This window comes from Bos grunniens, chromosome 3, assembly GCF_055505025.1.
Source record: "Bos grunniens cultivar Pamir isolate PY7600 chromosome 3, Bosgru_T2T1.0, whole genome shotgun sequence".
Lineage (NCBI taxonomy): Eukaryota > Metazoa > Chordata > Mammalia > Artiodactyla > Bovidae > Bos > Bos grunniens.
In genome coordinates this window covers 112,840,108-112,907,928 of record NC_141167.1, presented here as the reverse complement: position 1 = coordinate 112,907,928, position 67,821 = coordinate 112,840,108, and the positions used below count along the sequence as shown (strand labels likewise).

The following is a 67,821-nucleotide window of genomic DNA, read 5'->3' as shown; positions in this document are numbered from 1 at the left end:
GATTCTCCAGGCAAGAACACTGGAGTGGGTTGCCATTTCCTTCTCCACAATGGCCATGAGTTTGGGCAAACTCCAGGAGATAGTGAAGGACAGGGGAGGCTGGTGTGCTGCAGTCCATGAGGTCACAAAGATTAGGACATGACTTAGCAACTGAAAAACAAAAAGCACAAGAAAATCCAAACTACAGTGAGGTATCACCTCACACCAGTCAGAATTGCCATTCTCACAAATCTACAAACAATGAATGCTGGAGAGGGTGTGGAGAAAATGGAACCTTCTTGCATTGTTGGTGGGAATGCAAATTGATACAGCCACTATGCAGAACAGTATGGAGATTCCTTAGAAAACTAGGAATAAAACTATCATATGACTCAACAGTCCCACTACTGGGCATATATCTGATGGAAATCATAATTAAAAAAACAAACAAACATGTATCCCAGTGTTCATCACAGCACTATTTATAATAGCTAGTACACGGAAGCAACCTAGATGTCCATCAACAAATGAATAGATAAAGAAAATGTGGTACATATAAACAATGGAATATTACTCAGCTATAAAAAGGGACGCATCTGAGTCATTTCTAATGAAGTGGATGCACTTAGAGTCTATTATACAGATGAAGTCAGAAAGAGAAAAACAATTACCATATATTAACACATATATATGGAAAGATGATACTGATTATCCTATTTGCAGGATAGCAAAAGAGACACAGACATAAAGAACATACTTTTGGACACAGTGAGGAAAGGAGAGGGTAGGATTATTTATGAGAGCATTGAAACATATATATTACCATATGTAAGATAGATAGCCAGTGGGAATTTGCTGTATGATGCAAGAAACCCAAATCCAGTGCTTTGTGGTGACCTAGAGAGCTGGATTGGAGAAGGCAATGGCACCCCACTCCAGTACTCTTTCCTGGAAAATCCCATGGACGGAGGAGCCTGGTGGGCTGCAGTCCATGGGGTCGCTAAGAGTCGGACACGACTGAACGACTTCACTTTCACTTTTCACTTTCATGCATTGGAGAAGGAAATGGCAACCCACTCCAATGTTCTTGCCTGGAGAATCCCAGGGATGGGGGAGCCTGGTGGGCTGTCATCTATGGGGTTGCACAGAGTCGGACACGACTGAAGTGACTTAGCAGCAGCAGCAGCAGTAGCAGAGAGCTGGATGGGATGAGAGGTGGGAGGGAGATTCAAGACAAAGGGGATATATGTATACCTATGGCTGATTCATGTTGATGCATGACAGAAACCAACACAATATTTAAAGTAATTATCCCCCGATTAAACAATTTTTTAAAAAAAACAGGACAAAAAAAGAACAAAAAGGCTTATCCTCCCACAAGTTTAGAACTCCTCTTGACTGTCTTCAAGCTAGGATATTTGGGTTTTCCTGACACTATCAGCTCTCCTGGGTCTCCAGCTTGCCGACTCAGGTCTTGAGACTTGTAAACCTCCATAATTACATGAGCCAATTCCTCATAATAAATCTCTGTATATGTGTGTGCATGTGTATGTATTTGTGTGTGTATGTGGTATGTTATTGGTTCCATTTCTCTGGAGAACACTGACTAATACATCAATCAATAGAAAAACTTTTTCCAAGCTCCCTTTTCATTTAACTGGGGCCAAGTGCCTGGTTTTAGCCAATAGAAAGTGGGTGGAATTGATGTAACAAGAAGTGAGGGACTCAGAAGTGGAACCACATAATGCAATGAACCTGGATCCAAGCAATTGTTTGGAAGCTGGCTGTCTGATCTGCATTGGACATGCATGGTAAGAAAGTTTGGGTTTGTTTGTTACAAGAAGATGGCCTGGGCTCCCTAAGACATCCCTCTCTTTCCTTCAGACCAGCTTGCACACCCATCCCAAACTCACCTCCGATCATCTCGCATCCTCCAATCAAACTGTCTAGTTCTCCTTTCTGTATGCAGCATCATCCCCTTTTCCTTCTATTATTTTGGCAGAGGAGGAAGTTTTGTTGGGAGAAAAACACACACATACACACACACACACACAGGCATGCATGCATACATATACATGAATGGAATAAAAGAGCAATTCTTGGAGAAAGAGTAAAAAGAAAGAGAAGCCATTTTATAGTATAAATTAGCATGTTCCTGGGCTGCTAAGAAACAGGCACGTTTCTCCAGGCATCATGTTTCTACTGATTCTAGTTACTTAAAACTTGCAGCAATCCCACCTGAGACAGCTTAGGTGCCCCTGCAGCAACTCTTCTCTGCCTCTCCCATCTCTGAGGCAGTGTCAGGTACACATACGTGGGGCTCAGTGAAAAGTGAAAACTTGGGAATACTTGTTCAAAAAGTAGAAAAAGAGTGCCATTGTTGTTCAGCTGCTAAGTCGTATTCGACTCTTTGCAACCCCATGAACTGCAGCACGCCAGGTTTCCCTGTCCTTCATTGTTTCCTGGAGCTTGCTCAAACTCATGTTCATTGGCTCAGTGATGCCATTCAACCATCAAAAAGCAGAAAAAGAGTGCCATTCAGTTCAGGTCAGTCGCTCAGTCGTGTCCGACTCTTTGTGACCCATGAACCGCGGCACGCCAGGCTCCCTGTCCATCACCAACTCCCAGAGTCCACCTAAACCCACGTCCATCGAGTTGGTGATGCCATCCAGCCATCACATCCTCTGTCCTCCCCTTCTCCTCCTGCCCCCAATCCCTCCCAGCATCAGGGTCTTTTCCAATGAGTCAGCTCTTTGCATGAGGTGGCCAAAGTACTGGAGTTTCAGCTTCAGCATCAGTCCTTCCAATGAACACTCAGGACTGGCCTCCTTTAGGATGGACTGGTTGGATCTCCTTGTAGTTCGAGGGACTCTCAAGAGTCTTCTCCAACACCACAGTTTAAAAGCATCAATTCTTTGGGGCTCAGCTTTCTTTATAGTCCAACTCTCACATCCATACATGACTACTGGAAAAACCATAGCTTTGACTAGACAGACCTTTGTTGACAAAGTAATGTCTCTGCTTTTTAATATGCTATCTAGGTTGGTCATAACTTCTTTTCCAAGGAGTAAGTGTCTTTTAATTTCATGGCCGCAATCACCATCTGCAGTGATTTTGGAGCTCAAAAAAACAGTCAGCCACTGTTTCCTCATCTATTTGCCATGAAGTGATGGGACTGGATACCAAGATCTTAGTTTTCTGAATGTTGAGCTTTAAGCCATTAAATGTACAAAATAAAGTCTTTTCCTTCCTCAGGCTCTCTTCTTGGGATGGTACTTTTAAACTTGCTATTTAATGTTGTTGTAAGTAAAGGAAAATTAAAATTTTAAATTATTACTATGAGTTTTACTGTTTATATTGTTCAATGTCAGCTTAGAAAGAAATATAAGAACATTTAATTTGTATGTAGAATCATTGAAATTACTCAATTCATGTTTAATAGCTCATACATGCATACCCAATTTGAGTCTCCTTTGTACTCATTTGAGTCTCACTTAACTCCTATAACTGTGGGGTACCATGAATGAGGCCATAAGGAACAGGTATTGACACATACTGTACAGAACTGCTCAAGAGTGTGCCCCCTTGTTCCAATGAACTTCACTTACAATACAAATGGAAAGATAAAATTATTAGGAATTTCAACTCCAAATATTACAGGATATTATTTACATGTAGTACTCTTGCCTCGGAGAAGGCAATGGCACCCCACTCCAGTACTCTTGCCTGGAAAATCCCATGGACCGAGGAGCCTGGTAGGCTGCGGTCCATGGGGTCACTAAGAGTCGGGCACGACTGAATGACTTCACTTTCACTTTTCACTTTCATGCGTTGGAGAAGGAATGGCAACCCACTTCAGTATTCTTGTCTGGAAAATCCCATGGACGGAGGAGCCTGGTAGGCTGCAGTCCATGGGGTCACTAAGAATTGGACACGACTGAGAGACTTCACTTTGACTTTTCACTTTCATGCATTGGATCAGGAAATGGCAACCCACTCCAGTGTTCTTGCCCAGAGAATCCCAGGGACAGGGGAGCCTGGTGGGTCTCCATCTATGGGGTAACACAGAGTTGGACACAACTGAAGTGACTTAGCAGCATCAGCAGCAGAATCTTAAAAAATTATACAAATGATCTTATTTGCAAAACAGAAACAGACCTTGAAAGCAGACTTGTGGTTGCTAGCAGGGAAGTATAGGGCGAGGGATAAATTAGGAGTTTGGGAATGCCATATACACACTACTATATATAAAATAGATAATCAACAGGGACCTACCATATAGCACATGGAATTCTATTCAGTATTCTGTAACAACCTATGTGGGAAAAGAATCTGAAAAAGAATGGATATATGTATAGGTATAACTGAATCACTTAGCTGTACATCTGAAACTAACACAACAGTGTAAATCAACTATACTCCAATATGGGTTTCCCATGTGGCTAGTGGTAAAGCCAATGCAGGAGGCATTGGAGTTATGGGTTCAATCTCTGGGTTGGAAAGATCCCTTGGAGAAGGGACTGGCAACCCACTCCAGTATTCTTGCCTGGAGAATCCCATGGACAGAGGAGCTTGGCAGGCTATAGTCCATAGAGTCAAAAAGAGTCAGACATGACTGAAGCGACTTAGCATGAATGGATATTCTAATATAAAATAAAAATTATATTTTAAAAGGGGAGGAAAAAAGAATTTCAAGATGATGACAACAGAGTACTAAATGAAGTGCGGAGCCCTTCTGAGCACAGGGCCCTGTTTGATTGCTTAGGTTTCATGCCCATGAAGCTCAGTTTGCCTCAAGGATGCCTGATAGCCTATCCCAAAGGGATTGCGTCTCTGGTAGTTCCAGTACAGGGCTGAAACCAGATTCGCATGTATTCCCCAGACCCTCATATGTTTCTATGTTTCAAAACTTAGTGGGATGATTATCAACGTTTCAAGCAGTGCTGTCTGGTGGCTCCACCGAAGCAAGTTTAAATTTAAAAAGCCTTGGATTAGATCAGTACTCCTCAAACCTTCACTTTAACGGTAGCAAATCACCTTGGGATCTTGTTAAAATGCAAACTCTGGATCAGCAGGCCTAGGGTGGAGATCAAGATTCTGTATTTCTAACAAGACCCCTATGGGATGCTAATGTTGCTGTACATGGACCACTTTCCGAGCCATAAGGTGCAAGAAGACGTCTATAAGCTTCCTTGCTTTGAACATAGCTTCATGGTTCTAGGCCTGTCCATGGGACTTTGTTCTCTCTTCCACTGCCTGCCCTGCTCTGCTCCTGGATATCACCCTCCTTTCCTTCTCAAGTTAAATTTTCCAGTGGTCCCTCCCAGGTTCCTAGTGTCCTCAGGCGCATCACCTATACCACTAGAGACCAGTTAGTCACAACAGGCAGCACAAGGAAGGTTTGCAAGGCCAAGAGCTCCTATGAACTGAGAGGATACGGTTTTCATATCTGGCTCTGCACAAGGCCCTGGCGGTGGGACCAGGCAAACTAAACCAGGACTCTTGGATGAGTGAGTTCATTCATTCCCTGCCCATATTTAGTGAGTGCTTGGCCATGCTTGTTGCTGAAGCTCCATGTTGGGGGCTGCTTAATAAGAACTAACATTGATGGAGGTCATCTATGTGCCCAGCTCTGTGATGAGTTCTTCTCTTGAACACTCTCCTTTAGGGGGCAGTGCTGGGAGTTGGGAGAAGTCTTCCCAAAATTCTTCACTGGGTTTTGGATTTAAATAACTTCCTTGACCATGTGTACTTACATGACTCTTGCTGAGACCAAAGTGGTCTTAGAAAGGTTCCATCTTTTATCTTTACTTCTTGTCCAGAAACAACAGTATCAACCTCCTCCAGTGCCTCTGGGTTATGTTTAAGTGCATTTGTTAAGGTGGCAGACCCTCCACCTGGAGAGGTGTGCTCTCCCCTCCCTCAACCTCCTGCTTTTCTCCCTTACTCCCTGCAGCTTCTCAGCAGATTGCATGGTGGGCAGGGGAAAATTTAGCCCGTAATCACCTGCACCAGCTGGAAAGTGGCAACCACAGGCCCTTACAGTCTTTCACCAGCTGCTCTGCCCATCCTCCCATGCTCCAGCTGGGTAAGCGATTTAGCACAGCCCCTTTGCCCAGGCCCCTCAGCATCACCCCATCTCTTAGTCTTCCCTCCTTTCTCCTCTGTTATCTTCTCTCTTTCCAAATTTCTGTCACCCTCATTTTCTATTCCGTTTTCCCATCTCTTAATTTTTCATTCCTCTGTTCTACCTCACCCTACTGATTGTTTCTTTCATCACTCCTGCCTTTTACCCAGACATTTCTGCCTCTGATGTTCCATCTGCTGATCAGAGTCTGTACATCTCCTGATAGTCAGTGCCTTGGATGGATTCTTTTCCTCCTTAATGAAATAAGAAATGTGACACCCCCCCCCCCCATAAATGCTTCCCACCACAGTGACCTCTGTGCATGGGAGCCCAGCTGGGGCAGAGGATGGAACAGACAGCACAACAAACACTTTGGCTTATCCTCTCAACTGATATCTGGAAAATTTAACTTGAGAAGGAAAGGAGGGTGATATCCTGGCAGAATTTTTCCAAATGTCTCAGATTTAGAAACAGAAAGAGATCTCACATTCTAAAGAGAGCTACATTTTGATATTTGGCAAAACTAATACAATTATGTTAAGTTTAAAAATAAAATAAAATTTAAAAAAAATTAAAAAAAAAATAAAGAGAGCTACAAATAAGTCAGGGACAGCAAATGTCTAGGCTTAGTCAGGGATGACTGTGAACTGACTTTGCTGCCTCAGCAATCACCCCAGCACTCTTCACCCCACTTCTTTTGAAATTTTGTTTATTTTTAGCTATGCTGGTCCTTCATTATTGCACATGGGCATTCTCTAGTTGCGGAGAGTGTGGGGCTACTCTCTAGCTTCAGTGTGTGGGCTTCCCATTGCAGTGGCTTCTCTTGTCGTGGAGCATGGCCTCTAGTGCGGATGGGCTTCATTGGAGCTAGATGAAAAAGCAGCCTATATACTCACAGCTTGATATGTAGGAGTTTCCACAATGGACTTGGCAGACAGTACGTGGTCTTAGTTGTTTTGCCACCTTGGCCACCAGGAAGGCAGATCTCAGCACCGAGAGGGTGTATAGTACACCATCAGTGGGAGCTGAGTTGGGAGAAGGCAGGAAGCAGCCACGTCAGAGGACATCTCCCACATCGGCACTCTTCAGTGGAAGGCGCCTCACCCCCACCACTGCCAAGGCTCTCCAACTCATGCTCCACACAACAGCCAGCATTCAGGCATGTGTCAGAGAAGCCGTCTATAGTGGATCAGTATTATTGTCTTTCACCAGCTGCTCTGCCCGTTCTCCCGTGCTCTGGCTGGGTAAGCTATACAGCACGGTCCCTTGCCCAGGCCCCTCAGCATCATCCCTACCAGAGAAACAGAGATAACGAAGAAGCCAAGTAACTAAGATAGAGTTTGGCCCATTCTTCCCTAACTTGAAACCACGTCAGAAGCTGGAAATGGATGAGGCAAACTAGGAGGATGTGGGGGTGTTCAAACCATATCCACCTCCCTATTATAGATTTTTGGACCATGAGATAAGCCTGAGCTGGAGTGACAGGAAGAGGTTAAAGGGGAGTTTTACATTGAACTGTACTGTTAAGTTACTAGAAGTGATAAAAATGAAACTGAGGGATTTTTCTAAAACATCCTTAAGTGACAGAAGGCAGTTTGACATAGTCCTGATGTAAAGGGTACTCAGTCTTAGATGTTAGCTCCCAACCAATCAAGTTCAGACTATTTTAAAAAGTGGTTATGTGTATTTATTTAGCAGCTGCTATGATTCAAACACCATCCTGATATAGCACATAAAAAGACAGACACATCCCTAGTCTTCATGCAGATTATAGTCTACTCTGGAAGACAGCACTAAGTAAAATCAGTAATTTAATTTCAATTGTAACAATGCAACAGAAGTCAGATATGACAACTGCTCTACAGATGAACTTGTAAGAGTTGAGCAAATGCAGACCAGGAAGTTGGGTCTGGTTTTGAGGGTTCAAGAGAACTTTCCTTTGGAATCAGAGGCTGAAAAATGAGGAAATATTAGATAGTTGAAGGAACAGTGTGTGGAGGAGACTTCAAGAAAGAAGAAAGGAGAATGAAGCAGGGATGCTCTGGAAGAAAAAAGTCAACCCGGTTGTTGGAAAGGCCTGAATTAAAAGGTATCCAAAATAAGCTACCACCACATTTCTAGGTGGAAAACAGAGAGCCATCTTGGATGGAGGCTCTTGAAAAACAAATCAGTTCTCAGAGAATCAAATTTTCCTTAGCACAATAATTCTGGGGCTTTGATGTCACAAAAGTTGGGTCAGATGATGAGAAAAATCATTTTCCTGGGATTTCCATGGCCGTCCAGAGGTTGGGACTCTAGGCTTCTACTGCAGGGAGAACGGGTCAGGGAACTAAGATCCCACAGGGGAAAAAAATCTCATTTTCGTAATATGACTGACATCTACTTATTTCGTAAGAATACTAGTGAGAAAATCAGCTGCAAAATTTCACTGACAAGGAGACTCAATCAGAATAGAATGAACCCATTTCCTCCCTCATCCTTTAGACTACAGCTTACTTTTCTCCACTCCAAAATCAACTTTGATTGAGCAAAGGAGAATTTCAAGCAACATCAGGGCAAAGCTAGGGCATTTGTATTTGCAAAAGATGGGAAAGGACTGAAAGGGCAGAAACTAACTCATGTATCAGCTGGTTATATGCAAGATACCCAAACAAAAAAGGTGAGGGAGAATCTTGCTGAAGGGTTTTGGAGTAAATTAAAGAATCAAGAGAAAAGCTAAATACTGTCTTCTAGGTAGCAAGATTTAGGAGGTAAATTTTTAGGGTTCCCCACCAAGGTGAATCAGCTTCACTTCCAGACTTGTGACATTCTGCTTTATATGCAAATTCCTGTGACCACTGTTTCTGCTAGAGTTCTCCAGGCTTTTGAAATCCCATGGACAATTCAGTAAAGACCTTTATATATATACACATAGTAGACTGGGGTGTCCTTCTTAAGAGAAAAACTACACAGGCAGGAGGTACTATGAAAAGAGCCCATGATCCCTCTCCAGTCTCTTGTAAGGGCTCTGGAGAGGTAAGGCTGGAGAAGAATCAACCCCATCCTCTTATGAATTTCTAAGAAGAGTCACAGTTATTGGTACTATCAGACAGATCTGTAGATCAGTACCTATAGAGATGCAGCTCTAATTCCTACCTCCTCTCTCCTTGAATCAGCACCAGAGATACAAGATTGAATTCAGAAAACCACAATTCAGGAGAGGCTTGTCATTCCCGAAATTCAGACTGAGAGAAGACCAGTGTGTCTGGGAAAGCTAGAGAAAGCATGGCAGGATACAAGACTTTATGGGGTCGCAGGGACCATATCATGCAGGATCTTGGGAATTTTATCCTAAAACATTGGCAAGCCATTGATTGGCTTTGAGCAGGAAAGTTGGGGAGTCAGATTTGTGCTTTGAAAGGTTGCTTTCACTGATATATGGGAAATTTCAAGGATGTTATAGGTACTGGTAGAAGTGGTTCTACATGAATTTTCTGCAGGATGAGGAGGCAAGTTATAAAATTGTGAAACAAAGTATTTCATTGAAAAGTTCCAGATGTTAATTTGGTTTTATTTTATGTTTTTTCTAGATTCAGAATAATTAATATAGTATAATACCAAGGCTTTATAGGCAGATCTGTGGGCCTCAGTAATAATCCTGATAAATAGATATATAAATTTTATTATGTGTTTATCTGTGATAATGCTGCTGCATGGCTGCCGCTAAGTCGCTTCAGTCGTGTCTGACTCTCTGCGACCCCATAGACGGCAGCCCACCAGGCTCCTCTGTCCCTGGGATTCTCCAGGCAAGAACACTGGAGTGGGCTGCCATTTCCTTCTCCAATATATAATAATAACGTAATATAAATATATTTATATGCTAAATAATTGTATACTTCTGTACAAAGGGGAAATAAAATAGGTTCCTAATGTTCTAACTCAAATGGACAAAACTAGGGAAGGATTTGAAACAAATATTTAAAAGGCAGTATGTTCTCCCAATCACCTTTTTTCATTGTCTTTATTTATGAGAATATTACATATTAATGTACATATTAATATGTTTTGAAAAGCACTTGGTAAATTTCTACAAAGGAAACATACCTCTATAATTAGCACCCAGATCAAGAAATTTGCCTTTAACTTTTAATAAATGTAAAGAATAAATACTACTATGACACTGTTCTCAGAGAAAAGATGAGCACATAATGTTAGTAGATGCCCCCTCTATTCTCCTAGACTGCCAGCATTGTGTTATATAAGCACATGCTCCTCCACCTTCTTCCCATAATCCGATTACAAAGATGTCCTTACTTCCATGGTCAAGCCATTCTGTGAGTGGCAGAGACTCGTAATTACTTACTAAATAATTTATCTTCCTTTTTTTCTATACCAAACTGATATGTAGTTGAACATGTTCCAGTCATGTAAAGGGTGCATTTCCCAACTTATTTATATGTAACTATGTTTGAGCCATTGCTATGCAAGCAGGGATTGTGTGGGATTTCTGGGAATGACTGGGAAGGTATTTTCCATTTCTTCCTTCATCCTGCTGCCTGGGACAAAAATGAATGGAGGGAGCTTCAGTGCCATTTTGAACTAAGAGAACAAAGGATACAACATAAGGATAGTATTAATAGAACTACCATATCTCAGATATTCTAGAGATATCCAAAGAATCACCATAGCAAAATTAACTGCCTACCTTTATCTCTTTTAGCTTAGTTGTATACATGCATGCTAAGTCACTTCAGTCGTGTCCGACTCTGTGCGACCCCATGAACTATAGGCCACCAGGCTCCTCTGTCCATGGGATTCTCCAGGCAAGAACACTGGAGTGGGTTTCCTTACCCTCATCCAGCAGGGGTCTTCCCAACCCAGGGACTGAACCCATCACTCTTTCATCTCCTGCATTGGCAGGTGGGTTCTTTACCACTATCACCACATGGGAAGCCCAGTCAGCAACAATAAGTCCCTGTATCAGTCTTCTTGGGCTATCAAAACTAAGTACCACAGTTTGGGTGACTTAAATAACAGGAATCTATTTTCTCACAATTCTGAAAGTTATAAGTCAGAGATCAAGGAGTCAGCACGGTTGGTTTCTGCTGAGGCTTCTGTCCTTGGTGTGTAGATGGCCATCTTCTCCCTGACTTCATGTCATCTTCCTTCTGTAAGTATCTGTGTCCCAATCTCTTCTTACAAGGACACCAGTCCTACTGGATGAGGGCCCACCCTAATGGCCTCACTTTATCTTATCTGCTTCTTTAAAGATCCCCATCTCAAATACAGTCACATTTTAGGAGGTTCTGTTGGGGGGGTGTGGGTAGGGTAAGCACTTGAACATATGAATTTGGGGAGGATACAATTCAGCCCATAACACTCCCCATTCCTCAATGCTGCCTAGTTGAGGGAATAACAAACATGTATCTTGCTTAAGCCGCTCTTTTTCACACTTTTACAACTCATCTAATCCTAACACTAACTGATTCAACATATGAAGCCTCAAATGGATTTACCTGCTACCCAAGAGGAACCAACTAAAAGTTAGAGCTAACTTATGTACATAGAGTCAAGTCACATCATGGTTACAGACTTCTCTGAGCTCAGTTGTCCAAGTGATGGTTATTCTTCTTTCAGCTCTCTGTATTATAGGCCAACCTCACTTGTGTATAGAAATTTTAAATAAAATATTAACAAACTGAATTCATTAACTCAAAAAGATATACCCTTCGTTTATCCCAGGAATGAAAAGATGGTTTAACCTTTAACAGTCTACTTATGTGATTAACACATTTGGCCCATTAAATGGGAAAAAGCATACAATCACTTCAATAAATGAAGAAAAGATGTAGTCATAAAAATATTTTTATGACAGTTTTCAAAAGTCAACCTAGTATATGGGAATTTCCTTAGTAGAAAGAGAATTGCACACACCTGCAAATAGTAGACGTAAGCAAAAAGTGACAGTGTATGGACCTCCTAAAATGCTCTCATCTATAAAAGCAATGAGAAAACTGGGTGGGTGGGGAATGATCAGAATCAACTTTTTCCAAATTCTAAAAATTGACCAAAAGCTTACAATAATTCAGGGATGTTTATCAAACAAAAAACAAACAAACAAAAAATGGCTGAATCCCAGTAAGAACAGTGAGCTTTAAGGTATTTTAACCTGCTCTCTTCCCATTCTATAGTCTCTAGCTTTTCTGTTGCTTTTAAAACCAAAAGTCCATAGTTAAGGTGAAAACCAACAGCCTGAAGGAGCCACTGAAGGAGTAGAAAGGATTGGAACTCCTTTAAAATCTCATTCCCAGAGAACTGTCCTATTTCATCCGGTGGCTCCTTGAAAGACCCCATCTGCAAAGTTGTCTTTATTAAACCTGGTTGGAAAATCATACAGTGTGAAAATCTTTCCCCTGGGAGTGTTTCTCAAAGACAATTAGAGGCAGTTAATTGACTTTGCAGCTCTACGAGGTGTGGATAACAGTGCTCTTAAGATTTTTCGGTAAACTCAATCAAGAAGAGAAGAGGGCTGCCATGGAATAACAGATAGGTAGGGGCTACAGGTGGGCTGTGGCTCTGGAGGGCCTATTCCACAGATGTCTTTCCATTCCAGTTCCCAGGCAGCAGGAGCAGACCCTTTCTTTGCTGTGCTATTATCTGGCAGAGGAAAGAAATACAGAGCAGAAGGGTGTTTTTTTTGTTTTTTGTTTTTTTAAAGCACTAGTTTGTGACATTTCTATGCTTACAATCTTCAAGGATAAACTCTTTAGAGGGCCTCAAGATTACTATTAATGCCTACATGACTTGGCTTCTGTTGATTTCTCTTATCTAATTTCTAGCCTGGCCCCTTCCTTTGCAGCAAGTGCTGCAATCTTCCTGAAATACTCACAGTTCCCCAAACTCACTCAGTGCCTTTGCTCAAGCTTTTACACTTCCTGGAATCTCCCCTCCCCCTCCTAACAAACTCCTACAGATTTGTCAAGATTCAAACTATTTGTGGCTTCTCTAAAGCCCCCAAACCACTTCTTAGGGATGAGTCTCTCCCCACACATCACCGCTTTCCATCCCCTTGTGATGGAGATGATTATTACGGAGAAGACTTGAAAATCATCATCAGGGAAGCCCAGAAAATTTACATTTCCCCATATTTTCTTCAGTCTTGGAAAACCAAGAGAGGGAAGTGGTATGCCCAAGGTCATGTAACAAGTTACCAGCAGAGTTGAGGCTGAAAGCCAAAAATGTTTTCTTCTTACTTTGGGATTTGCTGATGCCCACTAGGCCCTCCCTTGGGCTTGACCATATTTTTTGTTCATAAAAGTCTCCTGGATTCTCTTAAACCTCAGATCACTGAATTCTGCAGGGTCTGCTAAGATGGCAACATTGAAGATCTTACTGGCTCTTAGGGAAAGCCCTGGAATAAACATGTTTGGTATCCTTGCTTAGACTTAAGACCTGGAACCACACACAATGGGAACCTCTAGAAGACTGCATGGTATAAGGGAGACAGCATACCCTTTGGAACCAGACAGTCCTAGGTTTGAGTTCCAAATCCACCAGTTTTAGAACTTCAGGAAAGGTAAACTTTCTGGTCTCAGTTTCCTGGTGTTAAAAAATGTAGATAATCTTTTTACAGGGATTAAATAAGACAACCTCAATAAATTATCCAGAACAAGATCTTAGCCTAAGTTTCTCCAAATGTAAAGTAAGAAGGAATTGATTACATGATTTCTGTGCCCTCCTAACACCTTCTTTCTATTCTTGCTTTTATGAATTTTTCATTCACGTCTGTGGACTCCACACGAAAGCTGTCATGGGTATGGCCTACACAACAGAGATATGACTCTCAGAGGAAGTGAAGAGGGTCTGGGAGGCACCTGTGGAAATGCAAATTTGGTGACTAAATAGGACCTCCCTGGGTCTGATGATTTCCAGGATGTCACTGAGGTATAATTTCAGAGATGATGTGGAGAGGAGAGGCCAGCCCTTCCTCAGAGAATGGTTGTAATCAGTATGTTCATTCTACTGTATGGCAGCTGTTGTTCGATTGGGGAAACATAAATATAGAGCAAACTCAGTTAAGGGATGGGTGCACTGACCCTGGAGACCTGATTTCTGGTCATGGCTTGACAGAAACTAGCCATGTGGCTCTGGCAAGTCCCTCAAAAGTGTTAACCTCTAAACCTCAGCTTTCTGAGAGTGAGAAAAGGGAATTGGAAAGGTGGCTTCTAAGGGTTTTTTTTTGTTGTTGTTGTTGCTGTTTTCTTTTCCAGATTATACCTCTCCTCTGACATTCAGCTCTAAATATTCATGTACCCGCTGGAAGTCTCCATCTGGATGAACCATAACCACTTCAACTGAACATATCCTGAGCAAACAAAGTAATTCATGCTCTTGATCCACATTTTGCCCCAAAGTTATTTCCACCTCCCATACGTCCTATCTCAGAGAATGACATTGTTCTATATGCCTAGAAACTGCACCATAAGTCTAAAGGCCACTTTAGAGGCCCTTCTCCTTTACACACCACATCCTATCAGTTGCCAAACCCTACCAAATCCAGCTTTAAAATAATTCTCCAAGGGACCTCCTTCTCCCCTACCTCATTGCCACTTCTTAGTGGAGACCATTATTTCTTCTAATCATCTCCCAGCCTCTAGTTTTACCTAGATTTCTCCTACACTATGGCCAAAGTAATCTTTCTAAACAGTAATATGACCTGGTCACTCACCAGCTTAAAATTTTTGGTGGCTCCCATCAAGAGGATGAAAGACTTTCCCAAGCATGTATTTAACTATTTGTCTGTGAAAAGGAGTTTTGATCAGGTTGGAAAGCCTAGGTTCACTAGACCAACTATCACTAGGAATAAGTGAAAGAACAGAAAAATAAGAAGAGAAATAGCAAACATTGAATGTCCATACTATATCAGATACTGTGCTTTATATACCCTATGTTGTCTCAACATTCAAAAAATATATGAGATATCTTAGGTCAGGTCTTCCCAGCATAGACTGCGATGGAGATGTGTGTGCAGGAATTTACTGGGGAGTACTTGTGGAATCCTCACCTGTGGAAAGCAAGGAATGCAGAACTGAGCAGACAGAAAAGTTGAACTCTGGATGCACTTCTTGCATAAAGGCTTAGCTGACTCTACGAGGAGCTCTGGAGCTGGGATGCTCCTCAAGGGCTGCTCTAAACTGAGGCAAAGAGATAGGACTTCGATACTCATTGACCAACTGACCAGTTGTTAGGTGTGGGTGGCCCTCAGGGAAGGAACTTGCTGAAGGCAGTGCCTAGAGACAGACTCAGCTGAGAGCTGTCGACCACTAATGCTTCGAGCAACTGGGGAATGATTGCTTTGGTTCTGAGGAGATCCGAGCAGCATATCACAGGATCCACTGGGTAACTTGTGGTGCATTATTTTATAGGTAGAAAATCTGCATCCCACCAATAATGTGACTTATCCTAGAGGTTATACAAGTTGTAAGTGAAGCTTCTGTGGCTCAAATTCATATTTTTCTGATTCCATCCTCCTTTGACTACCTATACTTTTCTAATTTGGAAAAAATTTTCATTAAAGTCAAACTTAAACCGTCAGATACCTGAATGGCAGTATAAGCTGTTACACGTATTAATCCTTTGAGGAAAAATTAGAGAAATAGGGAGGTCAGGTATTGAAAGTCTTAGATACAAATATATTTTGACATCACTTATATGTGGGATCTAAAAAAAATGATACAAATGAACTTATTCACAAAGCAGAAACAGACTCACAGACTTTGAAAACAAGTGTATGGTTACCAAAGGGGGAACTTGGGGTGGCAGGATAAATTAGGAGTTCAGGACTGCTACATACACACTGCTGCTGCTGCTGCTGCTAAGTCGCTTCAGTCGTGTCCGACTCTGTGCGACCCCATAGACGGCAGCCCACCAGGCTCCCCCGTCCCTGGGATTCCCCAGGCAAGAGTACTGGAGTGGGGTGCCATTGCCTTCTCCATATACACGCTAGTATACATAAAATAGAAAATCAACAAGGTACTATTGTATAGCACAGGGAACTCTACTCAATATTCTGCACTAACCTATATGGAAAAGAATCTGAAAAATAATAGATATATATACATGTGTAACTGAATTGCTTCTCTGCACACCTGAAACTAACACAACATTGTAATTCAACTACAGTAAGTTCCCTACATACCAAAGAGTTCCATCCCAAGAGTGTATTCATAAGTTCAACTTGTTATTAAGTCCAACAAAGTTAGCCTAGGTATCTAACTAACACAATCAGCTATATAGAACTGTTCTGTAATAGGTTTATAACACTTTCCACGCAAATACTACATTTAAAAAAAAACACACAAAAATAACATTTTTAATCTTGCAGTAAAATACTTTGAAAAGTGCAGTACACAGTACAACAGCTGGCATACAGGGACATGTTCACATCTTTGAAAGTTTACAACTTGAAGGTTTGTAGGTAGAGGGACTTATTGTATAACCCAATATAAAGTAAAATTTAAACTGACAAAAAAAGAAAGTCCTAGAGATTACTGAGGAAAGACAGAGTAAGAATCAGGACCTGTGGAGCCTCAACGTGAAGTTGAGGACAAGACAAGCAGGATCATGCTTACGGCAGGACCAGAATGAGTCTGTAGAAAACTGGCAGCTGAAAAATCCAGCAAAGCAGTGATCACAGACCTGGACCAGTGGCCAGAAATGTTCTGAGAGCTAGAGAGCTCAGAGCGCTAATAGGAGAGGGACATAGGGAGGGGAAGAAGGGAGCCCAGAGTCAAAAAGGAGGCAGTTCTGAAGAAGAGGACAGGAAGTACTAAAGAAGTCAAGAGTCATAGACACTTACAGATATATATATAGAATATAGGGCGCAGAGCCCAGAAAGAATGCAATAGAATGAGGGCACAGGGGTCATAGCTGTTCTCCCCTAATCTCTCATTACATGGCTTCTTGTCCCTGGACTTTAAAGGGCTTTGATAATGGCTTTGCTAGGAAACATGTATTCCAGGCCAGTGGGGCAGGAGGTGGGAGAACTTATCATTCAAGTGCTGTGCTTGCTACTTTTTTACTGTGTGACCTCGGGCAAGTTATTGAACTCTCTAAGCTTCATTTCCTCATGTGTAAACCGGGGGTAATTGTCATGTCTAGGTCTGGTGCAGGGTTCAGTCCCTGGGTCGGGAAGACCCCTGCTGGATGAGGGTAAGGCAACCCACTCCAGTGTTCTTGCCTGGAGAATCCCAGGGACGGGGAAGCCTGGTGGGCTGCTGTCTATGGGGTCTCACAGAGTCGGACACGACTGAAGCGACTTAGCAGCAGCAGCAGCAGCAGGCCTGGTGCAGAGCTCATGGGAGAAATAAGCTGTTTCTATTTTAGAATTCTCATATTCTTCCACACCCATGACCTAACGCACCTGTGTGGGCAAACCAAATTTAGAACCCAGGCTCTTAAGGTAGATTCTTATCTTTTAGAGAGTTTAGTAAATAACACGGGAAGCAACATGAGTGCCTGCCTTTCTCCCAGCTTTCTGTCCTCGTGTGGAAGTCTCTCCCAGGAGGAAGAGTGCACAATCTGAGATTTAGGGGGAACATCTGCAGAAACCCTTGCTGGAGGCTCTAGCTGGTGGGAGATTTGAGGACAGCGGGGCTCAGGTTGCCTGAGCAAGTAGGACTTAATATCCCAGCCACTTGGGGCCCAATGAGACCAAGATTCAGCATTTAATGTCCTGCTTCTGTCATTAGAACTGGGAGCTATAAGGCATCCTTCTTAAAGATAAGACAACATAAATAGAGGCCTCCTCTTTGCAAGAGATGAAAGAGACACAAGTTTGATCCCTGGATCAGGAAGATTTCCTGAAGGAGGAAATGGTAGCTCACTCCAGTATTCTTGCCTAGAGATTCCCATGAACAGAGGAGCCTGGTGGGCTACAGTCCATAGGATCACAAAGAGGCGGACATGACTGAAGTCACTTAACACACTTTTTTTTAGAGGCCTCCTCTCAATTGATTTATTTATGCCCTGGAAAATGTCATATGATGGGAACTGCTCCTTACTGTTTCAATTCTATTGTCTTGCTAAACAACGCAAAGTTTAGAAACAGCAAAAGTAAACAAGGAAATCTCTGTCTCTGGTTACAGGCTATAATTCTTTTACCTCATAGAATACCTTCTAAAACTTAGCAATTTAAACAGTCTCATGATCTTCCTTTGCTCTCTTTTCAAGGCAAGACAATTAACATAATATTCTTTTTTTTCATCCTAATATATCTTTTCCATGCATGTGGGAACTCAGTTCCCTGACCAGGGATGGAATCCGTGCTCCCTGTAGTGGAGCTCTGTGACAACATAGACGGGTGGGATGGGAATGGATGGGAGGGAGGCTTATGAGGGACAGGATATATAGACACAGCTGATTCTCGCTGTTGTATAGCAGAAACCAGTACAACTTTGCTAAGCAGTTATCCACCAATTATTTAAAAAAAAGAATACATTATCTTCACACAGAGGAAATAAAGAAGTCTGTGTTCATAAACTAAGCAACAGATATAGCAATACATTTGTATGTATTCAGTTCAGTTCAGTCACTCAGTCGTGTCTGACTCTTTGCGACCCCATGAATCGCAGCACGCCAGGCCTCCCTGTCCAGCACCAACTCCCGGAGTTCACTCAAACTCACGTCCATTGAATCAGTGATGCCATCCAGCCATCTCATCCTCTGTCGTCCCCTTCTCCTCCTGCCCCCAATCCCTCCCAGCATCAGAGTCTTTTCTAATGAGTCAACTCTTCACATGAGGTGGCCAAAGTACTGGAGTTTCAGCTTTAGCATCATTCCCTCCAAAGAAATCCCAGGGCTGATCTCCTTCAGAATGGACTGGTTGGATCTCCTTGCAGTCCAAGGGACTCTCAAGAGTCTTCTCCAACACCACAGTTCAAAAGCATCAATTCTTCAGTGCTCAGCCTTCTTCACAGTCCAACTCTCACATCCATACATGACCACTGGAGAAACCATAGCCTTGACTAGATGGACCTTTGTTGGCAAAGTAATGTCTCTGCTTTTGAATATGCTATCTAGGTTGGTCATAACCTTCCTTCCAAGGAGTAAGCGTCTTTTAATTTCATTATGTTAAATTTAAAAAATCAAACGTGTATGCATACCTGTCATTTTAGTTACATATGTGCTTATAGAATGAGCAGCCCACTGCAGCAAAAAAATACTTCACTTAAGTGACTGCACAGTTAGGAGTATTGCTTCCACCATCTGCACACTGTGCACCTGCATCTGGATGGCAATTATTTGGAAGTAGCCCAACTATCAGAGCTTCCCAGGAGGTGCTAGTGGTAAAGAACCCACCTACCAATGCAGGATACATAAGAGATGCGGGATCGATCCCTGGGTCTGAAAGATCCCCTGGAAGAGGGCATGGCAAGCCAGTCCAGTATTCTTGCCTAGAGAATCCCATGGACAGAGGAGCCTGGAGGGCTACAGCCCATAGGGTTGCAAAGTGTTGGACACGACTGAAGTGACTTAGCACATATATACACAGCCCAACTACCAGATGTTTACTTATGATGATACCCAAAGGCATTTTTAATTGAAATTTCATAACACAGCAAAAGAATAAGTTGAGGTGACCAAACCCACACTACTGGATGAGAATAAGACCCCTATAGGTATTTTATACAGTTACAGTTGAAGTAAATAATAAATGCAGTTATTATATTGTGTGATTTTGATATTGGCTTCAAATCCTCTCACACATGAGTTTTGCAAAACTGTATCAGGTGTAACTAAGGGCTCAGTTCATATTTTCATTCTGTTTCAAATTTTCAGTTCTGATTCATATTTTATTTTATTGTTCCTGTTCTGTTCTATACACTGATATTTTTCTTGATCAAATGTGATAGTCTGTTCTGAGAATTTTTGATTGCTTTATAACAGGGCCTTTAAATATTGATTGCAGAAGATTTATCTTTCTGTCTTCAATTGCTAAAAGTTCTTAATGGTTCATCATGTGCTTTGTCTCTAATTTATGCTGGAAATTTACCATCAGTGTTATGAAGAAGCCCAGGAATTTCCAGAGTGCCTGAAGCATTCTGTTCCAGGTCTCTGAGGATGGTCCCTGGTCTTGACCACAGGTAGTACTCCCTGTGCCTCACCTGCTGCAGCTATTTGAGGTTCATCATTTCATCACTTACACCTACTTTCAGGAAATAATGAAAATGACAGACACCAAATGCAAAATGCCCACCAAATACTGAGCTGGACACCTTACTTGAATTAATGTCTTTTAGTTCTCCCAACAATGCCATGAGATGGTGGTTCATCTTAACTCTGCTACTGATGAAGAAAGAAAGGCTTAGAGAGATTAAATAACTTGCCAAAGTCACACGATTTATAAATAACAGACTAGGGACTTAACCTCAGGTCTGTCTGACTACAGAGCTGAGATCTTTCTTTTAACTTTCTAAAACTTTTTATTTTGTATTGGGGTTTGGTCTACAAATGTTGTGATAGTTTCCGGTGACTAGCAAAGGGACTCAGCCATACATATACATGTATCCATTCTTCCCCAAACTCCCCTCCCATCCAGGTTGCCAAACAACATTGAGCAGAGTTGCATGTGCTATACAGTAGGTCCTCACTGGTTATCCATTTTAAATATAGTAGTCTGTACATGTCCATCCCAAAGTGGAAGTGTGAAAGTGAAAGTCGCTCAGTTGTGTCAGACTCTTTGCGACCCCATGGACTATATAGTCCATGGAATTCTCTAGGTCATGATATTGGAATGGGTAGCCTTTCCCTTCTCTAAGGGATCTTCCCAACTCAGGGATCAAACCCAGGTCTCCCGCATTGCAGGCAGATTCTCTATCAGCTGAGGCACAACCGAACTCCCTAGCTATTCCTTCCCCCCAACCTCCTTGGCAACCCTAAGTTCATTCTCTAAGTCTGTGAGTCTGTTTCTGTTTTATGAGCAAGCTCATTTGTATCATTTCTTTTTAGATTCCACATATAAGGGATATCATACAAAATTTCTCCTTCTCTGACTTACTTCATTCAGTATGACAACCATGTTACTGCAAATGCCGAGTCAAAATTCTCAACCAGTCACTCTAGCACCTGATAAACAAGATTTAGAGGAGATTTGCAAAGTTGAAAAGTCGTGACAAGGCTAGGAAACTATGGAAGATTTTATTTTCTTTCTTTAAAATTTTTCTTCAATATTGTGCTATATTTGCAATTTTTAAAAGAGGAGACAGAATCCTGATTCATGTTGATGTATGGCAAAACCAATACAATATTGTAAAGTAATTAGACTCCAATTAAAATAAATAAATTTATATTTTAAAAAATAAAAAAACTACACTTCCTAAATATTCTGCTCTTAACTAGTAGTGATATCTGATAAAATAATTCAAGTGGTTGATAATTAAATGTGTTAGTCCTCATACAATTACATGAAAAAAGAACATTTGGAGTTGTTACATTTTAACCAAGTGGAATGGTTTTCTCAGGGTTAGTGCTGGAGCAAGCAAGTGGATAGAGCAGAGGAAGATACTAAACTTCCTCTACCATCCTTCATTTGGGGCTGTCCACATAATTCATTGTGCTCACCAATGACCCCAGCTAGAGTCTTCACTGAAGCTTTCTAGTCTATAGCTCATTGTTGGTTTTTTGTTTTGTTTGCTGCCTTTAAGAGCCCTTCTTTTATTGGGAAATAAATACAAACAAGTGGGTCAGCCAACATATGTAGTTCTAGGGGCTACATATGTAAGAGGAAATAGGCTCACTTTCTCAGAATTCAGCTAGTAGTCTAACTTCTCCCTTTTCCCTGGACTCGCTTCAAGTCAGTCCACTTCATTGGCATGATGACACAGGAATCCCTGTTCTGGGCTGGTCCATTAGCATCTCAGACAATCATTGAATGATCTCATAGAAGGTGCAGTGCTCATTCCCCAGCTCTGTCTCTCAGGGAAGCCACGGTGGTTGGAGACTGGATCTATTCAGAGAGAAAGGAGCATTTTGCTCCTTGCTAACCTTTGCAGGAGAAGTGCTCAGTAGATGTACCAAAAAGCCTTCCAGAATGACTGAAGATGAGGCTTTGGGTTGAGCTTTGCATAGAGGGAAGAATAAGGCTGACAGTGATTATTCAGGGTTTCTAGAGTACTTCACAAATTATTGTCATATTTATCTATCTTGTCTAAGAAGGTAGATCAGGGACTTCCCTGGTGGTCCAATGGTTAAGAATTCATCTTCCAATGCAGGGTATGTGGGTTCAACCCCTGATCAGGGAGTCAAGATCCCTTATGCCTCAGGGGAACTAAACCTGCATGCCACAACTACTGAGCTGCGTGCTCTAGAGCCCATGAGCTGCAATGAATCGCAGAGTGTCGCAAGGAAGACCCAGTGCAGCCAGAGAGAGAGAGAGAGAGAGAGAGAGAAGTTGGATCAGAGTTATGGGAGGCAGTTTTTGGTGCACAAGAAAAAGCTTGAGGTTGGTGCCTCAACAGCCACTGTTACTGGTTCCTGAGGCTTGTTCCTTCCTAGAAGGTGTGGGCTGATAAGGGCACTTCCCTCTTTCTAGTGGCTTATGCCTGTAGAAAGCAAGCTAGCAAACTACATGGCTGCCATGTAGGGCAATTTGGGGGACATTAAAGAGTACCCCCAACCCTACCAAGAATGCTTCTCAAAGAGCTGCGGAGACTTCAGGGACATGAGAAGTTCAGGGTCAAGTTCCAAAAAGGTCTCAGAAAGGGAGAGATCTCCACACATTGGCTCTGAGGTCTGGAACGATGGCAAAAGCATCAGGGAAGTGAGAAGATTTCAGAGAGAAAATCCTCAGATTACATATGCTCATAGATCTCTCTCCTCAACCTCCAGATTCCAGTGCTCTGAACTGGATTAGAGCAGGCACTGATGTGGGAAACCTGGTAAAAAGCCTTGAAGTGGGCAATCTGAGTAGCACAGATCAGGTAAGGGTCAGAAGGCACTGCCAGTGGACATCATCACAGACTGTTCTGGGCTACGTACCCAGCTCCCCTCCTTGAGCCTGGGCACATCGATCTGCTCAGGAAGGTAACTTCCTGAGTTCTCAGGGGAAAGATGCTGGATGAAACCTGGGTCTAGATCTGAGTGACAGCCACCTCATAGTTTCGTTTTCGCCCCCGTGTCCCCTCAACCTTACAACCCCAGGCCATGGCAGGGCTGTTTGGTACCCTGGCCGGCTCAGCCTCCATATCAGTCACCTATCCCCAGTGAGCTTCCTCATCTCACCCCACAGGGCAGACCCCAGGGTGTTTTTCCCAGTGCTTTCCCCAGGCCAGTTTTAGACTCTGCAATCAAGTCTCCTAGGAGATGTTTCAGAGTTTGGGGGAATTTCATACTTTCATTTTGTTTTTGTGGGTTTTTTTTTTTTTTTTTTCATCCAATAAATGAACTCCAAGTAGCCAGGTAGTCTGGACTGCTTCTCAGTGACCCTTCCCTGTGGGGTGGCTTATATTATAGGGACCTCTGGTATGAGACCAGAGAATGGTCATTGGCTGGGAAGCTGGAATGCTCAGGGGCAGTCCAGAACCAGGAACCTTCAGGCAGGTCACTTTGCCATCTCTCACCTTAAAGTGTCAGGAGAGAGAGTAGCAAGTCTCAGGGGGATTTATACTTTCCTGTTTAAGAGCAGGAGATGACCTCATTGTGCAGCCCACCTGAGACTGTTTGCAGAGGGTTTTTTTTTTTTTTTTTTCACAGACACATGGTCCTCCTTGCTCTCAGGGAGGGGCTCCACATAGGCAAAGGGAAGGAAGTGGTGCTTTGTTACAAGTGATGAATGTGTAGGGCAGAAATTGTACTCATCCAGATGCTCCTGTTGCCTATGCCTGTCTCTGTGCCAAATGGAATGTTCTGTGGATAATGGGCTATTGATCCACACAAGCTTGAAGATTGGTTAGGATTCTTGTCCAGTGTAATGTGAAGGCTTTTGAATATGACTCTGTAAATACAAAGCATTATCAACGGTGTATCTTTTGTTGTTGATCTGTCAGAATCTGTTCTTTATCGCTGACGAAGCAGCTTGGTGTACCAAGTTAATAACTGCAAACCTCAGGTTAGTCACCTTGCCCCTTAGGTTTAAAATAGTTTCCTGTGACAGCTGTAACAATGCAGCTATAACAAATTACCACAAACTTGATGGCTTAACTATAGGATTTTGTGGATATTCTTTATCAAATTGGGAAATTCCCCTTCCCCTATTTCTAGCTGGTCGAGAGTTTTTATCATGAAAACCTGTTCAATTTTGTCAAATGTTTCTCTTCACCTATTAATGTGATCTTGTGAGTCTTCTTCTTTAGCCTGTTGATATGATGGATTAACTGATTTTCACATGTTAAACTAGTACCTGCAATAAATCCTATTTTGTTGGAAGTATATGTTTTGTTTTGTTTTGTTTTTCCTCCTTGTAGTTCTAACAGTTTTCACCTTATTATTTGAGCTCTGTTGTTAGGTGCATACATGTTAAGGATTGTTATGTCTTTGTGGAGACTTCTTTGTCATTATGTAATACTCTTCTTTATTCCTTATAGCTTTCCTTACTTTGATGGCTTGCCTGTCAGAAATTAATATAGCCACATCTGCTTACTTTTGATTAATATTAACTTGTTTTCTTTTTCCATTCATTTACTTTGAATTTTATATGTGTTTATATTTAAAGTGGGTTTCTTGAAGACATATAGTTAAGGCTTGTTTTTGGATGCACTCTGACAATCTCTGCCTCTTAATTGGTTCATTTAGACTATTAACATTCAACGTGTTTACTGATATTGTGGGGGTAATATCTACCATGTGTGTTACTATCTTCTATTTGTTAACCTCATTCTTTGTTGCGCTTTTTGTCTTTCCCTCTTTTTCTGCCTTTTATAGTTTTGATTGAGCTTTCGTAAGATTTCATTTTTTTCTCCTTTCTTAGTATGTCAGTTATACTTCTTTTTTTAACTTCGTTTAGTGATTTCCCTAGATTTTGCAATATGCATTTACGACTAATCCAAGCACAGTTTTAAATAACACTATACTGCTTCCTTGGTGGCTTAGAGGGTAAAGAGTCTGCCTGCAGTGCAGAAGACCTGGGTTCGATCCCTGGGTCAGGAAGATCCCCTGGAGAAGGAAATGGCAACCCACTCCAGTATTCTTGCCTGGAAAATCCCATGGACAGAGAAGCCTGGTAGACTACAGTCCATCAGATTGCAAAAAGTCGGACACGACTGAGCAACTTCACTTCACTTCACTTCATACTGCTTTATGGGTAGTATGAGTACTTAATAGTAGCAAAATAATCCCAATTCCTCCCTCCCGTGATTTGTGTATCATTGCTGTCATTCATCTCACTTATATATAAGCATATATACACGAGGCATATGCATAAGCATACATAATTTGATATATTGTTTATATGTTGTTGCTATTATTACTTTTAACAATGTGTTATCTGTTAGATCAATTAAGAATAAAAAAAATAAAAGCTTCTATTTTTACCTTCACTTATTCCTTCTCTGATGCTCTCCCTCAGTAGATTTGAGTTTCTGATCTTTATTATTTTCCTTCTCTCTAAAGAAATCCTTGTAACATTCCTTACAAGTCAGAACTATGGCAACAAATTCCCTCCATCTTTGTTTGTCTGAAAATATCTTTATTTCTCCTTCACTTTTGAAGAATAATTTCAAAGGATACAGAAAATTATAAGTTGGTGGTTATAATTATATAATTATAATTATATTTATATAATTATAAGTTTTTTCCTCAACACTTTTAAGTATTTTATTCCACTCTCAATTGTTGCTTGCAGTTAATTCTTTTTAAGTTAAAGAAATGTGGAGACATATATTGTGAAACTAGTGACTTTATGCTGAATAAGATAAAAGTTTTTAAATACTAGAAAATATTTCCTCAATTTTTTATGCATTTCACAATTAAAACTACAGTCATGACACACTTTTAAGTTTAATCTTTTTCTCACTTTCTTACATCTAGACAAGTAACAAAACAATAAATCAACGGACTTCCCTCATGGTCCAGTGGTTAAGAATGCACCATGCAATTCAGGAGATGTGGGCTGGATCTCTGGTCAGAGTGCTAAGATCCCGCATGCCACAGAGCAACTAATCCCGAGCAACGCAACTACTGTGAGTCCATACACCACAAGAAAGATCCCACATGACGCAACTAAGACCTCAGGCAGACAAATAAATGAATATTTTAAAAACCTAAAGAATCAAAACTCTGATATATATCATTTTCCTCTTTTCATGGTATATATACTCTCACCCTGGCTGATTTCAACCTACCAGCATGATGTCATTGAATGCAAAGCTGGGGAAAGCCGTGTAGCAGCAACCATGATCAGATATTTTGTTCCCATAACAGAGATACAATAGACGTAATGTTCTCAAGAGCACAAAAGAATAGTAAAATGTAAAATAATTAAGAAGTAATGAGTTTTGAGTTTTCAATTTCCTCAGTTTTGGATGCAATTTATTTAACTGTAAATTTATATAATTCCATTTTTAGTAATATAATGTTTATCAATGACCAGCTCACAAGCTTTCTGAAACTTTAACAAGTGGCTCTCATGAGTTGATATGTGCTGACTCCAGCACAGCACTGGGTAGTATTGTGGGCAGGACAGTTGGGCGTCAGGCGTTTATGTATGTGGAAAGGGGAATGATGAGAATAAAGAGCACTGTCACTATGTCACCAGCTCTTATTACCCTTATCCTCTTAGGGAGGCCCATTGGAAAGGGACTTGGACCTGTAAAATACCTGTTACAGGGGCTTCCCTGGTGGTCCAGCGGTTAAGAATCTGCCTTGTAATGCAGGGGACACGAGCATGGGAAGATCTCACATGCCATGGGGCAACTAAGCCCATGCACCACAATGACTGAGCCCAAATTCCTAGAGCACTAGAGTCACAACTACTGAAGCCGGTGCTGTGCGAAAAGAGAAGCCATCACAGTGAGAAGCCTGAACACCATGGTTCAGAAGCCCCCGCTCACCACAGCTAGAGGAAGCCCGAGCCCAGCAATGAAGACCCAGCACGGCAAAAAAAAAAAACCCTGTTACAATTGCATTTCAAAGTCTCCTTGTGAGCCAATAATAGTGTGTTTCATATATGGAAAAGCACAAGATCTTCCACCAGTTTTAGTCCCTTCTCCTCAACAGAAAGATTAGTTGCAAGTTCTAAAATAAGGCAGCCCCTCCAAACACAGCATAGGGCTCACTAAATTCTACCACAATGTAGCCAGCAGGGAAATTGGGTTTCTGCCAGCTGACCCACCCTGCCCACCTCCATCTATCTGTGATTTTGGCACCAGGACCTGACTGCATGGAGGGATGTTCTCTGAAATTATGGAACAAATCAGAAGTAAAATGTCCATCAGCTATTAAAAGTCAATCATTCTTGCGCAGGGGTCATGCTAATCTTCTCTGTATCATTCCAATTTTTTTTACAGGGGGACAATGGAGAAACAGACATACAGAATAGACTTATGGACTTGAGGAGAGGGGAGGAGAGGGCGAGATGTGTGGAAAGAGTAACACGGAAACTTACATTACCATATGTAAAATAGACAGCCAATGGGAATTTGCTGTATGGCTCAGGAAATTCAAACAGGGGCTCTGTATCAACCTAGAGGGGTGGGATGGGGAGGAAGACATGAGGGAGTTTCAAAAGGGAGCGGATATTTGTATACCTATGGCTGATTCATTTTGAGGTTTGACAGAAAACAGCAAAATTCTGTAAAGCAATTATCTTTCAATAAAAAATAAATTAATTTTGTAAAAAGTCAATCATCCAAGTACAATCTGGACTAATCCATCCAAATTTGGGGTAGCCTGACACAACTACATCTTTTCTTTGCACTATAATAAGAGTTACCAGTCAGAACCACCCAGAGAGGCTTGACATCCCTTTCCCGGAGACAGCTAAGAAAGGGAGAGAGGGGAGGACATTTCTGCCAAGGCTGGGGGTTTGACCGAGGTGATTACACAGATCTCTTCCCGGCTCTTGCAGTGTAACCACCTGACTCTGACTTCTTGGGAAGAGCAGAGTGACTTAAGGCTTGAAAGAGATGACCAATCCTCGGGGCACAGGCAGAAAAAGCCCCAGTGAGACAGGAAGCCTGCTGGTTTCTGATGCATAAACTAGACAGTAGAGGCAGCACTTGGCTGGCGGGAGCTCTCTCTGCTCTGGCTGGTGTCTGAGAGCAGCTACCGGGCTCTCACCAGACTCCCTTCCTTATCCTCACTGGCTGATGGATCCCAAAGGTCTGCTCTCCTCGAATGTCCTGCTGCTTTTCTCTCTGATTATTGAGCTGAGCTGCAGAACAGGTAAGTGTTCATCTGTTTGAGGGCTTGGGTCCTAGGATTACCTACCAGGAATCAGCTATAGCTTCCTAGACAGAGAGAGAACTCAGCGGCCAGGGGTTGTCATTTGGCTGCGGGTACGGGGCAGGGGGGTAGGCGGAGGGCTGTGATCTGCTGCCTGTTCCTCAGAGACTGAGTTCCTCCTACCTCTGTCGAAGAGGAAGGAAGATTGTGAGTTACTGGGCTCCTGGGTCCGAGGCTTAGCCCCGCCAGTCCTAGCTTCCAAGGAAATCAGGAGTTCCAGTCAAAGACACCGGTCACATTCTAGACTGGCCTCTCTGGGTGAGAGGCTGCAGTCAAAGTCCCGGCTGAGTGGTTGGTTTTGTGTGAGTATCCTTTTGGCAAAGGCCCAGGCTAAGGGAATGAGCTGGAGAGAGAGGGAACTCTGGGAGAAAATTACTCCTACCCTGTCCTGGATGGGGATCTTCACACACACACACGAGCAGACAAACCAAAAACATGGTCCACCTACAAGAAAGGGCTGTAGCGGGAAGAGAGGGTAAAACTGAAAACCCCAGGCAATGATTGGGAACAGATAGTGGCCACAGCGTGGTTGTGCTGGTGGCTACTTTCCTGGAAGTAGCATTCCAAGGCAGCAAGAGGGGAAGAGGCCAGGATTTTTGGAGCCCAAGGCTGGTTACAGTTAGTGAGAAATGCAAATCAAGAATGCTCAGAGTCAGAGTAGCTTCAGTGTAGAGCCAGAGTGTTTGGAACTGGACTCTGCTCCTATCTTTCTGGTTTGCTGGCATTCTCTGTTTAGTAGTTTTGTGAACTACTCTGTTTAGAGCTTTGAGAAAAGGTGTTTGAAAAAGAAAAAGCCAAGCAAGGAGCAAACTGGGCTCACTAAGGAGTGGATGAGCATCTTCTTTCTGCTTAGATGCCTTCAGACTTTGTTTAGACTGTGGGAGGCAGCCTAAAGTGGAAGCACCATTGGGGAAAGAGGGAAAATCCTGAGGCTCTGAATGTTTTGTTCTTGGGGATTTCAAGACCGCAAATCCATTATGGACTTTTCCAGGAGAAGCCCAGAGATGTGCTGAGGTTATCTGAGGGGCTGCACTTGAGATTGATCTTTTGACAGATTCCCAGATGAATAGCTCTTCCTTGGCCCTGCATTTCCTCAGAATCAGGCAGACTGATGGCTCTCGCTGCCCAAGGTCTCAGAGAGCAGTAATTGAACTCAGGGTTCAGAAAGCCATATGGAACTACTTTAAGCCATAACGAGGAGATGGCTCAGATGGTAAAGAACCTGCCTACAGTGCAGGAGACCCAGCTTCGATCCCTGGGTCAGGAAGATCTCCTGGAGAAGAAAATGGCGACACACTCTAGTATTCCCGCCTGGAGAATTCCATGGACAGTGGAGCCTGGCGGACTACAGTCCACGGGTTGGCAAAGAGTTAGACATGACTGAGCAACTAACACTTCACTTCACTTCACTTCAGGAAGAGTCAAACCTTCCTGGGGGCACCCCATTCACGACTCCACCATTTTTGGAATACTTTCTGGTGACTATCAGGAGTGACGGGTTTGAACAGTGAACTGAACTTTTCTATCCCTGTGCTGACTTGCCTTCTGGTCAGCCTGGCCCTGGCATCTCAGGTTCTGCTGACAGCTGCTGCAGGCAAAGCTTCGGAGGTCACTGGTTAGTAAGAAACAGCCCAGCCCTTTAAAGGCGTGTCTATCCAATCAGCAGTGTTCATATTTCTTACGATTGTCTTCTCTGAAATATGTACAAAAATTTTATACTGTTTTTATTTTTAAACATGCACCCTCTTGTGAAACCCCAATAAAACCCAGACGGAAATGCTTTGCAAATGGGACAGGTCAACCATGACAGATTTACCCAACCAAGAAGCCCACTTCTTGTAAAATTAGTACCCACTCCCCTTCCCATCTCTACTCAGCTCACCTTCCAATTCCCAGTCAAAACTGTAAAAATCAAAAAAAGCCCATACTGAATTCTCCATTTCCCTCAGTGATACATTTTTTAATAGGCTTCTCTTTTTCAGAGCAGTTTTGGGTTCACAGCAAAATAATTGAAAAGTACAGAGATTTCCCATGGCCCTCACATACACATAGCCTCTCCGATCATCAATATCTCTCACCAGAGTGGTGCATCTGTTACAACTGATGAATCTACCCCAGTAGGACTTTTTATTCTTTCATTCAGGTCCTCCCCACTTCCTCCACACACATAGGAAGAGAAGTGAGGGGCAAGTTGCCGGGGAGCGGGGGCGGTGGTTCTAGACTTTGCCCAATCTTGTGTATTCACTGAACCATTCTACCCCAATATTTAGATCTAGGCACTTTTATTTCTCAAAAGTTTTAATACTGTGACATAACTCCACTGACTTCACTATCTCCGGTGTTAGACTGAAAATCAGAACTTCAGGGCTATTTGGTTTTATCCATAGATTGACTTCGGACAATCCCATTTGGCAACTATCTATTAGGACACATGGTATGCCTGGCACTAGGTGACGTGTGGGGTAAAATGCACCACCACAGCCTCTGCCCAGAACTTGGCACAGAATCTGGCACACGAGAGTCCTTCTACAAATGTTTGTTGAATGATTAATGATAGTATGTACAGAACTTTCTTGCTATATATCAAACACTGTTGTAAGTGCTTTATGTGTATTATTCATTTAATTGTACCAACTCTGTGAGTTGGTATTGCTACATTATGATTTTATAAAAGAGGAAAAAGAGGCACAGCTTCTGCTGCTGCTGCTAAGTCGCTTCAGTTGTGTTCGACTCTGTGCGACCCCATAGACGGCAGCCCACCAGGCTCCCCTGTCCCTGGGATTTTCTAGGCAAGAATACTGGAGTGGGTTGCCATTTCCTTCTCCAATGCATGAAAGTGAAAAGTCAAAGTGAAGTCGCTCAGTCGTGTCTGACTCTTAGCAACCCCATAGACTACAGCCTACCAAGCTCCTCTGTCCATGGGATTTTCCAGGCAAGTGTACTGGAGTGGGGTGCCATTGCCTTCTCCAAAGAGGCGCAGAGTAGTTAGTAATTTCTCCTTAATCACACAGCTTGACTCCAGAGGCCTCAAGGAATGAAACGGGATAAGCTTATGTTTAGGGAGGAGAATCCTAAAATTTGTATCCAGGTCCCATGGTAAAAATTAGATTGTGCTGCCTATAATTGAAGCATATGAGTTGATGTTAATTGAATTGAAATTAAATATAGGAATTCACAAAAGGTGAGAGAAGTTGGATAAATCAGAGAAGGAAGTAGAAGGCATATGGAAGTATTTGATCTGGGATTTGGAAAGTAGATAGAAACGTCTTTCGTCATGTAGTTTTTTGTTTTTTTTTTTAAATTTTTTGTTAACTAGTTTGTTTCTGGAGGAGTATCCTACGTAGGTCTATAAAACTTCAACAGTATAAAAGGGTATTGAAGAGAGCTTTGTCTCGCTGTTACAGTGGTGAACAAAACAGACACAGACCCTACTCTTAGAAGCTTGTAATTGCATAAGGATAAAAAGCATTGAAGGAGAGTTAAAAGTGTGATGGGTGATGTGAAAGGAGTGACCCAAAGTGCACTGGAAGTGCATGGCAGAGAAGCCTTATCACAGCCAAGGATCAAATGTAGAGGCCTGAAGGACAGGAGGAGTTAGCCAGGCAAATAAAGGGCAGTGACTGACTTTCAGGCTGGGGAACGGTAAGCGCAAATATTCTAAGATAGAAAGACCCAGCAGCATCAAGGAATGGGACTAGAAGGACACCTGGTAGGACTTCAATTTAAAAAGGAGACTTAGACACACTATCTTATCTTTGTGAACCTGAAAGAAATGCTGTAGCAAGACGCCCAGTGTCAGGGCTGCCCCCGACCAAGAAAGGTTATCACTAGGTAGAGTCCCATCTTATGAAAGGGTTGGCTAAATGCTACTAATTTCAGGAAAATATCCATGGGCTCATGTGAATCACTCTACTTTCTAAGTAGAATTGCCCTGGAAGGAAAGTGAGTTGGTGTTAACAGCTACAAATGTTTCCTCCAGACTCTTTTAGTAAACAGGGTCTGACTGAATCACAAACCCACTGGAAAACACTCATCAGGCAGTAGGATGTTTCAGGAGCTGGTACTCTACTTGAAGGGTTTTATGAACCACTTTAAAGTCCCCACTTGTTTTTCCACTCTTGCTCAGGTGTCAGTGAGGTCACACACCCCCTACAGACCCGGCCACTCACACACTCAGTTGTTACATCATCATTCTTTATGTGGGCTGTGGCATGTGAGGGTCTGTTCTGAATGGGGTATTGATTCCACTCCCCATGACCAAGTCTGCTTAAACCACTCATCCTGTCATTCTCATCTGCCCTCTCTTTTCTTCCCTCTTAACCTCTTCTTTTCTATAAAAAAATTAAAAATTTTTTTCTCTTTTTTTAGCTACTTCTAGCCCCATCCTCTGTCTCCTCTTCTCCTGACTCCCTTCCATTTCTAAATTCCAAAAACAACCATGGTGTAAAGAGTCTGTTGGATTAGGTGGGTGGAAAGCACTCACAGGACACAAGGGAGGGTGGAGGCTTATGGTCTATAAATGGGTATCATTTTGCATTTTCTTCTTCTCCATATCAAAATTGATCTAAAAAAATCAACAGTGTGATGGTAATTCTCAACCTTGATTTGAAGCCCAGATTCCTTTGAGAAGTGACATTCATGGCTATGCTCCCAGAAAAAAATGTACATATGCTTACTTATATGATTTCTATATTCAATTTAGGGGGCCTGTATACCATGTGATATTTCTACTTGCATGGATGGTTCTAGTTTTCTGTCATCCCTTTATTGGTAGAAGTTTAGGTTCAGGATTCTTGGGTATTATATGTACCACATTATCTGGACAGCCAGGCATCCATAAGTGCGACTAGAAGGAATTTCAACACGTTCTTTTACATATCTTTGTAAAAATAAAATACCAGCACCAAGAATAGCATTCCTTGTCTAATAAATTAAGCAACTGTTTAATTAGGCACTCTGTTTCAAGAGTTGATTTAATAGCGATATGCAAAAGAACAAATGCTAATTGTCTTTTCACCATTCCTTAATAGTTATGTGCCATGAATTCCCTAGCAGTCCAGTGGTTACGACTCAGTGCTTTCACTGCTGGGGGCCGGGGTTTAATTCCTGGTTGGGGAACTAAGATCCCACAAGTCACATAGTGTAGCAAAAAAAGCAAGAGCCAACCATTCAAATCCGAATTTTTCTTTTTCCCAACCTTTAAATCTCTAGTCTGATATCAGCAGGGCCCTTCGCAGGATATCAAAGCATTTTGCTATCAAGAACATCTGAATCTGTTTGCCCAAATTTCCAACAACCCATCTTAACCACAAGTTAATTGTGCCTTCTCTAGGTGTCTGCATTATATAAGCAGTTTTATTGTACTTTTTTGACTTTCTTATCAACTAGAACAATCTGTGCTCTCTCTGAGTCATGGGCTCCTTCTCTTATGAACATTAGCTTGTGATTAATTTCAGTTATGAAGTTTAGCCACATATGGGTCAAAGCTAAATAAGAGGGATTTTAATCAGATAGCATGGCTTTTAGCATTCATAAATTGAACAGATATTTATTTAAAACCTATTACATGCCAAACACTGCTGTAGGTCCTAAGGAAAAAACAATGAACAACATGAACTTCTTCCTCTTGAGAAGCTGGCATTCTAGTACAGGGGGAGACAAAAGTAAAAATGACCAAATATACAGTATAACATCAGACAGTGATAAGTGCAGCAAGAAAGGATAGGATATAGACAGGATCATCAGAGCAGGTCTTTCAGAAAAGATGATTTTTTTTTTTTTGAGCAGAAATCTAAAAGAAAATGAGAGTATGAGCTCTTTAGATACATAAAGGAAGAGATTTCCAGAAAGAGAAAGAACAATAAATGCAACAGCTATGAGATGAGAATGCTCTGGATGAGTTAGGGACCAGCTGGAGCTGGTGTGGTCATAGTGTAGTGAGTGAAGAGTGGACAAGAGATGGAGTCAGGGAGGTCCAAGGGACTGGGTTATTCAGAATCTGTGAAGCCATAACAAGGACTATGGATTTTGTTTCTCTTTGAAGAGAGACAAAATCTGACATAGTTTTAAAAGGCTTCTCTGTCCATTGTATAGATGCAGGAAGATTTGTTGGAAGACAAAAGAAGAGCCAGGCCTGTGATGATGGTGGTAGAAATGAAGAGGGTTGGAAGTTCTCAGATGCCGGATATATTGTGAAGGCAGAGCCAATGGGATTTGCTGATAGATTGAATATGGAATATGAAAGGAAGAAAGGAGTCATGGGTGATTCCAGTGTTTTGGCCTGGGAATTGTAATGTTTGCAGTAGAGGCTACAGAATCAAGAGTCCATTTGCTAAGTCTAAGATGCCCTTTAGACCTCCAAACACTAATACCAATTGGTGTAGGCAGTTTGGAATACAGTGAAAGATTTGGATGGGAGATACATCTCTGGAAGCATTCCAGAAACCTGTCAAACTATGCGACTATTAATAGATAAGTGTGGCTGGGAAAGAGAAGAAGTCTGAGTACTGATCCCTGGAATGCTCCAATTTTAGAGGTCTTTAAGAGCAGAAGATTTTGGTCAAGGAGACTGAGAAAGGGCAGCCAATGAAATAGGAAGAAAACCAAAAGAGTGTATTGTTCTCTGGGCCAAATGAAGACAGCGTTTCAACGGGGAGATGTGAACTTTCTCAGCACTCTTGAGAAAGCAAGATGAAGATGGAGAATTGACTTAGTATCATGGGGTATACAGTGACCTTGACAAGAGTGATTCCAGTGAGGAGTAAAGAACGAGGCTTATTTGGAGTGAGTACAAGGAAAAAATGTCAGGAGATGGGAACAGAAAGGATAAATACACATTAAAGAACTTTAGGATAAAGAAAAACAGAGAAATGGGAAATTGGCTGGGGATGGACCTGGGATCAGGGTTTTTAAGATAAGGGAAATTACATGTTGGTATGTCGGGTGTTAATAGAAATAACCCACAGTGTACCATAACAATAACAAAATTGACGATGCAAGGGGTGGCAGAAGTTTCAGGAGCAAAGCCTTGAAGTGGGTGAGTGTTCCAGGAAGGAAGAGGCCAGCCTTACCCAAGAGCAGAGACCATCCATCCAAGTATGTGGGTTGACTTGATAGTGGGAACAAATGGAAGCTCTCTTTTCGTTTCTTTTCCTTTTTCAGTGAAATGAGAGGCAGGTTCATCAACTGAGGTTGTGGGTTTGAGGAGAGAGGAGGTGTTAAAAAGTCAGCAGTAGGATCACTTACAGTGGTTTGAAAGATTTGGGTGTGGTTTTTTTTTTTTTTTGGCTTGACACTTTTGAAAAAGAGAAATAAAATAATTTCTCTCCCTCAACATTATTATATATCTCAATAACTTTTTGGAGAGATATGATTCCACAGGCTTGCCTCCTCCTTGACTCCACATCCCTTAGACTTTTCCTTTTCCTTCTCATTTGAAATGATGCTTCTGTAATCTTGGTCTCTTGGCCTCACAAGCTCAGAATTAGTTTCAGTTACCCTCTTTCCTTCACCCTATTTATGAGTAAGTCCCCTATGTATGAACGGGTTAAATCCCCTATGTGTGAGTTACATTCCGAGAGGGAGCTCGTAAGTCCAATTTGCTCATAAATCCTCTTCGTTGTACCTAGTTAGCCTAGGTACTCAACTAATACAATTGGCTATATAGTACTGGACTGTACTAGGTGATGATATTTTTCACACAAATAATACTTTAAAAACAAGCACATAAAAAGCATTTTGAGAAGATCATGTATACACTGCTATGTTTAAAATGGATAACCAAAAAGTACCTATTGTATAGCACATGGAACTCTGCTTGATGTTATGTGCCAGTCTGGGTGGGAGGGGGGTTTGAGGGAGAATGAGTACGTGTATATGGGTGGCTGAGTCCCTTCACTGTTCAATGCTATGACAACATTGTTAACTGGCTATACCCCAATACAAACATTTTGGGTGCTAAAAATTAAAAAAAAAATTAAAAGAAAACATTTTTAATCTTATAGTATAGTACCTTGAAAAGTACAATAGCACAATACAGTGAACAGTTGGCATATAAGGGCACATTCACATCTTTGAAAGTTTGCAACTTGAATGTTCGTATGTAGGGGACTTACTGTATCCAGTGGTGGTGAGAAATCTGGCTGAGGAATTAATCTGGTTACTAGTTATACAACTTTAGGCATGTCATTTAACTTCTCTATGCCTTAGGTGCCTTAACTATAAATCTGAGTTGATAGAATTCCCTCCTAGATCATAGAGACCAAGTATTGTAGATAGTCTATACAGCTCTATCACAAGACTTCCACTGGGATTTTTTAAATACTGAGAATGCAGTGAGATCCTCATGACAGTCCTTATAAACTACTAAGGATCTGGCAACCCCAGAGATTGGCCAAGAGGAAGAGAGAGACGCTCCAGTCTGTTTTTCCTGATGCACGGACGTAAGTCTCAAAGCTTCTATGATAAGATACTTCCCTCTCCTTCTTTCCACAGGTGAGGGCTTGACCAGTTCCACGAAGACGATTCTCGGGCAGCTGGGAAGCAGCGTGCTGTTGCCCCTGGCATCTGAGGAGATAAGTAGGAGCATGAATAAGAGCATCCACATCCTTGTCACAATGGCAGAATCACCCAAAGACACTGTCAAGAAGAAAATAGTGTCCCTAGATCTGCGGAAAGGTGGCTCTCCACCTCTGAAGGACGGCTATGAGTTTCATCTGGAAAACCTGAGCCTGAGGATCCTGAAGAGCAGGAAGGAGGATGAAGGCTGGTACTTTATAAGCCTGGAGGAAAATGTTTCAGTCCAGCACTTTAGCCTGCAGCTGAAGCTCTATGGTAATGACGGTGGCTTCCTTGGCCCACAAGGAATGCCATAGTGCCTTGCCTAAGAATTCAAGCTTCTCTCAGAAGCAAAGGGTGTTCAGAATTGGAAGCAACTTGAAAGACATCTCAGTCTAGGGTTAAACAGGGTTTCAGGGAAAAGTTTTAGAGGTTCACTAAATTGGTCCAAATTGCACATTAGTAATAGCTGATTAGCACTAGTTACCTTTATTCCCATTTTCTAAAGGAAAGGAGCCCGGCTGCCTGTATGCTAGAGGGCCCGGAGCCCCAAGAGTCTCAATTTACAAATAAGATTTTGTTTGAAAATAGTGGGTTTTTCTTCTGATTTTTAAAAGTTTGAATACCACTGATAAGCAAAACCTCTCTTTCATAGGAGAGGACACTGAAATCAAGAGATAAGTGGTTTGCACGTGCCTACTCACATCTGTGTAGGTGGTTCACTCCACTAGGGGTCCTGGGAGAAGGAGAGCTGAAACTCAACCCACACACCACTCACCAAGCCCTGCATCCTGGCAGAGGATTGCATCTACCTGGTGGAAGAAGTATAGTTTTCTCACTTAAACAAAGGCCCTGGTTGTGAAAAAAAAAAATCGCCTAGTTGCAGAACTTAAACTAAAACCTAGGTCCATCTGAATCCAAGGCCAGTGGTGTTTTTTTTTTTTGAGCCTCTTTAACTGCCAGCCCCTCTTGAGTGCACCCAGAGTTTGTCTCTTCAGTCCCAAAGCTCCTTTGAATTCCCAGGGATCCTGGCAGCTATGTGTGGTGTCCTGCTTCTAGGTGGGTCAGGAAGCCCCACACACACAACATTTCTTTAAAATTCTCAGGTACCACAAGATGGCACGTCCCTCCCCGGCCTTCCCTTGGTATCTTCCCTTTAAATGTCTGCAGAATTCCCACAGCCCTTAACCAGGTATCAGGGTGTTCTGATCACTCCAGTAGTGTCCCCAGGGCAAGGCTGCTGTAAGCACAAAGGTTACACATAGGTTTTCTAGAACGATTCACTGTCTTTGTCACATCTTATCATATTTTATGATCAAATTCTCACCTTAGAAAATATGTTCTCTGCAACCATGGTATTCTCTCAAGTCAAAGAAAGAGGCTGGATTTTGGAATCAGACAGACATAATTTCAGATCTCAGCTTGGCTGTTAAAAGTTGAGTGGAATTATGTAAGACACTCTACTTCTCTGGGACTCAGTTTCCTCATCTATAAAATGAGAATAATTAGAACTAGGATAATAGTTGTTGAGAAAGTTGTTGAAAAGATTAAAGAACATGATGAGTGTGAAATTCTAGTATTCTGCCTGTCCTATAGTAGTTACTAAATAAAAAGGACTTTCCCTTTTACCTTGCCAATTTTACATCCTTAGAGTGAAAAAGTTTGGTAAGGCCTGTGGCTATCCCAAGTTCAGACATCCTAAAGCACTTGCTATACACACACACACAACACACACACACACACACACACACACACACAGAGTACAGATGAAATCCCACCACTGAAAAGTCATTCTTTTAGATATAGAAGGTAATACTTTAGCCATGGACATTCAAACCCATGGGGGAATAAGCTGAGAGCAAACTCCCCAGATGGAATACAGGAGAGCAACCTAAATTAGAAACAAGAGGAATGCAAGGGGAGCCCTAACAGTCTTGGTGGGAGGGAACTAAAAGACAATATTTCTCTTCTTTGTTTTATCCCTGGTCCTGGAAAGGAGTATAGAGGGGTAGTAGGGGGAGGGAAGGTGCGAAATAGTAGGTTCCTATTAGAAATATATTACACCACAGATCTATAGGGAGGGAAAGATGCTGTTAGGTTGCATTTTTTCTAACAAAAAGGTTAAATCACCATTCCAGAGGATTCATTTCAGTGATGGCTCTCTTCCTCCCCCTTTTGACAGAGCAGGTCTCCACTCCACAAATTAAGGTGTTGAACACCACCCAGGAAGACGGGAACTGCAGTCTCATGCTGGCGTGCATGGTGGAGAAAGGGGACCACGTGACTTACAACTGGAGTGAGGAAGCAGGAGTCCCCCTGCTGAGTCCCACCAATAGCTCCCACCTCTTGTATCTCACTCTTGGCCCTCAGCATGCTAACAACGTGTACATCTGCACTGTGAGCAACCCCATCAGCAACAGCTCTCAGACCTTCATCCCTTGGCCCAGTTGCAGCTCCAGTCCCCCAGGTAAGTGTCTGAGAGGCAGCTGTTACGCCACGTTGATATGGACTCAGTCTCCACCTGGACCAATGCTCTGCTTCCATAGCCATGGCCTTCACCTTAGGAACAACACTTTATATTTTCTCTATGGTTTGTAAAAGCCTCCTATGTGCATTCAGTGAGTGGCTACTCTTCATAATGAGCAAGGTGTCGTTATGCTCCATTCATAGTTGAGAAAACTGGTGAGAAATGATGGAACTAGACCCAGAGCCCTGGGTGAACCCTGCCATCCCCTCCTGCCTTGGCACCAACCTACAAGGCTGGCGGGGTAAGGGAGTGTGGGCGGCAGGTCCTGACTCCCAATTCATGCTCCACTAACAGTGGGACGGTTCTACACCATCAATAAGCATTTATCAGTCACCTGTGCTGCAGGAAATTGGGAACAGATATGACATACAACCTCTGCTGTCCAGATAATACATGAAACATGTGCTCAATACTGAAAAGCAAGATGTAACAAAGGGAAACATTTTATGAAATGGACTGTGACTCCCGCAGCAGGTCAGAGGGTCAGGGGAGTCAGATCTCTGACTAAGACCTGGACTGTGAAGCTTAGGAAAGTGGTAAGTCATAGAGCACTTTATTGTTGAGACAGCATTTCAATTGTATGATCTCTTTTGTTCCTCACAATGGCCTTATCAGATAACTGTTGTCATCATCCTCATTTTATTACAGATTAGGAACTTGAAGCTCGTAGCCTGTAAGAACCCTTCCAAGTTTTTTCAGCTTATAAATGGTAGTCAGAACCTAAACCTAGATCTTCTGACTAATCTTTTTCTGGAAAGATAAAGCATCATTATTCTGTTATCAAAAGGAAGGAAGGGCTGATTAAGTAAGCCCATCTCACCACTTGAGACTGGAAACAGACCACTGAGCCTTTTCACTAAGATCTTGCGTCCGTGCCTCAGGTAGGTTCAGGGGCAGAAGAACCAGTGTGCTGGCCCTGCCAGTCATTACCTGTGCCCTGATATTCTTCCTTCTGCATCCACTGAGGGTAAACAGGAATCATTCCAAGGAGACTCTTGCCCACAGTAGCCTTGATGTATATTTGGAAGGCTTTTCCAGATAACCAAGGATCTAGGGACAGGGGAATCCAGCCAGGTCATGCCCTTCAGCATAGCATATCCAGTCAGCAACTCCCCTGAGGTATTCCAGATGGACTGCTGGGGAAATCCACCTGCCTTCTGCATCTAAGAGCTCCTTGGTGAGCCTCGCCCACTGCATGTTACCTCTCCCAGCCACTCATGGCAGAGTTGGCCACCTGTCCACTCACATGAGGTGTCTGGCTGCTTGCCTACCTTGTGCATGAACCACATTCAGAGGTTCTCCCCCGGTTCAGACCTCTCTCCCTGCCCACAGCTATTCAGAACGTGCTGGTGGGATCAAGACAGCAGTCTCTCATGAGTGTAGAGTTTACAGAATGTAAACTCCAGGGGATCACAGACCCTTCATCCCTGCCTGACCCTGATCTCGGGTGCCTGCACCCCGTGTCTCCATTCAGTGTCCCCACAGACACTGCGCCCACGCTGAGGGGGATACCAAAGTGTGCCATCACAGAGCTACCACCCTGACTCCAGCTACTGTCCTCTTTCGCCTGGCTTTCTACAATAGCCTTCTTCCTGGTCTCCCTGCTGCCACCCTTGGCCCCCTGCAGTCGGTTCTCTACCAGCGGTCAGAACTAACCCTTGAAAACAGTACCACGAGGAGCATCGTTTTCTGTTTGGATTACTACTGGATCTCAGATGTCACAGACCAAGCCCGATATATAGCAGAGATCAAATCCTGAGCCTTTGGAGTGGGAGCACGTTCTCTAAGACCCTAGACCAGAGAACTAACCCTAGGGAGTATCAAATAGTGAGAACTCACAAAAGGAAACCACTTGAATACAAGACCCAGCATCACCCAACCACCAGTAGCACCCTGTGCAGGACACCTCATCTAAAGAACAAACGAAACAAAAATACAAACCCAGTCATCAGAAAACAAGATTACTGCCTCACTCAGCCTTGCCCATCAGAGGAAAAACAAACAAAAACTCAGCACAAATCTCACCCTATATGAAGCTTACACAAACCACTGGACCAAGCTTAGGAGGGCAGAAATCAAAAGGAAGAAAGAATTCAACCTTCTTCAAGGAAAGAATTCAACTTTACTTGAAGCCTGGGAAAAGAAAACCTCAAACACAGTAAGTTAAATGAAAATAATGAAAAGGCAGAGAAATACTACACAAATGAAGCGACAAACTAGAAACACAGAAGTCCAAATAAATGAAGAGGAAATAGACAAACTACCTGAAAAAGAATTCAGAATAATGATAGTAAAGTTGATTAAAAACCTTGAAAACAAAATGGAGAAAATGCAAGAATCAATTCACAAAGACCTAGAAGAATTAAGGAATAAACCTACAAAGACAAACAACACAGTTACTGAAATTAAAAATACTCTGGAAGGAATCAGTAGCAGAATATCTGAAGCAGAAGAATGAATCAGTGAGCTGGAAGATAAAATGGTAGAAATAACTTCTGAAGAGCAGAATAAAGTAAAAAGAATGAAAAGAACTGAGGACAGTCTCAGAGACCTCTGGGACAATATCAAACACACCAACATTTAAATTATATGGGTCCCAGAAGAGGAAGAGAAAAAGAAAGGGTATGGGAAAATTTTTGAAGAGATTATAGTTGAAATTTCCCCAACATGGAAAAGAAAATAGTCAATCAAGTTCAAGAGGCACAAAGAGTCCCATACAGGATAAACCCAAGGAGAAACATGCCAAGACACATACTAATCAAACTAACAAAGACTAAACACAAAGAAAGAATATTAAAAGCAACGAGGGAGAAGCAACAGGTAACATACAAGGGAAACCCCATACACTTAACAGCTGATCTTTCAACAGAAACTCTGCAGGCCAGAAGGGAATGGCAGGATATATTTAAAGTACTGAAAGGGAAAAATCTACAACCAAGTTTACTGTACCTGGCAAGGATCTTATTCAAAATTGATGGAGAAATAAAAAGCTTTTCAGACAAGCAAAAGTTAAGAGAATTCAGTACCACCAAACCAGCTTTACAACAAATGTTAAAGGGACTTATATAGTCAAGAAATACAAGGGAAGGAAAAAGATCTACAAAATCAACCACAATTAAGAAAATAGCAATAGGAACATATATGTCAATAACTACTTTAAATGTAAATGGATTAAATGCTCCAACAAAAAGACACAGAATATAAACTCTAGATCCGGTGTTACCCTTGTTACTTACAAAGATAAGCTGCTTATCCTAAGACTCAGATTCTTCATCTAAAATAATGCCTGAAAATTTTTCTTGACTATGTATCAATTATGTGGACTCTCATTTAATCCTCACAGCAATCAAATAGTATTAATATCCCCACCTTACAGATGAGGAAACAAAGATATGCAAAAGTCACACACTGAGCAAGTGCCAGAGTTGAGTTGTCTGATCCTGAAATCCTCATGGGTAATATCAGAATAGATGATACACTTTTAAAATGCCTTATAAATCATAATAAATATGTGTGTTTTTCCTTTGTGGCTGAGAAAGTGGTAGCCCTCACCTCAGCACAGCCTTCTCTGGTCATAGCAACCCTCTTAGGGCACCAAATGTTTTACCCTGACCCATCTCAGAAAAGAAGAATAATTCTCTTCATGTTCCTCAGTATGCTTTAACAAGAATTTACTTAAAGTATCTCAAAGTCTTGGCCATAAAGCTTCTGCTAGAGGCACTTAGCTCAGGACATTCTTAAAAAAAAATATAAAGGGACTTCCCTGATGGTCCAGTAGTTAAGACTGCACTTCCACTGCAGAAGACATGTAGCTCAGAGGATAAAGCATCTGCCTACAATGCAGGAGACCTGGGTTTGATCCCTGGGTCAGGAAGATGCCCTGGAGAAGGAAATGGAAACCCACTCCAGTACTCTTGCCTAGACAATCCCATGGACAGATAAGCCTGGTAGGCTATAGTCCATAGGGTTGCAAACAGTCGGACATGACCGAGCGACATCACTTTCTTTCTTTCTAGGGAACTAAGATCACACATAGCACATGACATGGACAAAAAATAAAATAAAAATTGAATATAAAATTTTTAAAAAGGAAAGAAAAAAGAAACGTGTAAAGATGCTTGAGTGGTCCATCTAAACCACTTTGAGGACTGAGTATGCACTAGTGTGACCAGATTTACTGGATATGGAGCAGGCCTTCATGAGATGGGGGAGGTCAAGAAGCAGCAGAAACATGGAACCATGGGAAAACCCTGTCAGGACCTCAACTCAGGCATTAAGGCAACTACTCAGCAGCCATTACACTTTCTTGGACCTCTGTTTCATTATATGTAAACTGAAAAGGGTGAACTCCTGAAGTTCTTTCCAGAGTAAATAGTCTATAAGTCCATTTGTATGTACATTGATAAGAAATGCTAATGAAGGATTACCAAGGTATATATTTGCTAGGGATGTTGTAAAAAGGTGCTGTAAACTGAGTGACTTACATAACCGAAATCTATTGTTTCACAGTTCTGGAGGCTAGAAGTTCAAAATCAAAGTGTCAGTAGTGTTAAGTTTCTTCTGAAGGCCATGAGGGAAGGAGCCGTTCCATGCTTCTCTCCTTGGCTTGGAGATAGCTGTCTTCTCCTTTTGTCTCTTCACATTGTCTTCCCTCTCTGCGTATATCTGTCCTAATTTCCCCTTATTAAAATGACACCAGTCATGTTGGATTAGGACCCACCTGTAATTACTTTCAGAGAAGGCAATGGCACCCCACTCCAGTACTCTTGCCTGGAAAATCCCATGGATGGAGAAGCCTGGTGGGCTGCAGTCCATGGGGTCGCTGGGAGTTGGACACGGCTGAGCGACTTCCCTTTCACTTTTCACTTTCATGCATTGGAGAAGGAAATGGCAACCCACTCCAGTGTTCTTGACTGGAGAATCCCAGGGACGGGGGAGCCTGGTAGGCTGCCGTCTATGGGGTTGCACAGAGTTGGACACAACTGAAGCGACTTAGCAGCAGCAGCAGCAGTAATTACTTTGCTAGGGTTGCCGTAACAAAAACACCACAGGTGAGGTGGCTTAAATAACAGAAATTTACTTTCTCACAGGAGAAAGGAGGCTAGAAGTCCAAGATCAAAGTGTTGGAAGGGTTGATTTTTTCTCTGAGGCCTCTCTCCTTGGCAGTAGATGGCTGTCTTCTTGCTGTATCTTCATGTGGTCTCTGCATGCTCATCCCCAGCGACTCTTTGTATGTCCAGATTTCCTCTTACAAGGACATTAGTAAGATTAGATTCAGATTCACCCTAATGACCTCATGTTAACTTGATTACCTCTGTAAAGACCCAGTCTCCAAATAAGGTCACATTCTAAGGACTTCAACATATGAATTTTTGGGGAAACACAGTCAACCCATAACACAAATAGAGATCCCCTGCCCTGCCTCCAGGGATGGGGAACCACAGCATTCGAGAACCAAATCACACAGCTAGACTGTGGCATGCCATTTTCAGTACACCAGATTGCCTAAATATGGAAAACAGAATTTTATTATTTCGTTGATTTGGGTTTGCAAAGCAATATCACTAATTTTTAAAATACCATGCTTGGTTCAACAAACAAAATATTACTGAGATTCTGCTATGTTCCAAAGGTGTGCTAGGTGCTGAGAACACAAAGACAAAAAAAAGACACACTCTTTGCTCTTAAGAAAGGGAATAGCTCTATAAGTAACTATTATTCCAGGTTAAGTAGTACGATAGGGGCAAAACAGAAATATGTGCAAGTGAACCCAGAGGACGGAATGATTGACACTGTTTCAGGGAATCAGAAACAGCATCACGGAGAATGTGACACAAACTAGGTTTTGAAGAATAAATAGAAATTACCTAAGCAGATAAGAGAAAGACACTCAAGGCAGAGAGAAAAGCAGATATAACTGGGCCTTGTTCTGTATTGTCCTATGGTATTCTGATGGGAACTAATAGATAGTTTTAGATAGAGGAGTAATGTGATTAGTTTTGCATTTCAGAGAGAATTTTCAGTGGTGTGGACAGTAGACTGTGGTGGGGAAGAAGCAGAAGGAAAAGAAACTAGCTGTGGGGAGGGCCCATTATTGCAGTCACCCATCAAGAGATGATGAGTCCTGAGCCAGAGCACTGGCTGTTCCTTTAACAAAGATCCCATTCAAGGGAGGGAAATCCCAGTCTTGGGATGATGTGGTGGGGTATGAGGATTTACTAGAGGTCTGTTTGTCATCTATAATAAGGACAGTGATCTTGAGACATATTTCACTTTCGTTAATGAAAAATTCAAATGGTAATGATGTGATGAAAGCAAATGTGTCATGATGTCAGCACTGGTTCCCATCAGGACTCAGACTAAACCACACAAGAACATATTTGTTTCTCAAGATCTTTTTTCCTAACAATTGTCCAGGCTCTCCATCATATATTCATCTTTATTCCAATTGTTATCTCACTGTTTTACAGCAAGAAATACCTTCATATCTATTGTTATGAAGCCTCTTTACTACAAAGTACTTTCTTAGTGGCTCAGTGGTGAAAAAAAAAAAAAAAAATCCACCTGCCAATACAGGAGATGCGGGTTCAATCTCTGTGTCAAGAAGGTTCCCAGGAGAAGAAAATGGCAACCCATTCCAGTATTCTTGCCTGGGAAATCCATGGACAGAAAAGCCTGGCAGGCTACAGGGTCCCAAAGAGCTGGACATGATTTAGCAACTAAACAACAACAACAAAAACAAATCCAGGGGTGCTACCAAGCCTTCTCCTAGATCATGTCAATGTGGGCCAGTTCTGGACTGTCAGTGACTTGCTGCCATCCTTCATGACCGTGATCTGAAATAGTTCTGTCTGTGCAGTAATGAGTAATACTAAACCTTAAACAGTTGAACTCAGAGGGAATGCCCCTGGGAGCTCATTTTGAAAAGAGGACCCCTTTCAGTAGATTAGCAAAAGGTTGGCTCAGCAAGTCTAGGTTAGCTCCGTGGAAGGAAAATCTGACGCCTGCCAGTGAGCTCCGGGGGCTCCCCCTTTCTAACAAGGCCATCTCATCAAAAGGGAGCTCCCACTGTTACTGCGTCATCTAGCTGTTCTGTGTATAGGCAAGTCCGTCTCCCTGGTACTCCCAACCCAGGAAGTGTGGCAACAATCCTGGAAGGATGAAACCTGTCCCCTCTCACGGACCAGAGCCCTGTCACTTGGCCACACCTGCTACACAGGAAGCTGAGAAATGTAGTCCTTAGCTGTGCAGTCATGTGACTGGACAAGACTTGCTTTGTCGGGGAAGGATGAAAATGGGTTACACCCAGTAGTCCCTGCAACATGATGCTGGGTGGTATAGGCAAGTGTGAGGGATTTTTCTGGAAGCTGAGAACTCTGTGTAATAATCTTTACTTGGGTGGTGCCATATCTTAAATTAGTGTATGGTTTGGGACCACCCTTCCCCCACTCCCAATTCTGAGAGGAAACTGCCACCAACAAAAAGGTGTCTCTTGAAGACGATTGACTTCTTCAAGTTGATGTGCTTCAGGCAGAAGGCCTTACTGACAGAACCACATGAAAGGCAGGAAAGAGATATGGCACTCTCAGACCGTTATATTAGCATCTCGGTATCTCCTCGGGTGAGCTACATTTGTTTCTCAGATTCTTTTTATTTTCTTCTTTATCTCCCTAAACAATTAGAGTTTGGGGACTTGAGAGAGATTTTTGTGTTTCTGTGGCAGCAGACTTTCAGAGATACATGAAAAAGGCCCTTCAGCCTTTTCCTTAGAAGTGTGGCTACCTGCCAAGTTATCAGGTTTAAACCACAGCCAATCAAATAGAAGACCAAAGGATGGAAACTCATGCAAAGAACTCTTCATAAATGGCACTGGAGTTCTCAACCAGCCTGCTCAGCTCTCTCTAAGAGGTTCCACGGAGGGGGAAAGTCCTAAGTCTCCTCTTTAAGAATGTTCAGGGACTTCCCTGGCAGTGGTTAAGACTTTGCCTTCCAATACACGGAGTGTGGGTTTGATCCTTGGTTGGAGAGCTAAGATCCCATGTGCCTTTGGCCAAAAAACCAAAACAAAGAACAGAAACAACGTTGTAACAAATTCAATAGTTTTTTTAATGATTTTTTAATTTTTTTAAAAAGAAGACTGTTCAGATAAGGATTCTTTTTGGACGAAGAATGGGACCTGTGGACCCCAGAACAATGTTGGTCTGATTTCTGAGCATCGTCATCCTGAGGGGCCTCACTATATGACTGAGCGAAAAGAGGGAGAGCAAAAAGAGCCAGAGTCTCTGCTACAGGAAGTGGTGGTTTGAAAATGGGAACACAGATGGTGCTGAGAGCACAGATGCACACCTTCTTCCTGGTTCCATTTGGCTATAATAAAGCACTGCCAAGTAGGTCATTGATTGTTCCCGTCTACTCCTGCCTTGGGCCATTCAGAAGGTGACCCTGCATTCCTTCTGAGACCTTCTTATACTTTTGTGTATATGCATGTATGCTCAGTCATGTCTGACTCTTTGCAACCCCACAGACTGTGGCCCTCCAGGCTCCTCTGTCCATGGAATTTCCCAGCAACAATACTAGAGTGGGTTGTCATTTCCTCCCTCAGGGGATCTTCCCGACTCAGGGATCAAACCTGTATCTGCTGTGTCTCCTGCACTGGAAGGTGGATTCTTTACCACTGAACTTAGAGTTCTGATAATTCTTAGCCAAAGGGTATATGATAGTCTTCTCCAAACTTCATTCTATGGCTCCTAATTTAATTTAACTTAAATCACTTGTCCATCATGTGCATATTGAGTGCCCCCTGCCCTATACTGTGTCATGTGGAAAGGGGAAGGCATGTGAAGTATAAGGTACAGGGTCTACCTTCAAGGAGTTTACCATCTAGATAGGACTCCTACACCTTACTGGGTTAGAAAAACATGATCATGTTAAAGAAACCACTATTAGAATTCCTCTTTGGGAGGGAACAGAGCTTCTTTAGGATAAAGAGCTTCATAAATGCTTTATGAAGAGTGTAAGCTGCTCTTTATGGAGAGCAGAAGATAAGACCTCCCTCCCCCAAAGAATCCAGCTGTAGGTTAAATACTTCTGTGTTATAATGGGGGAAGGTGTTGCTTGTGTAGGTATAGAAACAGAAAGATAGGGTCTGAGCCTCGCATGTGTTAGAAAGCTTCCCTTTTCACGATGGAATCTGCTCCTTGTGAACTTTCAAATCTGCAGTAGAGGATTCGAACCCATGACATTCTCTTTGTTTGTTTTTGCTACACCACACAGCATGCAGGATCTGAATTCCCAGACCAGCTACTGAGCTCATGCCCCTTGAAGTGGAAGCATAGAGTCTTAACCACTGGATCACCAGGGAAGTCCCCCAACAAAATTCTTAGTATAGGTTTTTTGGTTTTATTTTTTTTGTGTGTGGAAATGGGTGAAGGCACTGAACCTTGCACTCAGGACAGCTCAGACTAGAGGGCTGCAGGAGAGAAATTAAAGAGATTGTGGGCATCCCGACCCCCACAAGCTGTAGAAGTAGCTTTTTGTTGTCCATATTTATTTAAATTGCCAAAGGCAGTCCGTGACATTTAGTTTCCATATGCATATCATAATTGAATAAGAGCACCAAAAAGGTGAACACCAAGTGTAGAAGCTACACCTGGGAAGCGTGTGGTGAATAAACATCAATTCCACTTGCCTTGGGAGTCCCAGGTGGTACTAATGGTAAAGAACCCGTCTGCCAATGCAGGAGATGCAGGTTTGATCCCTGGGTCAGGAAGATCCCTTGGAATGAGGGCATGGCGACCTACTCCAGTATTCTTACCTGGAGAATATCCATGGGATGGAGAATCTCATGGACAGAGGAGCCTGGTGGGCTACAGTTCTTAGGGCCACAAAGAGTCGGACACAACTCTTTGTTGTGATAAATTGGAAGTGATTTATCATGCACGTACCACATGCTAGATTCTAGGCATTACTCTAAGCACTTTCCATATGTTATTTCATTGGTTCATCAGAACAACTCTGCGAACTGAATATTTTTATGTTTGTTCTGACATTGAGGAAACAGGGACCCCAGAGGGTATGAGGCCTCTGGAGGTCACAGAGCTATCAAGTGGTAGACCCAGAATTTGAGTCCATCTGTCTGGCTCCAGGTGCCCTCCCTGAAGACAGTCTCCACAGCAAAGATAATTTTCAGATGTAGGACATAAATCAAGGGGCTTCAGAGTCCAAAGGAGATGGAAGAATGGGAGCTGGAGTGGAGGGAAGAGTTACACAGAGGAGTTAAGCTTGGCCTGGGGCCAGGGCTAGGCAGGCAATGGGACTGGTGAAGGTGCAGTGGGAGGAAGCAGAGGAGAGACACATGCAGATGTGGGATGAAGGTTGGTGAGGGGTGAGCTGGGACCTCAGAGAGCTTTTGACTCAGAACATCTGCCAGGCGTCCTACCCTTCTGCTGCTCTCATTGTAAGAGGCCTCACCTCCATAGGCTAAAACAAACTGTGAAGCCTTCAGGTCTCTTCTCACCCGTTTTGGCCATTGCCTTCTTCTGTGACTCTAGGTATGCTTGCCTGGGTCTCTGTTTTCTCAACATCAAACCAGTGAGCTGAGCCCGATAAGCTCTGTAATTCCTTTAAAGTTAAAAAAAAAAGTCTGTGGTCCTATAACTTACATCCTCCAATAGATTCATATTAATTTGTATCCAAAGATTAAGGGGGAAATTAGGGCTTATGAAATGTCTTTCAGGACTGTGACCAGGTTGCCTTTCCGATGTGGCTGACCTGGCAGAAGTGGGTCATGTATGTCATAGGACAAGAGGAGCAGATAGCTTTCATCTTCCTGAGACCCTGAAAAGAAAGAGAGAGCACTTGCTATTGTGTCCTCTGGGCCATAATATGCCCCAGTTATTTTTAGTTTATGTGAGTAGGTAGGTGGCTGGGCTGTCACAACACAAGAAACTCTCATTTGGCAGCTGTGACTTATGCACTTATGTCATCTTCTATTTTCTAGTTTTACTTTAATTTATTTAGTTATCTTGCTATTTTCTAGTTTTAGGTACATCACCTTATTGGTTTTATTTTTATATAAAAGAAATTTGAAAGAAATGCTATTTTTTAAATTCACTTATGTAGTTGCAGTGCTTGTCCTGTTGTTTTAGAAGATCTCAAAATACACGAGGGAAGAAAAAGAGGAAATAGTCTTGAAATACTACATGCTACTATAACCGTTTACTGGGTCCATCCCATGGGTTGAAGAAACCTGGCGGTACTTAGGCTGTGGGCCCTGCTTCTTTATCTTAGGATTTGAAAGGTTTCTCTATGAGTTTTCTGGTGTTGGCAACATAAGCACTAAATAATCAATCTGTCACTGTTCCTCAGATACACACACACACATACACACACGTGAAGTGGGCTCTCAGCAGCCCTCAGCCATTCAGGCTAGAGCTGTTCATAGGCAACTCCAGCTTCCGCAGTGACTCTGTACTCACATTTCAGGCTTTATGTAAATTTAGTAGCCTTCTTACAACTCTGCTTGCACCCTTGCTTTTTGACTGGGGGTCATGAGACTGCTAAAATTGTTATCTGGCTGAGTTAAAATATGTTTAGTTCTGGGAAGAAACTCTATAATCAAGATGCTTACAAAACCCCAGTTCGGTGGGACTCCCTGGGATGACTTGATGAGTTAAAGACCTAGAAAGAAAAAAATCTTTTCAAATCCTGGAGGCAACTTCTGCTCATCTATCAGGTCCAGTTGGATCTTGGCAGGATGCATTTTATCAGTTTGTTGCAACTTCAGGCTATATCTCTGGCCAACTCTGTAAATGTCTGAATTGTGTCTGTAAGTACCCTGTCCTTCTGTCCTCTACTTATTCCTTTCTTTCAGTTACTTCCCAACAAATCTATCACAGGTTTAACAACAATCAGCCTGATTTCACAATCATCTTTACAAGTTACCCTTACTCATTAATGTAACAGTGCCTCCTGATGTCTTTCTATTTAGAATGTGAATGCTATTACTTCACTTAGAAACCTAGTGCTTTGGGTTGTCAGCCACTGTTCATTACCCTGATGTAACTTAACCCCAAGCCCATACATCTCCCTGAGTCTCCAAGAAGTCTGTCTTCAATATTCAGCCATGTTTCTACTCTTAGACCAACCTATAGTTCTCAAGGATCTCTGTGCCCTCTTCCTTATCCACAAAATGGGAGTAATGAGTATCTACCTCATAGGATTGCTTTGAGGATTAAATGCATTAATAGACAATGCACTAAAAAATGCTTGGTCCATTGTAAATGCTCAGTAATTATCTATTATTATCTTTTTGAGCTAAATGTCTTATTTATTAAGATGCTGCTCCTGGTTCAGAAGGATTTGGTAAAGGAGGGAGAGGAGAGAAAACAATGAAAACTGGCTCTCTGATTTTTAACTTAGTGACTGGTGGTCTAGTGCTAATATTAAATGCGGGAATGATTCAGAGGAAAACTACATGCTTTTCTTTCAGTTCAGGTCTAGTTAGTTCAATACAATTATTTGCATGGAAGGACAATAATAGCACTACTGTGTTTATTTTAAAAGTAAAGTAGATCCTCCTTCCTCGTGGTGTCTCATGAGAACTGTGTGGGAGTGTGGGGACAGCATGTGGAGCCATTGTGTTCTTTTTACCAAAATGGATACGGGACACATTAGAAATTTACAAACAGAGAAACCTAGCAGAGATATGGACTTAGGAAAAAACAAAGATAAGTTTAGCTTTAGTCATGTGGTAAAATGTCTCAAGTGAAGTGAAAAATAAAACATCTGAGTAGAAGAGTCTTTACAGAAACTAGGTGTATGGAAGTCAAGTATAGCGACGGAAATCAGGATAAGGAAACAGATCTGGAACTCTTCAGTGGGCTAAATTTGATCTCTAAAGCTATGAGAATTAATGTCTCCCTTGAGAAAAAACATAGGCAGAAAACATGAGGCTAGGTCTCCCCACTTCTGCGTGGGATGTTTTTAAACTCACAGCACTTTTGAGTTTGCCCTTTAACTTTTTTTTTTCCAGAATCAAGACAATGGGGACTATATGCTGGGCTCTTCTTAGGGGGCATCGTTGGCATTATCATGATTCTCCAAGTGGTGATACTACTGTTGAGAAGAAGAGGTAGGTGCCTGACAACAAAGAGATTCTTATCAGACTCCCTGTGGTAAGCAAGGGACCTCTCCCCATGAGCACTTGCTCTCACCACTTTGGCTTTCTGCAGGGAGCAAGCACCTTTGCAAAAACACTAAATAAACATATCCTGAGACTTTGTTTAATTCAGTCTCATTCAACATGTCTTGCTTGATCCACCCCCGCCCCCCCACCACGCTAGTCTATAGGGATGAAAGGAAAGATGAACCACAGATATCTAACACAGGAGACATTACACAGATAATTTAAATTCAGTATAACTAGCACTGCATCTGAAGTGTGTATAGGATGCTGAAAGGGGCCAGATAAGAGGCTTAAACTAGGAGCAGAATTCAGAGGAGTCTTGGATCTTGTTCAAGGGAAGCTATATCTACTGACTGATAAAAAGAACCTTATAGTAAGATGTTTTTACCCAAGGGTTGAAACCTTTCTATAATTTCTTTTTACACTTAAGATATGTCTCTCTGAGACTTAGCAATGGGGTAACCAAGGCACAGAGAGGCTAAGTGACTCCTGCAAGGTCACCCAGCTGGTTGGTGAGGGAATCAGAACTGCAAACATGTGTTCCAACTCCCAGGGTATGTTCCTCTGGGAAGGCCCACAGGTCATCAGAACACAGCAGAGGGAACACAGTTTACTACGATTTAGCACATGTTCTGACTCACCTTGGTCAAGCGTGCAATCCATGAGGTCACTTAAAGCCAAACTAAATAGTTATGGAAAGTCACCCAGGGTGGACTGAAACAATTAAGGTCCAATGATTCCCTTGAGGTTTCAATGCCAAGCTAGTATCTCCTGGCCTCCACGCTGTCCTCTGATTCAATATCTCAAAGCCATATGCTCTCCTTGGCCACACTACCCACCACCCGCCCACGCTAGCAGCAGAAGCTCCTGCTCCACAATCGGGACAGGTCCCCGAGTCGGTCCACCCACGAGGAAGATGGAACTTCATCTTCACACCACAGATCTGATGGCCAATCTCATTCTCAAGCAGATTAATGTTCTCCACATACAACCTTCTTGGAAAAGCCCTACCTCAGCACTCTGATGTTGGTTTTGCTTATATTAAATAATCTAGGTCATAGCAGGCCACCTACATTGTCTCATTTCCTCCATCTAAGAGGTAGCTGGGGAGGAACTGGGAGGGGGTGGGGCGATTCAGACAGACATCACGATGAAAGCTAATGGGGATGAGGCAGGGTAGCCACTGTTGGCTAAGACGATGAAGCAGCACTGAAATACTAGCAACGAGAAAACTGAGATTAACGTATCTGCATTAACCCTGCTGGCGAAGGCTCTGGGATCCTAACCCACACTCTTTCCTCCGCTACATGCTGCTATCACGTGGTTGCCTCTGAAGGACTAGTACTCCCCACCCACAATAATTCTCTATCACTTTTCCCAACACACATACCCATCCTTGTTTCTGATCACTGTGTGTTCTTTGTAAGCCAGGAACACGCAAAAATCTTGCCTTAAATCTGTGGTTAAAACCTATGCTCAATTACCGTAACCCCATAAGACTTTGTTCAAGAGATTTTATTGGCAACTTCTACTAGCGTCATTTCCAGAATGCAGTCCATGTGAAGCTTTTCAAATGGACTCTCTGGAAATTCCGGGCTCGGGAGGTACATTGGGTAAGAACAGAGATTTTAGCCTTCAAATGCAAACTTTGCCACTTATGAGTTCTGTGATCAAACAGATAATCTAACTTCTCCTCTGCAAAATGGGGATAATAATACATACTTCATGGCGTTTTTGCGGGGATTCAAGAGTCAATACCAGAAAGCACTGATAAATGATGGATGATGGATAAATAGATGTATCGATACATAACATACACAAATAAACAGTGTTTAACGCAGGCTGCTGCTGCTGCTAAGTCGCTTCAGTCGTGTCCAACTCTGTGCGACCGCAAAGACTGCAGCCCACCAGGCTCCGCTGTCCCTGGGATTCTCCAGGCATTACTATTTAAATCCTGTTGCCAGCAGAGGGCAGCACTGGAAGGCTCTGGGACGGGCACAGAGAGCGGATTTAAAGTATCAATACTTGAGGTTAGGGTAGCATGAGACAACTTAACGCCAGTCCAGGTTCGATGCATGATACTGGATGCTTGGGGCTGGTGCACTGGGACGACCCAGAGGGATGGTATGGGGAGGGAGGAGGGAGGAGGGTTCAGGATGGGGAACACAAGTATACCTGTGGTGGATTCATTTCGATGTTTGGCAAAACCAATACAATATTGTAAAGTTTAAAAATAAAATAAAATTAAAAAAAGAAAAAGAAAAAGAATAGTAGACAGTCCACTGCTTTATTTTACAGTGATGGTAGAAGAGATCCATTGAGATGACATGCGTTATCTAATGCCACACAACCACTGAGGACTAGAAGGTAGATGCCCCAATTCTAAGGCCAAGAACTTTTTCATTAGATCTTAAGGTCTCAGTGACTAGAGTTGAGCTGGCTCCTGAAAACTTGTCCCTGCATTGAGGAAAAAATGCATGAGACTGAATTATCTTGATCCAGCAGTCTTTTTGAGAAGCAACATACAGCCTTTTGCATCCTCCGACCGTTTAAGACTGTCCCCTCTATTGTAATTTTCAGCTTGAGCTGACCTGAAAGACTGCAAGTCCTTAAGGGCCAGAATTTATTCTGTACCGTCTGTTCCCCTACAACACCAAGGATAGTGCTGAGTGAGGGTTATAACTGTGCAGACACTCCAGATTTGAACTGAAAGGATGTATTTCACAGAACTAACTTGCAGTCCTTCTGTTATCTCCTCTGATCACTCCAACCTCTATTCTCCATTCCCGTATCCAAACATAAGCACAGTCCTCAGCCAATTATCCACTCAGACCAAAAAAGAGAAGTTGCAACCACCAGGAAGGTAAGCACTCCATGCCCACACCCACACAGGAAAACCATATTTTGGTTTCTTTGAATTCTCTGAGCTTCTCCTGGGGCTGCCCATCATTTCCTCCCCAAGGGTCACACCCTCAAGCAGCACGTTCCACCACCTTTATCACGAACATACACACAAGGCCTTTTCCTTCCAAATAAAAATATACCTCTCCTAAGTGCTATTTCCTCAGAGACATGTCTAGTTTTTTAAGAGAATAAATTAACTGGTGTTAAAATAAGTCTACCCTAAAGACTGTGATTTCCTCTGTGTTAAGCCCCATTGCTTTTGCTTGGACTTTGCAATAGTCCCCAAAACAGGCATCCTTGCTTCTGTTTTTTCCCTCCATCATTCTCACTGCTACATGATGCATGCAAGGAATACCATGAAACATCAGAAAGAATGAGATTGATCTACTGCTTTAGCAAGGAAAATGTCCTCAATATATGGTAAGGGAGAAGGTCGTGTTACAGAGAAGTGTGTATGGAATGACCATATTTGCATTAAAAAAGTCTATACAAGTGTCCAGAACCACACTGTCTAATTTGGTGGTCACCAGCCACACGTGGCTATTTAAATTTAATTAGAATTAAATGCAATTGTTTTAAAAAAATTTTGAAGTATAGTTGATTTATAATGTTGTGTTAATTTCTGCTGCACAGCACAGTGATTCAATTATGCATTTATGTATATTCTTTTTAATAGTACTGAAAGCAATTTAAAATTGAACTGAGTTGAACTGAAGGTTCAATTCCTCAGTTGCATTAGCCTCAGCTCAAGTGCTCAGTAGTCACGTGAGACTTGTGGCTACTTAGATTGCTGACAGGGAATATTTCCATCATCAAAGATGAAGTTCTATTGTACAGAGTTCATCTGGAAGGAGATACATCAAACTGTTGAAAACTATTACTTCTGAGAATGAAATCATACTGGTTACTGAGTGAAGGAGGAAGGAGGAAGGAGGAACTACTTTTTGCTCTCTACTATTTAGGTTTTTGTAGCAATGAATTATTTCTATAGATTTAAAAAGAAAAAAGTTTAAAACTATTTAAAAATTTAAATGTTCTGCAGCATATTAATTTTCAGAGACCCTGGACTTTGAGGCGGGGGGGGGGGGGGGGAAAGATGGTAGGCATTAGAATGACATGGCAGCTTTATTCCAAATAGTCCCTGGCCGATCATCCCTCTTACACCCCTCCCACTACACATCTACCGGTTCCCCAGAAACTAGGAGTTGAGAAAGCTGTGAATGAACCTCTATGAACTGAAGAATACAAAAGAGGTATAAATAACTTTCCATACCCTTAAAAAACTTGAAATTCTAATAGGAGACTAGATATACACATCAAACAATAGAGAGATCAAAATAATCAAATGGCATATCAATTACACTTAACAATTACATGTAACACTATGTGCCAGGCACCGTCCTATACACTTTACAGGTAATATCTCATGTAATCATCACAACAGCCCTGAGAGGCAGGTATTTCCATTTCATTTTACAGATAAGGACATTAGGCCCAGAGAGATAGAGTGACTAACCTAATGCCATAGGACAAATGTGCACGGGATTTGGGACTCGATGCTTTTCTCTATGGTACTTCTGGGGTAGGTGGTATGCATCAAGGTGCAAAGACCAGAGAAGTCTGAGCAGAGAGTTCATGCTGGAAACCAGAGAGAGAGACATAACAATTATGGTTTCTTTTCCCCAGGTAAAACAGACAATTACCAGCCAACAACGGAAGCAAAAAGCCTTACTATCTATGCCCAAGTCCAGACATCAGGTGTAAGTTCTATATTTTCTTTGTCTGGGGTGGACCTGTCATGTTTCCCATGGACTCCCTGGCCAGTCAGTTCACTTTGCATGCCTGACATTCGTTGTTGTCCATGAGTTATGAGGCAGAAGAAATTTGGAAAGCAGAAGGCAAGAACAAGAGCTCTCTAAAAGGGCATTAAACTTCAGTGTCAGATGGGATGATTTATTATTTGAAATGATGGGAAACACTGGGTATTTTTCTAGCCATCTGTTTCTTCATAGGAAAAAAATGAGGACACTAGAAACATGTAATGTATGGCTCCTTCCCTCTCTGGCATTTTAGGAGTTTACAGTTCCATGTTATCAAACTCTTTCCTTCTCTAAGGAAAAGGATGCAGCTTAAAGAGAGAGGGAATGGTTGAGAAAGGCTATTGTGTGCCATGTTGGTTTGATCCAAGTTTAAGAGTTTGCAAACATCAAAGAGATAAAGAAGGAGGATCTTGAGGATTCTGCCTAGAGAGTGGTTGGTGAGATGGAAGAGGGTATGTAGGCAGGAGATGAAAGCAGAACTGTGATGGAGTGATGGTTGGATTGAAATGGAAGAGCTGGATTTTAAAAAAGAGTCAAGATAAAGTTGAGGAGCAGATATGTTAGAAGTAAGAGGGTGGCTAAAGGATAATGGTTAAATATGAAGATAGTACATCTCTGGGAGTTGGTGATGGACAGGGAAGCCTCACGTGATGCAGGGCATGGGGTTGCAAAAAGAAGGACACGACTGAGTGGCTGAACTGAACTGATGAAGATATTATAGTTTTTCAGAACTGAAAGCAATTCTAAGTGATGTATAGGCCAGAATCTGACCTTTAGGCTATAGGGGAAGGCAAATTCTTGAGTAAAAGATATGAAGGTAAATACAGTTTTGATTAACACCTTGGGAAATTGCATCAGATGACAGTAAATGCATTTCTGTAAGCCAGAGATTAACTCTTGGACAAAAATCTTCTTTCTGCTGTCCCCTAGAGGCCTGGAGGATTTGTTTCACAGGCCATGACTACCATTGAGAACCAAACTCCATTTAAATATATGAGTCCCAAGAGAACCTCTTTTGCATTTATACTTTTAGGTAATCAGGTTCAAGTTTACCACGGTGCCTTCCCTATCTATTCGATCCCATGTTGTTAGCATCTCTTTTTACTCCCTGGTGGCTCAGATGGTAAAGAATCTGCCTGCAATGCAGGAGACCTGGGTTCAATCCCCGGGTTCAGAAGATCTCTGGGAGGGGGAAATGTCAACCCACTCCAGCATTCTTGCCTGGAGAATTTCATGGATGGATGAGCCTGGCAGGTTACAGTCCATGGGGTCGCAAAGAGTCAGACACAACTGAGTGATTAACAGCATAACATGCATACTAGACAGTGCACAATCTGTAAATGTCACCTCAATGAGGTATCCTATCTTCATATCCAATAAAGCCTTCTCATCTTGTTTTCCTTCAAGAGTTTTGACTATCCTTGTCCCTTTCTACTTTCATATGTATTTTAGAATCAGCTTCTCAAGCATCACAAAAAGAGGAAAAGTCCTATTAGGATTGCACTGAATCGGCACATCTATTATATTTGAGGAGAAATTATATCTCTCAGTGTTGAGTCTTTTAGGACCATAAAACTAACCCCTAGATCAAGGAACAGAACATCATCCGGACCCCTAGAAGACCCTCTTGTATGTCTCCTAATCACTCTCTTCTCTCTCCTCCTCAAAGATTCCTTATCCTTACTTCCTAGAAATAAAGTTTACTCTTTTTTTTTGACTTTATAAAAATGGAATCCTACAGTATTTTTCCTCCTATGTCTGGTTTCTTTTGCTTAATATTACCTTAATAAGATGCATCCATGTCTTTGAGCTTAGATACAATGCATTCATAGTCATTGCTTTATGGTATATCAATATATGCATATACTAGAGTTTATTTTTCCAATCAACTATTGATGGACATTTACTTTATTTCTAGTCTGAAGGATTATGAAAACTACAGCTATTCATATTCATATGTGTGCTTCTTGGTAGATATGTGTACATATTTTTGGGGGGATGTGTCTAGACGTAGAATTGCTAAGTCATACAGTATACATGTCTTCAAATTGACTAGACAAGGCCAAGCTGTATTTCAAAATATGCATATCAATTTACTTTTTTGCACCTGTATACCAGAGTTTCAGCTGTTACACATTCTAATCAAAACTTGATGGCGGTGTTGTTCAGTCGCTAAGCTGTGTCTGACACTTTGCAATACCATGGACTATAGCATGCCAGGCTTCCTTGTCCTTTGCTATATCCTGGTGTTTGTTGAAATTCATGTCCACTGAGTCGGTGATGCTATCTAACCATCTTATCCTCTGCACCCCCTTCTCCTTTTGCCTTCAGTTTTTCCCAGCATCAGGATCTTTTCCAATGAGTTGGCTCTTTGCATTAGTTGGCCAAAGTATTGGAGCTTCAGCTTCAGCATCAGTCCTTCCAATGAATATTCAGGATTGATTTCCTTTAGGATTGACTGGTTTGATTCTTTACAGCCCAAGAAACTCTCAAGAGTCTTCTCTGGCACCACAATTTAAAAGCATGAATCCTTTAGTGCTCAGCCTTCTTTATAGTCCAACTCTCACATCCATACATGGAAAAACCATAGCTTTAACTATATGGACCTTTGTTGGCAAAGTGATATCTCTGCTTTTTAATACATTGTCTAGGTTTGTCATAGCTTTCCTTCCACGGAGCGAGTGTCTTTTAATTTCATGGCTGCAGTCACCATCTGCAGTGATTTTGGAGCCTAAGAAAATAAAATCTGTCACTGTTTCCACTTTTCCCTACTATTTGCCATGAAGTGATGGGCCTGGATGCCATGATCTTAGCTTTTTGAATGTTGAGTTTTAAGCCAGCTTTTTTCACTCTTCTCTTTCACCTTCATCAAGAGGCTCTTTAGTTCCTCTTCTCTTTCTGCCATTAGAGTGGTGTCATCTGCATATCTGAGGTTGTTCATATTTCTCCTAGCAATCTTGATTCCAGCTTGTGATTCATCTAGCTCAGCATTTCTCATGATGTACTCTGCATATAAGTTAAATAAGTAGGGTGACAATATATAGCTTTGATGTACTCCTTTCCCAATTTGGAGCCAGTCCATTGTTCCATGTCCAGTTCTAACTGTTGCTTCTTGATCTGCATACAGGTTTCTCAGCAGACAGATAAGGTAGTCTGGTATTCCCATCTCTTTAAGAATTTTCCACAGTTTGTTGTGATTCACATTGTCAAAGGCTCTAACATCATCAGTGAAGCAGAAGTAGATGCTTTTCTGGAATCCCCTTGCTTTCTCTAGTGTTGGCAATTTGATCTCTAGTTCTTCTGCCTTTCTAAACCCAGCTTGTACATCTGGACATTCTCTAGCAAGTTTCACCTTGCTAGCATGTGAAATGAGTGCAACTGTGTGGTAATTTGAACATTCTTTGGCATTGCCTTTCTTTGGGATTGGAATGAAAACTGACCTTTTCCAGTTCTGTGACCACTGCTGAGTTTTCCAAATTTGCTGATGTATTGAGTGCAGCAGTTTAACAGCATCACCGTTTAGGATTTGAAAGAGCTCACCTGGAATTCCATCACCCCCACTAACTCTGTTCATAGTAGTGTTTCCTAAGGCCCACTTGACTTCACACTCCGGGATGCCTGGCTGTGGGTGAGTGACCACACCATCATAATTATCCAAGTCATTAAGACTTCTTTTGTATAATTCTGTGTATTCTTGCCACCTCTTCTTAGTCTCTGTTAAGTCCTTGGCATTTCTGCCCTCTCTTGTGCCCATCCTTTCATGAAATGTTTCCTTGATATCTCCAGTTTCCTTAAAGAGACTTCTAGTCTTTCCCATTCTAATGCTTTCCTCTATTTCTTTGCATTGTTCACTTAAGAAGTCTTTCTTATTTATTAGCCTTTTAAATTTTAGTCATTCTGCTGGATACCTTTTTATAGTTTTATTTTGCATTCCACTAATTATTAAGCAATTGAACAATTTTTCATATTGTTTATTGCCGTATTAATATCCTCTTTCCTAAAGTGGCTGTTAAATCCCTTACCCATTTTTCCTTTGAGTCGCAGTCTATTCGGGGTGGGATTATCATAAGATACTTAAATATTTTGGGCTTTTTGGCAGTTGTATGTTAGCAGATACCTTCACCCATCTTATGGTTTGCCTCTGAAATTTCTCAGATACATTTTGATAAAGGAACATTCTCAATTTTTCCATAGAACAATTTAGTAATCTCTTCCTTTGTAGATAAAACTTTTTGTATTCTGGTTAAGAAATTTTGAAGATATTCCAGTTAAGAATATTAGAAGATATTCTTCTACAGTCTTCTACAAACAGTGTGGTTTATCTTTTAAACTTATGTCTGTTATGTATCTGAAAATGATTTTTTGAGTATGGTATGAGATGGGTTGTTTTATATTTTTCCATATGTATATCTTATTGACTATATTTAAAAGACTGTTCTTGACCCACTGCAGTGCCACATCATTATAAATCAAGGGTCCGTATATGTGTGGATCTATTTTGAAGTTCTCTATTCTGCTCCACTGTTCTAGTTATTTACACTTGTACCAGTACCATACTGTCTTTACAAACCTGTGCTTACAGATTCATTATAAATCTGTGGTTCACATGGTAAAGAATCTACCTGCAATGCAGGAGAGCCAGGTTCCATCCCTGGGTCAAGAAGATCCCCTGGAGAAGGGAATGGCAACCCACTCCAGTATTCTTGCCCAGAGAATCCTATGGACAGAAGAGCCTGGCGAGCTACAGTTTGTGAGGTTGCAGAGTCAGACACGACTGAGTGACTAACACTTTCTTTCTTTTCACTTGTTCTCCTTCAAGTTCTTGGCCATTTTTCAGTTCAGTTCAGTTCAGTCGCTCAGTCGTGTCCGACTCTTTGCGACCCCATGAATCGCAGCACGCCAGGCCTCCCTGTCCATCACCATCTCCCGAAGTTCACTCAAACTCATGTTAGTCCTTTGCATTTTCATCTATATATTTTAGATTCAATTTTCAAGACCCTTAAAATTTTGCTGGAATTTTAATTAGAACTGCAGTGATCGACTTGAGAAGACCATGTATGTTTTAATACTGAATTTTAAATTCACAAAATGTTATGTCCTTTCCTTTATTTAGATCTTCTTTAATTTCACCCAGTTACTGCTTGAATTATCTTCTACAACATTACTTCCAAAGTGCTGGCTAGCTCATTTTTACTAAAACAATCTTTTACTAAAAGCATTACCTGGGACCTAATTAGAAATGCAGAAAGTTCCCACCTCAGATCTTCTGAAATAGAACCAAACTTCTAACAAGATCCTTAGGAAATTCTTATGCACATTAAAGTGTGAGAATTCCTGCTGTACCCCAACCACTTCCAGTAGTGGGTAATTCACTGCCTCTCTCCAGTACTCTTGCCTGGAAAATCACATGGATGGAGGAGCCTGGAGGGCTACAGTCCATGGGGTCGCTAAGAGTCGGACACGACTAAGTGACTTCACTTTCACTTTTCACTTTCATGCATTGGAGAAGGAAATGGCAACCCACTCCAGTGTTCTTGCCTTGAGAATCCCAGGGATGGGGGAGCCTAGTGGGCTCTCGTCTATGGGGTTGCACAAAGTTGGACACGACTGAAGTGACTTAGCCGCAGCAGCAAGACAATTCATCCCACATTTGAGCACCTCTTACTTCCCTGGTGGCTCAGATGGTAGAATCTGCCTGCAATGCAAGAGACCTGGGTTCAATCCCTGGGTCAGGAAGCTCCTCTGGAGAAGGGAATGGAAACCCACTCCAGTACTCTTGCCTGGAGAATATCATGGACAGAGAAGCTTGGAGGGCTACAGTCCATGGGGTTGCAGAGAGTCGGTCATAACTGAATGACAAACATTTTCTTTCTTTTCTTTTACTATTAGAAAGATCTTCATTATACTGAACCAAAATCTTACCCTAAAGCTTCCAACCTTGGTTTAAAGCTAAAGTATTTTATAGAACAAATGTAATTCCTCTTCTACGTGGCAATTCATCAGACATATGAAAAGAAAGATCATGTCACACCTTGAATCTTCTTTCCTCTAGTAAACTTTTCCAATTTCTTATCTCTTCTATCAGATGACAAGATTCCAAGTGTTCTCCCATTAAAACCCATGGGCTTCATCGTTAAGTCTTTCTCTATGTTCAGGAAAGGGAGAGTATAATATTATTCTACATCAGGGCCGCTATGTATGTTGAAAGGATGACTTTCTAGGCATCAGATATGTCATCTCCATCTTAGAGAGATGTGGTCTCAGTTGACACCTACACTGATTTTGTCCTGGTATCATGGATTTTAATTCATTCTTAGTAACATTAACAAACATCGACTGAAGGTTCTTGTGGGCCCAGCACTGCTTTGTAGGGAATGCAAAAAAATATATATATATATATATATAGGCTATTTGTCAAGGAAATGATGGTTTGTTTGGAGAAGCAACGTATAAATATATCAGAGTGTCTTGTATACAGTGCCATAATGTGAGAATTAGACTTTAAGTACCTAAGGAATTTAAGTAAAGGAGAGGTCATTATAAGTTGGGGTAACCAAAGAAGAATAGCATGATGGAAAGTACACGTGCTTTACGTTAAAATCCTGGCTTTGATACTTCTTGTATGTGCCATAAAGAAAGCACTAAATCTTTCTGGACTTTAGCATCTTCATCTATGAAATGTGAGTAACAATAGTATTTAACATATAGAGTGGTTGTGAGACAAATGGGAAGATATATGTGAAGAACTTTGTACACTTAAAACACTTGCATATGTATGGTTATTATTAACTTCGATATTTAGTTAGGAAAGAGAACTGATGAGAAGCCATGATAGTGAGGAATAGCAGGACCTCTGCATGTTGTGAGTGATATGTGTGTGTGTGTGTGTGTGTGTGTTATGTGTGTGTCACTCAGTCGTGTCCGACTCTTTGCAACCACATGGACTATAGCCCACCAGGCTCCTCTGTTCATGGGATTTCCCAGGCAAGAACACTGGAGTGTGTTGCCATTCCCTTCTCCAGGGGATCTTCCCAACCCAGGGATCAAACTTGGGTCTCCTACATTGCGGGCAGATTCTTTACAGTCTGAGTGTCAGAGAAGTCCTATGTAGGTGATACGAATGAGACTAAAATACTATATAAGTCTCATTCTCATCAACTATCCATGTAAGAGCCACACCAATTTCAGTTCACTATGAGGAAGACTTTTAACACAGCTGGGAAGTGGTAATGGTAAGTCAGGCTGCCTCACAAGGCTGTAAGCTCTAAGACGTCACTCGAGGAGTCTTAAGCAAAGCCCAGGGAGTTGAGTTCCAGGGGATCTGGGGGAAAATTTTCACCTGAAAAGGACCAAATGACTCCAAAGAACTTTTCAGCTCCTAACTTCTTGACTCTGTGCTTCTCCATGAGAATTAGATGGGAAATAACTTGCTGCTCAACTAATGGCTTATTTACTTTGTTTCCCTTGTAGTCTGTTCAGAAGAAACCTGACCCCCTGCCAGCACAGGACCCCTGCACCACCATTTACGTCGCTGCCACAGAGCCTGTCCCAGAGCCCATCCAGGTGAGGTGTCACTCTGTGCTTCCTCTCTGTAGAGAGGGAATCGGTGGAGGCCGGGAAAGGGTGGAACCTGTGTGGAGCTGAAATGGGGAACGCAGGTCCTGGCAAGCAGGCAGCAAGGAGCATCTGCAGCCTCGATTGCAGGGCTTCTGGGAAAACCCTCATGGCTTCTCACCTGCTCGCTTTCTCTTCACTGGTGTTTCTCTGAGAGCTGTCTAAGGACCACAGCAGAATCAGCTGGGATATTTCTTAAAAATAAAGATTCTGAGAACTTCTCTCTAAGATCTGTTCAATCAGAATGTCTATAACAGGTCACCAGGCATCTGCACATTAAAAAACATCTTCCAAGTGATCCTGATGCATGCTTAAGTTCAGGAATTGCATCTTGAGTCCAGGACTTCTCAAGTCCAGCTGCATATAGCCAGGGGAGCTTTGTAAAAATATCCATGCCTAGTTTCCATTCAGCCCTATTTATCAGAATATTTAGGAGTAGAGCTCTGCAAACGTGTAAAGAATATGACGCCTAGCCCACCTGTTTTATCCCATTGCAAGATCAGAATGGAGTAAGTTTACTTGAAAAAAAATCTTCCTTTTACTAAATGAACAGAAGTAAATTCTGTGCTGAAGTCTTGGCTCCAGTTGGGCTTCATAAAATAAAGCATTTTAGGAGATAATGGAGGATCAAAAGACCACAGAAATACCTACTTTTACCTATTTTCCTCAAGCCTACTGTACACATACCCAGCAATGCCTGGAAGGATGCCTTGTCTTCATTTTGAGGTTTAGTTACAGAACACTCCTATCCAAAGGGAAGTAAAAACATAAATCTGACTTTAAAAGGTTTAAAAAATCATGTAGATTTTTTTTTTCCGGAAAACAAAACAAAAGTTTATTACAATTCTTACCATTCATCACTCAACAATTAGTTTTAGTGGCCATCAACCTTGTCTTTCTTTATCCACACACAAGACTTCTAAAGGATAGGAATAGTTTAGACGTTAAAATGGTAGCATGCAGACTATTTTAAACTTAAAATCAAGCTTAATTATCTGTGACTTTAATTGAAGAAAAAGAAACTGAAGACACATAACACAATTACTGAAGCTTGTGTGTGTGTGTGTGTGTGTGTATGTAATGATGCTTTCTTGGGGAAGAAACACAGCACTTGGCATATATTCACATTTTGCAGCAAAACCACCTGAATTCCCCCACTCCTGTCTCTTTGTGTCTCTGACTCTTGAATCTCCTCTCCTTATGAGAATTCTCTTCTCAGTCTTCATCTCCTCCCCATCCCTCTCCCACCTGAACTGCTTCTTCCTTGTCCCTTTAGGTCTCACTGATCTTCCCTTTTTTTTAAACTTGGTAATTTAGAACTTTCTTGGCTGCTCTAAATTGAGTGCTTGTCCTCAGATGACTGGGTCAGTTGTCCTAGTCTCCCTGATGGCTTGCATATGCTTGAAGGAGACTGTAGCCCATCTGTGGGCAGGCAGACAGTCTGGGGACCTGAGTGCTGCCTCTAGCTCTACAGTTTCCCAGAGGTCTTGTGGTTAGCACTTTGCCTTCCAATGCAGGGGATGTGGATTTGATCCCTGGTTGGGGAGCTAAGATCCCACATGCCTCATGGCCCCAAAACCAAAACATAGAACAGAATCAATATTGTAACAAACTCAACAGAGACTTTAAAAATGATTCACAGCAAAACAATCTTGACAAACCCAGCTGTGACAGACGCTGAGCAAGTTGCAATGCTACCTGATTCTTGAGAACCTTTCCTTTTCCTAAGCATTACACTTTCCATTTATAGCCTGTAAACCTAGTGCTGGTCCCTCCCCTCACAGACTTGTTCTGTTTTTCCCCCAGGAATCAGGTTCCTTCACGGTCTATGCCAGTGTGACGCTTCCAGAGAGCTGACATCACAGACTTAGTGAAAGGACTTTCCGAAGGAATATAGAAGAGCCAAAATAAACACTGAACTTGGTCCCGGATCCCAAGCATTTCGTGACATCTGCACATCTGCATTCTTCTCGGTTCGGCTCCCTGGTGACGTTGCTTCCACATATACCTGTGAAATGGATACGGAAGTGAGGCTTCCCAAGGACTTAGCCTGCTCTGCACATGGCCCAGGCTCAGAGCAGAGAGCTAGTTGATACAGCTTTACATCTCCGGGGTGTAGCCGATGAAATGGATAATGCTGGTCCAGTGAGTCTGGACCTTCAGGCAACCATCAAGTCTTGCCGCAACTTGATGATGAAAGCTAAAGGCAGAAAGCCAGCACAGGACATCTAGGACCTATCTCAGACAGCTGACCATGGAGTCTGGAACCGCTTACACCTTGGCTGCCTGTACGCAGTCTGGGAGCTGCTCCCGATCACCAAGTAGACTTGATCAAGGCTCTGTGCCTCAGTTTCTCTCTCTGAATAGACAGTGAAGGATGAACTCCTCATTGTATGTAAAACACTCTGACATTATTCTATCAAAGAAGCTAATAAAGTATTTTATTTGTAAAACCTGGAAGCTAAAGAGTCAATAAACTGAAAACATGATTTTGAGGTCTCTGAGCTTTGAATAACGGAATGAAAAAAACCTAAGATTCTTAAGAGTACTGTTCTGTGGAAATGGCAGTCAGATTTAAAGAAAATTGGCCAGTGTTTGCTATTACAAAGGAACTTGACTTTCACTTCCCAAAATGATTTTTAAATCCTAGTTCTCTATTTACTCCATTGAGCAACGAACCTGGAGCCTCAAC

The 67,821-nt window shown here is 42.0% G+C and overlaps 1 protein-coding gene and 1 pseudogene across 2 annotated transcripts; one reads left to right on the top strand and one right to left on the bottom strand.

Moving 5' to 3' along the window:
- Nucleotides 1–27,498: 27,498 nt before the first annotated feature.
- LOC147376867 (U6 spliceosomal RNA) lies at nt 27,499–27,597 on the bottom strand (annotated as a pseudogene).
- Nucleotides 27,598–28,053: 456 nt separating this feature from the next.
- SLAMF1 (signaling lymphocytic activation molecule family member 1) lies at nt 28,054–67,618 on the top strand. 2 transcript variants are annotated; one of them, XM_086394546.1, is made up of 7 exons: nt 28,054–28,462; nt 37,016–37,354; nt 39,261–39,545; nt 52,639–52,737; nt 57,382–57,455; nt 64,986–65,078; nt 66,936–67,618. In XM_086394546.1, exons 1-7 carry the CDS (start codon nt 28,387–28,389, stop codon nt 66,984–66,986), a joined length of 1,017 nt encoding a protein of 338 aa, XP_086250672.1. In that variant the 5' UTR covers nt 28,054–28,386; the 3' UTR covers nt 66,987–67,618. The 2 variants fall into 2 exon arrangements, with proteins under 2 accessions (XP_086250672.1, XP_086250673.1); XM_086394547.1 differs by having other exon boundaries at nt 28,144–28,462; nt 39,266–39,545.
- The last annotated feature ends 203 nt before the right edge of the window (nt 67,619–67,821 follow it).

What these genes read in the sequence shown, in the direction of transcription:
- SLAMF1 (XM_086394546.1), top strand. Translation starts at nt 28,387, where the DNA reads ATGGATCCCAAAGGTCTGCTCTCCTCGAATGTCCTGCTGCTTTTCTCT. An exon ending in ACTACTGTTGAGAAGAAGAG is followed by an intron (nt 52,738 to 57,381) that starts GTAGGTGCCTGA and finishes TCTTTTCCCCAG; the next exon opens with GTAAAACAGACAATTACCAG. An exon ending in CCCAAGTCCAGACATCAGGT is followed by an intron (nt 57,456 to 64,985) that starts GTAAGTTCTATA and finishes TTTCCCTTGTAG; the next exon opens with TCTGTTCAGAAGAAACCTGA.